This window comes from Cavia porcellus, unplaced genomic scaffold, assembly GCF_034190915.1.
Source record: "Cavia porcellus strain 051 isolate PalLab524CR breed Dunkin Hartley unplaced genomic scaffold, mCavPor4.1 scaffold_6, whole genome shotgun sequence".
Lineage (NCBI taxonomy): Eukaryota > Metazoa > Chordata > Mammalia > Rodentia > Caviidae > Cavia > Cavia porcellus.
In genome coordinates this window covers 41,494,153-41,564,179 of record NW_026947489.1, presented here as the reverse complement: position 1 = coordinate 41,564,179, position 70,027 = coordinate 41,494,153, and the positions used below count along the sequence as shown (strand labels likewise).

Genomic DNA, 70,027 nt, shown 5'->3' with positions numbered 1-70,027 from the left:
AATTGAAACTAGTTTTTCTGGTTAACTTTGATTTTCATTTACTTTCGCCTTCTTTCTTTCTCACCTATCTTTTCCAGTTTCCCAAAGCTTGGGTGATCTTCTTTGTCCTTCATCCTCGCTTCTAATTTGTTTCCCTGTTCCCCCTTTGTGCCTCTTAAGTTCACCCACACATGCCTACGCGGCATGTGCAAGGTCATGAGTTGGATCCTCGGTGCCAAAAAAAGTCACACACACACACAGTAAAACTACTCTACTAAGGAGAATTTCACTGCAGACAAGTTCACGGCTTGTGTGGGATTTTGTTATATACCTATAAACCTTACCACTACGGTTAATGATACCAACATACTAGTTACCACAGTTTGTCAGTTTCCAGGCTGTGTTTTATACTAATTGTACTACTTTACCAGCATGTCATACCTGTTTTAATCAACTGTTCTTCCTTATATGACAATACAGGATTATCTGGATTCATAAATCATGACCGCAGTCCAGCAACCCAATAGCAAACTCATTAAAAGACAAATTAACGAAACCACACCTTTCACAATAGATTCAGAAAAAAATGAAATACTTAGGAACCAACCTAACAAAGGAAGTAAAAGACCTTTACATTGAAAATTGTAGTACTCTGAAAAAAGAGATCAACGAAGATATCGGAAAATGGAAAGCCATCCCTTGTTCTTGTATAAAAGAGCTAATAGAGTGAAAATACCCATATTTCTTAAATTGCTATACAGATTTAATGCGATCCCAATCAAAATGCCAACAGTACACCACACAGTATTACAGAAAACAATCCTAAAATTCATTTGGAACCAGAAGAGACCTAGAATAGCAAAAGCAATCCTGCACAACAAAGGCAAAGTAGGGGTATCACAATCTCTGACTTGAAATTGTGCTACAAAGCTACCATGATGAAAACAGCATGGTACTGGCAAAAAAAGCCAGATGCAAGGCTCAGTGTAACAGATTACAAGATACATAAACAATTCCAAACACACTCAGTCACATTAGTTTTGACAAAAGGATCAAACACCTTCACTGGAAGAAAGATAGCCTCTTTGAAAAATGGTGCAGGGGCTGGGGATTTAGCTCAGCAGCATAAGCGCCTGCCTTGCAAGCAGGCAGTTGTGAGTTCGATCCCTGGTACCGATAAAAAGGAAAAAGACCAAAAAAAAAAAAGAAAAAGAAAAATGGTGCATATGACCACAAATAGGCCCATGTTTCTAACCATTCACTGAACTAAAATCAAAATGGATCAAAGACTTAAACAGTAAAACAGAAACACTAAATCTAGTAGAATATAAAATAGGTAGAACTCTTGCAAATATAGGTGTAGGCCGGGATTTAGCTCAGTGGCGCAAAAGCCTGCCTGATCATGGGTTCAATCCCTAGTACAAAAAAAGAAAGAAAATATAGGTGTAGTCAAAGAGTATGTACAAAACCCCAGTCACACAGGAATGATGCAAACAATCAGTGAATGGAATCTCATCTTATTAAATAGTTTTGCACAGCAAAAGAAACCATCAACAAAATGAAGTGACAGCCCACAGAGTGAGAAAAACTTTTTGCCATCTATTCCTCAGACAAAGGGCTAACATGTAGAATATATAAAGAACTCAAACACATCAGATTCTTCCCCAAATTTAAAGACCCAATCCAAAATTGTGTATCTAAAATGAGCAGACACTTCTCGAAGAAGTACAAATGGTAAATAAATATAGGGAAAAATGTTCAACATCACTGATAATTCAAGAAATGCAAATTAAAACAACACTGAAATTTCATCTCCCTCCAGAAAGAATGGCTATCATGAGAAAATCAACCAATAACAAGTGCTGGAGGACCCGTGGCGGGAAAGGAACCTTTCACTGTTGGTGGGAGTGTAGACTAGTGCAACCTCTGTGAAAATCAGTGTGAAGAGTCTTCAAAAATTATAACTATAGGTTGCGTTTGACACAGATATTCCCCTTCTTGGCAACTTCCCAAAAGAATTAAAAGCATCATACCACAGCAATATATGTACATCCATGTTTATAGTAGCACAATCTTAGTAACTAAATCTTGACTGTCACAAAAGCCCATCAATTGATGAATGAATAAAGATGTGGTGTGTTAATACAATGGAGTATTCTGCTATCAAGGAGGATAAACTTGAGACGTGTATAGGTAAACAGCTGCACCTGAGGTCATGCTCTTAAGTGGAATAAATCTTTAAATATCACAATTGTTTCTCTGGTCTGAGAAACTCAAAGTTTAAAGAGGGAGCAAAATGTAGAGTGGATATTTGGAAGTAGAAAGAACAGGTTCACGTGAGAAAGGGAACAAGGGAGGAGAAAAGAAGGATAGGAGAAGAAAAGTGGAGAATAGAAGGAAAATGGGAACAAAGCTTTTGTAAATAAGGGGGGAAGAGGAGTTGAAGGGAGCTGAGGGGAGTGGAAAAAAAAGAATCAAGATACATTATGTATAGGTGCACTTGCCTATGATAAATGTGATCACAATTTACCAATCAAATTAACAATGAAAAAATCCCAAGAGAGATGGCTGTGAGGAGTGGGGTACAGCTCTGACTGGTGTTCAGGCAGTTGTTGAGGCCCCATGGCCAGGTATGGGTCCCACACAAAAACACCTTTCTCTAGGCAGCAGGACCTCAACAAAAAGCTTATGTAGACTTACAGAGGAACATCATAGGTGGGATCCAGGGGCATTATTAGTGATGAGAGGTCATGAGCTTGAGGAACACACAAAAGTCGCCCCACCTGAGGGAGACAGCTTTTGAATATTCACTCTCATTCACAAGAACAACTCCAGAATGCTGGTCAGAATATCCCTGTGACTCCATCTGTCCACACTTCCTCCCTCAGCAGAGCCAGAGAACACACCATGAGGGGAACAGAGGGCTGAAGGGACAGAGCAGGAGCAGGTAAGAAGTTGCTCATGCCCTCTCCCACTGCAGGGCAGATCGCGGGTGGGGCAGAAGAGGGGCTTCCCTGAAGGGGAGAGTGAACCTCGGACTTCAGACCAGGCTTTTCACTACCTGAAAATTAAGTTCTCAGGGTAACTATGAAGGTAACAGGGTCTAACAAGATTTCATCCAGGACAAAGAAGAACGGCGGGAACAAGGGTATATCAAATAATATTTGGAGAAAACAGTTTTGTTTGCATTTTGCTCCATTCAATCCAGTGCTTTCTGTAAACTGGTTATAACTGGTAGGCATCTGCTGTATGCCAGGCAGAGAGCTGGGCCTGGGGAACACAGTATGCAAGGTCCTCAGCAGGGCAGCACAGACTGCGTTCCTGAGATGTGGCTTGCTTGGTGCCAGTAATGTCAGAGTCCTATTTGTGGCCCTCATCTCAAACACTCCACCTCTTGGCCTCAAAGCTGAGCTCATCTTCCAAGATGTGTATAAGAGTCCTACAGAGAAACCTTTTCCACAGGTGCCCTTACCCAGTCCTTCACAACCCTTCACAAGGTAGAAGTGTGCTCATCCACTCCGCAAAGACTGGTGAGTCCCTACTATGTGGCAGCTCTGTGCTAAACATGGGTGAGACGACACAGGCCCAAGATAACAGTCTGGTTATCAGGAGTGTGTGCAGAAAAAGAAGAAATGGAGAGACACATGTGTGAACCAACTGTTACCTAGAGTCTGATAAAGACTCAGAGGAGCGTCTTAGGTACAGTGGGGAAGAAGGCCAGCTAGCACTTACCTGTGCCTAGGACCTGAGATGTTAATAAAGAAGGTGACGTGGGAGCTGAATAGAGCACAGAAAGTGTCCTCAGACAGGAGGAAATACAGGAAGAAATCACTTGCAAGGGCAAGAGCCGGGGAAGGTGAGACCAGGGTAAGAGTCTGTCGCTTGGCAACACCCCTCATTTCTGCCAGCAGAGGGAGCTCTTAGTCAACTTGCTAGGGAGAAAGGATGGCTTGATTCCAAGAGCTAATCCATGCTTTATTTTGAGTTTGGTGTTGTGGTCAGTTTCTTCTAAGCATCTGTTAGCAAAGGCAACTCACAATAAGTTCTTTCTACATACACCAGACCCCATGTAAACACCATCAACATCCTCTTTGCAAACTATTAACACTACCTTTATTTTACAAAGGTATATTTTGGCTTTTTCCAGTTTAATCTTTCAAAAGATTCCACTGAGGCTATGGTGACTCTACCTTAGCCATCAGGCCACCTTGATAGCCATCAGATAACACCTTGACCCTACGTCTTGCCACAAACTCAAGCCTCTCTACAGGGAACTGGAACAAAGGTTCCTTTTGTCTCCAAGAATGTCCTTGCTCAGGGCAAGAAGCAGAAACGTGCTGCAGAAGATGAAACAGAGGAAGAAGCACAAGTGAAATTCTGGAGAACCTTAGATACAAACCTAAAATTAAGACTTGTTCTGTAATTGTTATAGGAAGACGATAAAAGATTTTAAGCTGTGGAACCCACTTAGTTTGCCAAAAAGACCAATGTAACGGCAACGTAGAAGACAAACCAGGGCTGAGAAGTCTAACTGAATGGTTTCCTTACGGGTGGGGCTGTGCGTTACTAGGGCTAGGTGACTTGACCCTGTAGAGGAGCAGAGGGATCTGGTTATGTTCCAGTCAGCTGTTGTCCAGTCATCTGGACACAAGGTTCTTCCAAGCGGCCTGACAATTCCACCACTTACCTCCTCCCAGACCTCTCCTACTGGCAGGACCAGAGTGAGCGGAGCTAGGATGGCAGACAGAGGGAGCTGAAGGACCAGGGAACAACAGGTCCAGGCTGCTAAACTCTTCCTGTCAAGCAGAACAGGAAAATGCCCATTGTCCAGGACCTGACCCAGCCTGACCCTACGGGCTCAGTCAGTCACAGCCCCGCCCTCGGACCTCAGATGAGAAGACTAAGAAGAAAAGGAGTGTTTTCACTCCCAGATTTGGAGCAGGAGACCAAGGAGTCACTCTCTCTCTCTCTCTCTTTCTATCTCTCGCTCTCTATCTATCTTGTTTTTCACTTACCAAACTTTGTGAGTTCCTATTCAAGGTTTGAACAGTAGATTCCACCACCTTATCTCCTCCCAGGCCTCTCCTACTGGCAGGACCAGAGTGGAGCTAGGATGTTCCTAAACAAACCGGAAGTTCCAGGCTGCAAACAGCACCTGTCAAATCATAACATGCCTGTCCTCAGCACAAGCCACAGAACTGGCTGATCTGGCAGTAATTAATACTCTTGAGAATAATTAGCAAGAGAAAAGCTGTATTTATCAATATATTTTCCACAAGCAATCTGTATCTAAGAGAAGGAGACCCAGAAACTTTCTAAGGGTCCAGAAGGAAACTTACAACATTAGAGAGCACTGAAGGTCAGCTGAAAGGAACTGTGTTCTCATTAAAATGGTAATGAGCATTTATAGGAAGACTTGATAAGAAAAAAGAATGCTTGCCTTTTCGTGAGGAGGGATGCAGTAACAGACATTTGTAACCATTACCGGGTGCAGTTACTCCAGCAAAGATGCTGGCACCTCTCACCTGAGAGATTAAGAGTTGGTCCAAAAGCCTCCTTCTTTGGCTGGACATATGAATTTTTTATCATTTATTTAATGGTGCCTTCTTTCTAATTTTTTTCAAAAAATGTTAAGCACCTACTTCCAAATTTTAATATAAATTCTAAGAACTTTTACATAAAATTCAAGGTCCTGCCTTGTATTTTAATGTGTAAAATACCCAAATAAAGATACTCCCACGTAACAACTGCTAAGAACAAACTCTTCCAGGCTTAGCTGGCTTTTCTGTTGCTACAAATTTAAGCTGTAGTTAGGGTACAGCTTCTATAGAGGAGGATAAAGGTAGTGGAGGCCAGGAAAAGAGGGAGGAAATGATGGGGAGTCAGAAGTGGGAGGACAGCAGGGCTGGACAAGGTGCCAGGGAGCCCCCGTGAGTGTCCAGGAGGTGCTGGACAGTGGGGTGGGAGAAAGAGGCAGCGGACAGGCCAGGGCGGGCCCCCAAGAGGTGTGGTGTAGCTTGAGCCTTCAAGGGTGAAGCCATCCCTTTCCAGTCTTCACACATGAGTACCCAAGCGACCAGCTGGTCTCTGTCCAAGTTTCCGTGTGAGTGTGGACTGTCCCGTGTGGCCAGTGAATCCCTAGTCAGTGGTAGGCATCACCCGAACACAGAAGACCAGAGAAGAGTGTCCCATAGCACCCTGCAACAGCTGGACAGCCAAAGGGCACCCTGGCCTCCTAGTGGGGTAAAAAGAGACTCTCTATGCTGCTCAGATGAGTACACTGGCATACGTAAGAGCAGTAGGTTATGGGCTACTGGGTCAAACGAGAAAAGTAGAATGGGCACTCGCGGCACTGGAGAAGCCAGAGGTGCAAATAACATGAAAACCCAATTTGACAGCACTGTTAGTGTGGCCAGGACATTTAAAAAAGTTAGGCACAGGTCCTAGATGACTAACCTAAATAAACTAAAGCTCAGGGCTTAAGTGAGTGGACCACAAAAGGCCAAAACAATTAATTTAAATTAACTGATTATTGCAACCTAACACAAAAGTCAGAGAACAGGTTTCTAAACACACTAAAAGGAGTCTTGGAGAGATGAAATACGGACAAGACAGTCTGCTTTCTCCCGTCAAAGGCCTAGCAGCAACTAGTAACATCCCTGCAAGCTGTCATGTTCACCTGTACCAAAAACTATATAAAAGTCCCTGGACTTAAACTTCTACGATTTTTCATCTTTCAAAAAAGCCCCTTTCCAAGAGCAGGAGATGGAGGGGCTTCTCTTTATATAATTCCTAGTATATACTCAGTCATTGCCCACTGTGTGCCATTCTGTGGCTTTCTATCTCAATGTGTGACCGTGGAGGTGCAGAGGACGAAGATTAGCTGGAGACAAGATTTTAGTTCAGTCGCTGAGGACTCAGGGGGGTAGCTTCCAGGGCATACAGAGCTTCTGGGAAACAGCAATCAACTGAGCCGTCTGGGTTTATTTATTTGTAATTCAAGGACAGGAGAAAAAAGAGGTAGAAAAAAAGCACTGTTGCAACCCATTGTACAGGAGTTTTTGTCAGAGTCACAACGGGATGGTTTGTTATGTGACACATGCTGACCTAGTTTGGGAAATCTTACAGGCAGAGGCGACACAACGGCCAAGAAAACGCCTCTGACAGTAACTTGCTCTTCATTCTGGTGACTTTCCTGCACACTTGCTGTGAACTCTAACCGTGCATCCCAAGGCATGGGAACTGTGACCCTCAAGATCCCTTCCTTAGTTCACTTAGGTTCTGTCACTCCTTTGGCCAGTGTCTCCCCACACGTTTCCATCTTTGGTGTCCCAAAACAAGGACCTAGCGTGTCAGGGAGCTGGTTATATTAGGATATCAGAACTTTAGAGTTTTTGTGTTACTGTTTCAAATCTGTAATGGTGTCTTTGCAAAATTCCTGAGAAATGTATCACCCCTTGCCCTTATCCCTGAGGAAAACCAGGCCTGACTGAGCCCACAGTGGGAGAGGCTGCTGCCAGGCCCTCAGGCCCTCACCTAAGGAGCACTTATCTCCCTAAGCCTTCCTCCAAAGTTACCCACACAGCCCTTCCCTCCCGACAACTGTCTCTTCCTCCAGATGCCAAGAAGTACAAGGTTTCCAGAAGGACCAGAAGCTCCCCAGAAGCAACCCATCCTCTGTGGCTGGACGAGCAGAAAGTTCTGGGTCCAGAACTGGGTCCAGTAGCGGGCTCCTCCTTCCACTGTGCTTGTCCTCTGCCAGCTTGACCTTTTGTGTTCTTGTTTTTTACCTCAAAATAATCACCACACTTGGTAACAAACCAGATTCTCCCCATCCATGGGCCAGGTAGTAACTTCTTTTAACCCCTTCTACCTTGGGTTCTTGTGACTACTGCCAGCTGCAGGTATTGTTATCTGTTACTCCATCTATCAACTGTGTGCTGACAACTATGTGATGGACACTTAGTTTAAGAAAAAAAAAATCAGGTTGGATCTTATGACGAAAACAACTTTTCTCTGTCCCTGTCAATCACTTTTCACACTCAAACTGCTACATCTGTCCCAGGCCCACTCTTGGTGACTTCAGCCTTTTCCAAGTCAGAGCCCCTGGTGGGTCCTCTGTGGGCCACCAGCATAGGATTTGCTCCCCACAGAGACACGGTGACTCCTTGTTGTCCAGCTGCCCACACCCTTGAACTCTGAGGGACCTATTAACGAAAGCTAATCTCTGTTCTTTCAACTCTTAATACTACCTAATCAGAACTTATGGTGTTAATTATTATTTGCTTTGTACTATGTTAACAATTAGAACTTATTGTTTACTGTAGTTCTTATCATTTACTGTAGCTGAGCATTTAAATGTATGATTTCCTTTCATTGTCCAACAGGAAGGGATTTTTATCTCCATCTACAGATGACAAAACCGAGGCTCAGAGAGGCTTACACAGCTTGCTCACGGCCACGCCTGCAGCAACAGCACAGAATCGGAACAGGATACAGTCTGGTTCCCAAGTGTGGCCCTGACGCTGTGCTTCACTGTACCCCTACGTTCAAGCCTCCACGTCACCGCTGCCATGTATCTGCATGCCTGCCACCCGCTCCGTGCAGACCGAACTCTCAGTGTCGTCAATAGCTTCCTGGCATGTGCTCTGCGCCATCCAGGCTTCCCCCAGCACCGACGTCCTTAAAGTCCAGGTATCATCAAGGCCCTGGCATGCTCAAATCCCTCTATGTACCCCATGGCTTAGAATGGGGATTTCAAACACCGTTTTCTTCCTCCTTGAAATAAAGCCTTATGAGGACACCAGATGTATAAAGAATCTTAGACTCTGCCTCGAATTGGGTGAGCAGCAAGGAGACCCTCATCTAAAGCAACTACCCCATGATGGCAAAGTTCCTGAGCCTCCTCCAAGGAGCACTCAGTGTTCTTGCAGTTCGAAATTCCTGGTCCCATGGCTGGTCCGAACTGTTCATATAATGCTGCCTGCAGCTCTCAGGGATGCCAGAGAGCCTCTTCTCACTTGCTACTAATGGAAAGTGTGACTGTTGCCACTGTCCGGGAAAGAGTATAGCAGTAGCTATTTGAATTAAATATACATACTCCCCATACCCAGCAGTTTCACTCCTGGGAATCTGTACCAGAGAAAATAAAAGCATCAAACCCTTAAGGATATGTATCCAAAGATGTTTATTCTGCCAAATTATTATTGCTTGCAATGGAAAGAGTTGGATCAGAAAGGTACTTCTTTAGGGAACTGGAAATGGTCAGGTGAATTGTGGGACTTCCATGTCTTGTGGAATATATAGTTATTTTAAAAGGAGAATTTAGATCTGTCTCTTACCAACTGATCTGTAATTTGTTTGTTTCTTGTTGCACCCTGGAGATTGAACCCAGAGTACTATGGACTATGTCTTCATTTTGGAGAGGGAGACAAGGTCTCACTAAGTCACTGAGGTGCTCAGGCTGTGCTCAGACTTACAGGCCTCCTACTTCAGCCTCCCAGAGTGCGGAGATTACAGAAGTGCCCCGTCGAACTCAGCCATGATAAAGAAAAAATCTATAGCAGCATGATTTCCAGTAGCAATAAGAAGCAAAAAGTAGTTTTATTGTGAGAAACAAATATATACACATAAACAAGCATTTAAAGCTGGGCCTGGTTGGCACATGCCTGTAATCACAGCAGTCAGGGTGGATGAAGCAGGAGGACCATGAGATCAAGCTCAGCCTAGGCAACTTAGCAATTTAGCAATTTAGCAGGATCCTGTCTCAAAATTAAAAAAAAAATTGAAGGCTGGTTGTAGCTTGGTATAAAGGATTCAATCCCTAGTACCACAGAAACAAAGAAAGAGAAAGAAAAAAAGAAAGAAGAGAGATCTTTTGAAAGCAGAAGCAAGACAGAAGTAGCCACTATCACTCCCATTTATCTTACCAGTGCATAAGGTAGGAAAAATGAATAAAAAGCATACAGAGATTAAAAAGGGGAATGCAAACTATATTTGTAGATTGATATAATAAGCTCTGAAGAAAACCCAAGAAAAGTTATTAGGCAAAATAGCAAGATTTCTGGGCATAGAATCAATATAAAAGTTAAGTTACCAAAAAGGCGGGAATCCCGTTGTCATTAGGCTGGGTCTGAGTTTCTCAAACTTAACTCACCTTGCTGTAACAGGCTCACTGACTCTGTCACAGAAAACAGAATTTTCAGGGCATGAGATGGGAGTAAAGTTTATTAGATAGCGCTAGAAATTATAGGTTGGATTCAAGAGAGGAGTGTGGGCTCTCAGAGAAATGAGGCCCATTACAGCTTGCAAGTAGGTATGTTTATATTTTCTTGAGGAGGTGAAAACTGGAGATAAAAATGCCCACCCACCTCCTCATCCCACTCTATCTCCCTCAAAAGGATACCAGCCCATTCACAGGCATGGGTGGTTGTTTTGGGTTTTTGTTGTTGTTGTTGTTTTGTTTTGTTTTTTGTCTTGTTTTGTTTTGATAGGTGATTTCAACACTCTCTGGATTCACTCAACCTGTTGTTTACCTTCTTAACGGAGCCAGTGTAGGCCCTCTAGTGCTGGATACAGTGAGCAAGAGGTGTAAATCTAGCCAAGGAACGCAGCCTTCTTACAGGGTACAATTTTTAGTTCTAATTTGCTTGGCTCCTTTCTACCTACCCTTTATGGCTTCTGTCCTACCTCATCTCTATTCCTGCCCCCCTCCTAGACTTTGATCCCTTATTCTTAAGAGAGTGCAGCAGGCCCAGTGGTCCATCTTCGTGTAATTGCTTCAGATTGTAAAAGGATGCAGTTGATCCTGCCTAGCCAAGGACAGAAAGCCTCATCCTGACTAATCCAAAGGAGACATAAGAATATAAGGTTTTGCTGTTTACAAAACCATCATTATTTGATAGTCTGGAAAAAAAAGGCGGGGCATATGAGACATTAGCCCACAACAACAGATCATGCAACATAAAGGAATTTCAGTGCACAGTATCATAGCCAAAGAAATGAGAACATTTTTCCACCAGGTTGTTCCAGAAAACCAGGACACTAGCCAGGCATCAATGCTTATTACAGGAGAATCGACATTGTATCAATATGTGAGCACAGATCTTGTAATGCAGAAGATACATTTGGGGAGTTGTCAGGAATTTGCACAACATTCTCCTTTGATAATGACACAGGTTTTTTCTTGCACTGCTGTTAGAATAGCAAAGGCCATTTAGGTTTTTTCCCCTGTTCTTTTTTTCAAATCTATTTTATTCATAGATAAAAAAGAAAGAAACAAAACGAAAAACTACAACAAAATTTTAAAGTACGTCAATCAGGGGATAACAATGGTACATACATTGCACATTGTCATCCCACATCATCCACCCAGAGCACAAGACATCTGCATTCCATTGTCTAAACAATACCAGCACAAATCTTTCTCTTCAGTGAACTCTGAGAAATCAGTACTATAACTATCTTAACTATGTACATATATACATGTTTTTTCTTTCAGCTTGTTACACTAATGAAATGATACAATGTTTATACATGTGTGTCTTATTTATTTCACTAATAAGTATGTTCTCAAGGTACACCCATTTACCTACAAGTGTTCAGTTTATCATACTTTATGACTGAGTAGTACTCCATTGTATAAAAATACCACATCTTCTTTATCTATTCTTTAGTCGATGGGTATTTATGTTATAATAGCCAAGATCTGGCTATTATAAACTGTGCTGCTATAAACATGGGTGCACATATATCACTGTGGTATGATATTTTTAAGTCTTTTGAGAAGATAACCCAGAGTGGGAATAGCTGAGTCCAATGAGACTTCTAGTCCTAGTTTTTTTGAAGAATCTCCACACTGATTTCCACAGTGGTTATCACCAGATACATTCCCACTAACAGTAGAGAAGGGTTTCTTTTTCCCCACAGCCCCTCCAGAATTTGTAATTGATTGATTTTTTTTTTAATTTTTTTTGAGACAAGGTCTTTCTATGCAGTTCAGGATGGCCTTGAGCTCACTTTGTAGCCCAGGCTGGTCTCGAACTTGCAACGAACCTCCCACCTGATTTCTTGATATTAGCCATTCTCTCTGGGGTGAGGTGGAATCTCAGAGTTGTTTTAATTTTATGTCTCTTGAATGACCAGTGATGTTGAACATTTTTTCACATATTTATTTGCTGTTTGTACTTCTTCATCTAAGAAGTGTGTATTCATCTCAGGGGCCCATTTCTGAGTTGGATCTTTAAATCTGGGAGGATGATTTTTTTTTTTTTTTTAGTTCTTTATATGCTCTCGATAGTAATCCTTTGAGAAGCAGCTGGAAAACATTTTCTCCCACGTTGTGGGTTGTCTCTTCACTTTGTTATGGTTTCTCTTGCCATGCAAAAGGTTTTCAGTAGGGTGAGATCCCATTTATTGATTCATCATGATGGCTCCTGTGCAATCTGGGTTTTGTTCATAAAGTCTTTGGCTGCACCAATGTCTTCAAGAGTTTGACCTATTCTGTCTTCCAGTAGGTTTAATATTTCTGTTTTAATATTAAGATCTTTGATCCATTCTGATTTTAGCTTAGTACATAGTGAAAGATATGGGTCCAGTTTTAATCTTTGACCTGTGTAGAGCTAGTTTATCCATTTATTAAAGAGACTGTCTTTTTCATTTTTATCATTACCAGGGATCGAACTCACGACTGCCTGCTTGCAAGGCAGGTGCTTATGCCGCTGAGCTAAATCCCCAGCCCCTAAAGAGACTGTCTTTGTGCCAGTGAGTATGTTTGGCACCTTTGTCAAAGATAAGATGGCTTAATGTGTCTGAAGTTGTTTCTGTATAATCTGCTCCACTGATCTTTGGGTCTGTTTTTTGCCAGTACCATGCTGTTTTTATCACAGTAGCTTTATAGTATAATTTCAAGTCAGGGATTGTGATGCCCCCTGTCTTGTCTTTGTTGCCCAGGATTGCCTTTGCTGTTCTGTCTCTCTTGGTTCCAGATGAATTTTAGCATTGTTTTCTCTAATTCTGTGAGATATGCTTTTGGAATTTTGATTGGGATTGCACTGAATCTGTATAACAGTTTTGGAAGTGTGGCCACTGGTACTTCCCAAGAGCACGAATATCTCTCCATTTTCTAATATCCTCTTCACTCTCCTTTTTCAGAGTCCTGTAGTTTTCAATGTAGAGGTCTTTTATATCCTTCATGAGATTGATTCCTAAATATTTCATTTTCAGGGATGTTACTGTAAAAGATATTTTTTCACTGATTTCTCTCTCAGTGAGAGATTCTGGTGGAGCAGAGTGAGCCAGAAGTATTTGGGCCACTGTACAAGACAGAATGAGAGAAGGACACATCCTCAAAGTGAAAAAAGTCTAAAAATGAGGGTTTTCTGCCAAGTTGCTGCCGTTGTGACAAAAGTATAAATAAAAGATCAGCTTTTTGGTTTTTATAGCCTTCTTGAAACCAAGAGCACCAAGATTATGAACCAGGCACCCTAGAGGTATATTTTTGGGAGACAGGTAATAGTCCCCAAGACTGAATTAGTGAGCTGAGAGAGCAACTTTGCCTCTGGACATGAGAACTTAAGCTCCCCCTCCAAGGAATGTGAAAGCTGTTCTGGATTACACTTATCAAAAGAACTCATCACTTGTTTTGAAAGTGTGATGGGGAAGGTCTCAACACCCATTCTCATTGGCAGTCAAGGCGGGTCCCAGAGAACAAGAGGGTAACAGTCTTGCCTCAGGCTGTCCTGCCCAAGGAATGTGAAAACTGCTATCTCTGATCATGGATGGCAGCAGATAGGTTTTCTGATGCAAGACTGCCAATTTTTAAGGCTGAAAACAGCTTTGCCTTAGCAATGCAAGGAATGTGGAAGCTGTTATCCACTGAGGAAAGGAAACAGAAAACCTCACATGGCAGTTCTCCTGTGATGCGTGAGGAGGGTCAGTGTCATGGTTTATGTCGGTGGTCCCCAGGCCTCATTGTGCATTTGTGATTGGTTCATTGTCTAGCGCTTGGACTGGGGGTGTGAGTGCTACACTGGCCTAGGGGTGGAGCCAGGGTGTAAGGTAATGGCAGGAAGAAGGTGTGTCTCCTCCTTGTTTCCTCCTTGCTGTTTGTAGCCACTATGAACTGTGGCCCAGTCACGCCACTCTGCCTTGGAACCAACTGAGTGTGGACTGAAACCTCCAAAAACTGTAAGAAAAAAATCTTTCCTTTCCCAACTCTGGGCTTCAGGTATTTTGTCTCAGCAATGAGTAAAAAGTAACTAAGACAGTCAGTGTTGCATGCAGGTTAGCAGTGGCAAGTAAGTAGGCCCCAGGGGAAGGAAAGGTGGTTCGTAGGCAGGGGAGCTCAAACTGGGAGTGACTCCCAGGAACCAATGCACTCTACCAATCCGAGTCGCAAGGCACCAAAATGTTAGCATTTTCTGGTGCAATAGAGAAGCGAAAAGTACAAAAAAAGAAAAGAACAGGTTAGGATGTGGAAAGGAGCACACAACCCATGGCAATTGGGCTATCTCTTTTGACTGGATGGGAGGGGAGGTATGGCCCCTGATCAGAAGTGGCCTGTGGAGTAGACATTGATGATGTGTGAGGAACTGATTGGAATGTTCTTTGCATGCAAAGAGGAAAGGGAATAGAAATTAGGGCTGAAGAAGGAGGAAGTGATGAGTGTTCCCACTTAGGCCTTCCGCCATATTAGACCACCGCCATTATTGTACAGTAATTTATACTAGGGCAAGAACCTTTCGTCAACTTCTAGGATTCTCTCTGGATTCACTAGTAGACACCTGTGCAGGCAGAGTCCTGAATGATGCCACTGTATCCCAGCAAGCCAGCCATTGCCTTATGAGAGAGTAGTAGATAACCTTAGCAGGCCTGCCCTGAGACCGGACTCACTGGGCTCACTGCAGTCCAAGCAATTTCCACAGGTCTACAGCCAGCTAGGAGCCGCAGGAGGAAGCCGGCAGAAGTTCTGGGTTTCATACTTATCCAGCCCAGCTCCAAAATGGCTCCCAACTAATCATTCTTTTCTATGGGAGAGCCAAGTCTTCTGCACACACCGCCAGCCAGTGCAGTCCTCCACGTCAGCCATTCCCCTCCACTGCCCCATCTCTTTGCAGAGCCCTCTGGGATCACCAGCTGACATTGTCACCGTGACCGACTGTGTGTCCTCAGGTCCCAACAGCCCCTCTCAAGCAGTTAGTCTGGCTCCTGGCAAAGGCACCACCAACTATCACCTTCTTCTTCATTGAAGTTTTTCTTTTTACTCTTTCTGTGGGTTTTACTCCCTCTGTGGGCTTCAACTCACACTTCAGATTCCTCCTGGGTCCAGGGGGCCACTTCTTTCCTTCTGTCTTCCTCACTGTGCTATATTCCAGTGTCTGGACAGTCAGAGAGGCTGTTTTATCTGCTGCTTACTGCTCCACGATCTTCCCAGAAGTTCAGGCCATTTGGTTTTACAGGGGTTTTTCCATCATTTTTGCATCCTATTTTAGTAATGAAATACACTTGGCAGTGTCATTTAGAGCTCTTTGTGTATAGCTAATAAGAGATTTGATGTGCCCCCATTATATCCTCAGGTCCTATTTGTGGAATAAAGGTAGAGGCCAAATGACTATACCAGTGAAAAACTGACCTGGTCCATTGATGTCGCAAAACTGGGAGGTTGGATGAAAGATCTATGGTTTTAACCAGCACCCTAATGTACACATTTCTGTCTGCCTTGGAGGCAACCAAGGCCATAGGTTTGTGCCACAGAGCCACTGGGCACTGTTTGGTACTAGTCATCTTAATTCAGCCCTTGCTTTCCAGTTAGTAGTAAACAAGTCAGTGTCCCTTAATGCAGTAGTGTGATTAGAGCTCTGTATAGGAATCTGTCCCACATTTCCAGAGCACTGCTCCTTTTATCACAAGTATGGGCCGGTTTTTGTTCCCATCAAAGGGGAGTTAATTGGCAGATTTGCCCCATTGAACGTGTAAGATATGTGTATCGCAGGCCTAAAAATATGTATCTGGGAATCAGTGATTTTCTTTCATCATGGCAGTTTTAGGGGTCTGGGATAGAGCAGGATCTCATTTTTCCATATTCCAGTATTAATTGTGACTAGAGAAAAATTCTTTCCATTGTCCCTTTAATGAAGTCTTATTTATTGGCCGATAAATATTAGACCTAGTAGCAAGCTGTAAAATTATCTCTGCCCTTTGTATCTGTTCTATAAAACTTTAAAGTTTTATCTAATCATCTCCCTGTAGAGAAGATGTCTACATCTACCAAGGTAGCCCAGATGCATTAGTAGCGGGCAATTGTCCACAAACCTAGCATGCATCTTTGTTAATATTTTTGGCATATCGCTGACCCCAGTCAAGGAAAACATCAGCTCCAGCTTTGGAGAACTGTATAAAGGTTAAGAGAAAAATGAATTGTCTGACTTTGATGTTAGCAGATGCAGTACAGTTGTGAGAGGATATATTTAAGCAAAATAAATTTATTTAACTTGTCTTGAATCATGTTTCTTATTTTTCTTAAATAGTAACTGTAAGTTCTCCAAAGACTCAAAGGAGTATCAGGCACAAGTCTCTGTCTCCTTGACTTTTAAATCCTGTAAAAGCTAAAAAGGAGTGGGTTTAATTCTTGATAAGTGAATCCTTGCAGCTTGATAGTTTGGTAAGGGTCTCTCCATTTAGGAAGGAGCTGATCTAAAGATTACTCCTTTCTCCAAACCTTAAATAGCACATAATCACCAGCTTGAATTTTAGGAATATGAATTGCAGAATCTGGTGTTAGAAGGACTTTATTGCCATATTCTAATAAAGCCTTCTCTACTTGACCCAGATTGATGATGTATTTAATCATTTCCCATGTTTTAGGGCCACTGACTAGATATGAATTAGAAATGGTCTCTGAGAGAGCATTTCAGAAGGCTTTAGTTGGAGAGAAACTGTAGCAGCAATTCTAATCCTCAGTAAAGCAATAGATAGTAGTTTTATACAACGTTCTGAGGCTTCTTGGCATTATTTTGCCAAAGTGGTTTTAATATATGATTTCATCCTTTCAACCTTTCCAATGCCTGAGAATGTCAAGAGTCTGAAAATAAGTTACTCCCAAAGCTTGTGAGCATCCTGTGCCACTCTACAAATAAAAGAAGGTCCATCATCACTCTGAAATGACTTAAGAAGTCCAAATCTAGGAAAAACGTCTTTAAGCAAAACTTTGGGCTGGGGATTTAGCTCAGCGGCATAAGCGCCTGCCTTGTAAGCAGGCAGTCATGAGTTCGATCCCTGGTACCGATAAAAAGGAAAAAGACAAAAAAAAAAAAAAAAAAAAAAGCAAAACTTTAGTGACTTCTTGGACCTTTTCAGTCTGGTTGAGATATACTTTCATCCACCCAGAGAAGGTGTCAGCAAAGCCTAGGAGACATCTGTGAGCCCGGCATGGGGGCTCCTGGATGAAACCTAGTTGCCAATCTCTCTAGGGAAGGTATCTTGCCTTTGAACTGGATTAAGCAAAGTTGGAGGCTTAACTATTTCTCCTAGGTTGCTGAAGAGGCAAAGAAGACAAGACCACGTGAATTCTCAAATAATGGATTGGAGACTTTTCTCCCCAAAATCATAATTGACCAAAGTGGTCAGCACTTTCCTCCATAAGTGTCCTGAATATAGATTACTTTAATAATTTCCCAATTGATCAGCCTGAGATCAGCCTCTGTGATCTCTCTCTCTTTAATCTACCAGCCATCCTTTTCTGGTGTATATCCTCACTGCCTTGCCCATTACTTTTCAGTCTCTGAATAGGAGGTGCTTGTACTTAGGCTTGCAATCAGAGGTATTAAAGTCATCTTTGAGGCCTCTTTTAGTGCTGCCTGTTTGAAACTGCAATCTGAAAAGGCATCTCCCTGGCGTACAGGAGGGTGCTCTTCTGATGTCCTTGGCAGTGTGTGACTCGTACTTAGGATGGTAGCCACGTTGCTTCTAGCAGTCAAAGAATCTCAGGCCCGTGTTTAATTAGAGAATTTTTTTCTCTTAAGAGTCCTCTTTCACTCCACATAGCTGCATAGGCGTGAAGGACCAAGAAAGCATATCTGGAATCACTATGTGTAGATGCTGACTCACTTGTTTTCTAATTACAAGACTTGGATAACGGCAACAATTTCAACTTGTTGTACTAAGGTGTTAGAAGGAAATGACTTTGTCTCCCTCACCTCTCGGGGACTAAGGACTATGCGGTCATACCTCTAAGTCCCATTATTTACTGTCATTGGTCCCACCAGTGAATTAATGTGCATTGAGGTTACCTAAGAGATGATATTTAAGATCAGGCCTGCAGGAGTAAACATGGTCTATAGTTTCCACACAGGAGTGCAGCAGGTTTTCTCCTTCTGGAGTAAGAAGCAAGATGCTGGATTTAAAACTTGGCACATTTTGAGAGTAATTGCTGGAGATTCTAACAGATGAGCTTAATATTTAGGTAGCCATGCTCCAGTTAGCCATGGGTGTCCTTTAACTTTAAGAAAACTTTGAACCTGAGAAGAGGTTTGGACCCCCAGTGGGTGCCCTAGAGTTATTTTAGTGGTTTCATCAACTAGGAATGTTGTGGTAGATACAGCCTGTAGGCATTCAGGCCATGCACATTATACAGAGTCTAACTGTCTGGAAAGTAAGCCAGGTGTGATGTGCATATCTGTGACCCCTCCAGTGGGGGCTGAGGCAGGAGGATCACTGAGTTCAAGGTCAACCAGGGCTATAGAGTGAGTTCAAACCCATCCCAAACTATAAAGTGAGACCCTGTTTCAAAAAGCAAAACAAAACAAAAATATAAGTCACAGGCCAAGAAATGTCCTCCAGTCTTTAATTAAGGATCCCCAGTTCTATGCCCTGGGATCTGAGGAGTTATTTTGTTTCATTTGTTTTTGCTTTTCTATATGTAGAGTAAATGGCTTATCTAAATCAGAAATTCCCAAACCTGGAGCATACAGAAACAGGTCCTTGAGTTTTTGAAAAGCCTCTTGCTATCTTCCAGTCCATTCAAGAGGCTTGTGTTCAGGGCCTTATGTGACCTCCTAGAAAGGCTTAGCTATGAGTTCAAAACTGGGAATCCAAATTTTGCAAAATCCAGCCATCCCTGGGAAGGCCTTGAGTTGGCTTCCAGTTTGAGGTTTTAAAAAAGCCTTCTTTCTTTCACTGGTAAGAGTTCATTTCCCAGGATTAAAATATGTCCTAAATACTTTTTGCTGAAATATCTGAGCCCTTTGTGAGTATCCTGCAGCCCTAAAAATTTTAAAACTCTAACAATATTTTCATCACAGTCCATCTTTGTGGAGCTACAGATAAAAAGATCATCTACATACTAGAATGGTGTCCTATTTTTTTTAAGTTAAAGACTTGGTTCTTTTGCCATAGCATTTCCAAATAAGTGGGGGCTGTTTCTGAACCCTTGTGGCAATACTGTGCAAGTATATAGGGCAGTTTCCTTAATATCAGGATAAACCTACCCAACTGCAAATGGATATTGTGAATCAGAATGCATTCAGATGCAGAGGGTATCCCTAAGATCTAACACAGTAAAGTATGTGTTTCCACCTGGTCTTTAGGTTAAGATAGTGTACAATTTAGAAACTATAGAAAGGAGTAGAATTATAGCTCCATTAATAACCCACAGATCTTGGACTAACTGGTATTTCCTACTTGGCTTTAGTATTGGAAGAACAAGGATATTGTATGGGGCCTGGAAAGGGACTAAACAACTAAACAATTTGGGGAATTTAGAAAATAAAGGCCACAACCCCCAGCAAGACTCCAGCTTAACAGGTTATGGTGATTGATGGTGATAACTGTTTGGGTTTTTTAAGGAAATAACAGCAGGCTGGGCATGAACTGCCTTTCTCGAGGTTTTAGTATCCCAGAACTTCAGATCTACACCTCATAAAACTTCTATAGGTGTGTCTCTAAATATATTTTCTAGTGGGCTTGATGTTAATGGTCTCAGAAAAAGAGATGAATTTTTTGATGCCAGATAAAAATTTGCCCCTAAAGAGGCACAATATATCTTCCTAATAACAGAGTAAGACATTATTCTCAGAAAACTAGGAATTCTTGAGAGAAAATTAGTTCCCCAAATCTTCAGGTTAAAAGTATCCTGAAGCATTTGGCCTTAGAGATGCCATCAACACTATTCACAACTCAGGAGTTACTAGAAAGGTCCAGAGAATTAAAGCAAGGCCCTAGTATTCAGCAAAAAAATTAAAATTTTTATCTGCTATGGATAGCTTTAAAAGCTATCCAAGGGTCCTGCAGGGTGATGTCCACTTTGTTGAGAGGGACTTTCAGAGGCCTCAGGCACCTATAGTCATCCAGGGCACCAAAAATGGGAGTAGGTGGCTTCTCCTCTCCCCAGAGGAGAAGGCAGTGTCACCTCCAGTGTTTCCTCCTTTACGGAGGAGGCACTTCCCAGGTGAAGAAGGGCCTTGCCTCCTGCAGTCTTTCTGCGAGTGCCTGGGCTCTCCATAGCAGTAGCAGCCATCTGACATCATATTTTCCCTTTTTGTAAATAGAGTCTTTGGGTCATTCTGAGGAGGCAGGGTTTTGTTTTTTAATGCAAAAGAAATAAATTGGCCCTGTTCCTATGCCTGTTGTCATCTCCCCTGGGCCTTGGCATTTACTACCACTTTGTCTCGGTGGTTTAAAACCTCAAAGGCCAATTTTAAAAGCTCATTAATAGGCTTTTAAGGACCTATAGTCTGTTTCTGAAATTTTTTACAAATATTTAGGGTAAACTGGATAATAAATATATTCCTGATAAAACATGTCCTGTGCATGAGTTGAAGTCAATATTATTTTATCTATGGAGAGTCTCAGTTAAGCACTTCAGAAATAAATCAGGCTTTTCTTCCTTGTCTTGGGTGATTTCTCTAATCTTTTCATAAACAACTGGTTTAATCAAGCATTTTTATCATTCCATCAAGCAAATGAGTAATCATTTCATCATGTTTCCTTGGGACCTTATTTTCAATCTGGTATTTCCAATCAGGATCCCCTGTGGTTACTACAACCGTACCCACATTTTTGCTACTATTCTGGGCCTGAACTTTGTTGGCCTTATCCTGTGCTGCTGCCAATATATGGGCTTTTGTTCAAAGGTGCAACAAGTAGAAAACAGTGCATAAAAACCTGTCCTTGGGGGGCTGGGGATTTAGCTCAGCGGCATAAGCGCCTTCCTTGCAAGTGTGTGGTCATGAGTTCGATCCCCAGTACCTTTTTAAAAAAAAAGAAAAAGACAAAAAAAAAGCTGTGCATGTCAAATCATAAGTTATATAAGTTATAGTCAAACTCTGAAATATATTTATGACTCTATTGGGTCCTCTGAGAACTGTCTGAATATTTCTTTAATCTATGACAGATCACTCATGGAGAAGGGTACATGCACTTATGACACCTTCTTTTCTCAGCCTCACCCCAGGACTTCTTGAAGTGGATAATTACTAGCTTTTGAGTCAGTGGGCTGATAAGAAGTCCCACTGCTTGTCACATCAACAGCTCTGGATTCTGTTGGTAGTAGGGTAGACCAGTTGATAAGGAGTGGAAAGAGCACAGTGGCCCTGGGAGAAGGTGGGATAAAGGAAGTAGCTGGGGTGGGGTTCTATTATGCCTAGCCCAATAGAGAACCTCTCAACAAACATGCTGCACTCGACAAAAAAACAGAAAAGCACTAAAGGTCCATGCCCTCAGCAAACAGAACAGATGATCAAAAGAAAATTTAAGAAGGGATGTACAATCTCCCAGATACCAGAAAGTCCAGTATTATCTGCACAATTGCACTGACCATCCTGGGAAAGTCAACTCCAATAATTCCACCCAGATTCCTTAGAATTATAACCCCATTCCCTAATCTTATATAAACTTAACTTCCCCTCTGGCCAACTGCTGAAATCATACATGATATCAGCCTGTCTGCACTCAGATAAAATAAATCCAGCCATTCACTTACATACAGCCTGTGTGTCCTTATGGTTTCTCTTGTACCACTGATAATAGTTCTGAGCTCTCCCCTCAGGGGACTCAAGAGTTCAACTTTCACAGAATTTAGTTGCATTTTAACAGGTCCTAACAGCACGTGTGCATTGAAGATTGTACAAGACCCAACTAACTTTGGGTCTTGATATAGGGCCATAAAAATACATATGGGATTTCTGTCCATTTTCCCTCCTAAAGAATAAATCAAGCTGGAATACGGCATTATAATTTAGGATCCCATTCAGAGGCCATGCCTTCCCACTCTAATTTGTATTGAGCCCATACTGAGTTGCAAAGGAAACTCATCCATTTCTTTTTTAAATCTTCTGTTTTAAAGTGGTCCTAATTTTGCACAATGCAATCTAAAGGAGACCTTTCAGCAGTAGATGCTGAGTTGCCCATTCTCCAGCAAGCCACACTGCCTGCCTTTCAACAAATCCCTTAAGTACTTCTAGAAAGAGATAAAGAAAAGAAAAAGATGGGAGTCTATTTAGGTCCCCAGGATGAGACCTAAATAAGGTCAGGTTATATGTGCAACCTGTCAGAACCAGATCATGCTGCATGTACAGCCTGATTGTTTTCCAGAGTCAGAGTAGCCTTCTGTTACTGAGTAGACCGGGTGTCCCTGCTAGTCATACAGAAAACTGTAGCTCAGGTCCAGAACAAATGCCCTCGTTCCTGATACACAGGTATGCCAACCTTTAGTAACTGATCAAGAAAGTGGAAAAAAGAATTGTGCACAAGATCTGGGTTTTACTCAAAAATCTACCCCTAAGATCTCTACCAAAGATACATATATAGATAGTTAGCTAGATGATAGATAGATAGATAGATAGATAGATAGATAAATAGTGTATGTGTGTATGTGTGTGTGTACCACACATATAGAACTCACAGATTTTTCAAAGTCCAGAAATGTTACTCATAACTATAGATCACATATTAGGGAAAACAGAGGCCATATACACACGTATACACACACACACTCTCTCACACTCACATGAGTTTTCTGGCAGATGAAATCCAGAGTGAGACAGAAGGGACAAGGAGTAGATGGGGGCATTCTTAGGAGAGAGAAGAGAAAAAAAGTAAACTGGGCTCTTTCTCACTTCAACCCCATAGACTTTACCAGGTTCCCATGATTAATGTCAGTTATCACACCTAAATGGCCATTTGAATCTACATAGCTTAGAATATATTCCTACCTACCCAAAAAGGGGAGATGTGGTATCAGGCAGACTGAGCTTATGCCCTGCAGCCAAAAAAAAAGCAGATCAAAAGAGCAATTTGGAGGCTCTCCCTCAACTAAAATGTTTAGAACCTATAGTGTGCATGTTTTTGGACTTAGTTTTCTCCAGTGTGACCCAGAGACCAGTTCTCTCCACTATGTCTCAGGATTGGGGCTCCCATGACAGTTGCATGAGAAACTTTGCTGAAGGCAGTGGATCCTTATTTTGTGTCTTCCCAGACAGGAAAGATTTTTTCCAAGTGCATTCTAACCCAGGGACAGGTGCTAATTTAAAGGAACTTCTAGTGAAGCCACTACATGTCCTGGAGAGTCCCTCTTGACATCTCATCCCATTTTGGATTCTAGAGAACGGGTGCCTCTTGTCCCTGGTACTTTTATGTAAAGCACTCTTTTTCTAAGAGTTTAGGAGTCTCTAACTGCTGTGCCTTTAAAGGGCATATTAGGACCCCAGCCTCTTCCTCTTCTCTTTCCCAATTTGCCCACAAGGTGACTGGTTTCACTGCACACTCTGCCTTGCCACAGGGTCAACCACCAGGAACAGAAACCTCAAAAACTGTGAACCAAAGTAAACTTTTCCTCTTTTAAATATTATCTCTGTTGTGTTGTCGTTGTTATTGTTGGCTTGTTTGTTTGTTTTTGTTTTCATAGCACTGAGGATTAAACTCAGGGCTTTCTTTTTTTTTTTTTTTTCCAAGCTGCATGAAATCCGAAAACTCAGGGCTTTCAAACTGAGCTATATCCCACCGCTTTTTTAGTTTATAGTTTGAGACAGTCTCACTAATTTACTAAATTGCCCAAAGTAGGCACAAACTCTTCCTGCCTCACTTACCAGAGTATTACACACCACCATGCCCAGATGGAATTTTGCTATAGTAACAGGAAGTAGACTGACACTGTGAAACATAACAAAAATGATTATCATTATGGTTTGGGTCTAGAGGTACACACACACACACACAAACACACACACACATGCACACGCACACGCCTCATGCAATTTTAGATGGGCCTTTTCTATCTGTGTGTGATTGACTGGCAGTGCAATGCTGATATTAAGGGTACTGGGATTAAGGGTAGATGATTTCCAGATCAGTCCACTGATTGGACTGGCACTACCCACCTTAATCCCATCAGCCCGCATAGAGTACAAAAGGGACAGAAAGATGCTGCTCAAATTTGGTTGTTGATTTTGCCGTCTTCCACCACCATGAACCGTTGCCCCTCTGCCGTGTGTCACCCTGCCTTGGAGTCAGCCAATTATGGACAGAAACCTCTACAAAGTGTGAGTTAAATAAACCTTTCCCTTTTTAACTTTGGGTGTTAGTATTTTGTCTCACCAATGAGAAAAGTAACTAAAACAGTAACTTACTCAAAGACATTGAAGAAGGCCTTAATGAATAGAGTCATAAGCCATGTTCATAGATTGGGAGATTCAAAATTCTGTACAAGCTGCTCTCCAGTATAAATGCAACGCCACCAAAATTATAAAAAAGTTGTCTACGGAATTGAAAAGCTCATTCTGAAGTGTATATTTTAAAGTGAAAGACCAGTGATATTCAAAATATCTCTGGACAAGAAAATCAGTGAGAGATTTGTCTTACCAGGTACCAAAGATTTTTATGAAAATATAACAATTAAGACACAGAAATAAATGCAAGCAAATCTGGCACATATGTCCTAGTGGTTCAGACCAACACAGAAAGGCTTATAGAAGCACTGTTTGAAATGAGAAAAAGTGAAAACAACTCAAAATTAAAATCAGCAATAGGGCCACCATCAAAAGGCTTGCCTCCTGCAGGCAGCCATCATGAGCAGGGAGAACAAACCAGACCAGCCCCTGCACGCTTGCTGCTCTCCAGATGCTTGCTTTCCTTAGGTAACCAGCATGGACAAGGAGAAACAGCCAGATATACCCTGTGCACCTGCAGACCATGGGAGGCATTTGCTTCCCATAGGCAGCCAGCACAGGCCTGGAGAACCACAGACACTCCTCTGCACCTGCCACGATGGTAGGGGTGTCCCCATGTACGCATGCAGGCTGAGAGAAGCAGCCCTGCCACCACATACCTATTGCCATCAGGAAAGCCTCAGTATAGCCACACAGGTCCCACACCGCTCTGCCTCCCTAGGTGACTGCGTTCAGAGAAACCCTGGTACCTGGCCCATTCTGCTACACTGCAGAGGGGCAGCCAACCTGGGAAGAGCCTGGGAACCAGCTTGTTAGGAGGAACTAAGGAAAAGTGTAAAGACAAAGATGCAAAAGGCAATCTCAGATCTCCAGCCCACACAGAACAAGTCTGGGAGATACAGTCATGGAATAAAATGAAAGTCACACACCTGAAATCTCTGAAAGGATAACAACTGAAGTAAAAAAAAAAAAAAAAACCAACGTAATGAAACTGTAAAGTTAATCAAATCAAGGGCTAGCAGTTTAGCTCAGTGGCCTAAGTGCCTGCCTGGCAAGTGGAAGGTGGTAAGTTTGATCCCCGGTACCAAAAAAAATTTAATCAAATCAGAAATAATATCTCAGATAAAAGAAGAAATAACAACATAATAAAAGAATTGTTGAGCATATCTAAAGAAAACATAGATTTAAAAACAAGAGCATAGGAAAATAATGGAAACCTTGAATGAACAATATAGGAAGGAATTACAATGCATGAAACAGATTCAAGAGATATCCAGGAAATTAAAAATTCCATCAAAAGCTGTCAAAACCACTTGAAAGAGACTAAACATAAACTTTCAGACCTTGAAGACAATCAAACCTTCAATCCTTGAAGACAGGATTCCAGCTAGTGATCATGAAAGAAAAGATCACTTAAAAGTAACAAGGAACCAGGAAATAATTCCACAGCTACAAGATGATGCAAAGGAAAATAATTTAAGAATGAAAGGTGTCAGTGAAAAAGCAAGAGTCAACGCACATGACCTAAAGAGTCTATTTACAAGAGAAATAGCAGAGAACTTCCCAAACATGGGAAAAGGAAATGACATACAGATAAGTGAGGCATATAGAACTACAGCTAAGCGGGGGCTGGAGGTTTAGCTCAGCGGCATAAGCACCTGCCTTGGAAGCAGGCAGTCGTGAGTTCGATCCCCGGTACCGATAAAAACGAAAAAGCCAAAAAAAAAAAAAAAAAAAAAAAAGAACTACAGCTAACCATAACCAAAATAAATCTACACCCAGACATATAATAATATCCTAGAAATTCAGCACAAGAACAGAATATTAAAAGCTGTGAGAGAAAAGAAACAGATCATCTATAAATTAAAAACAATCAGAATCATGACAGACTTTTCAACACAAACCGTCAGGTCAAGAAGAGCTTGGAGTGAAGTGTTTCAAATTCTGAAAGAAAACAACTTCCAATCTAGATTGATGTAGTCTGAAAAACTATCTTGCAAAATTGATGGAAAAATAAGATACTTCCATGATAAAGAATGACTGAAGGAATTCATGACCACCAAATCAACCCTACAAAGAGTGTTGAAAGATGTTCTAGAGAGACAAAGATGACCACAGTTCCAGGAATAGTAGCAGAGCAATATTACCAAACAGGGCAGGCAATTGAACAAAAGAAAAAAGTGAGGAGTCAACCGCAGGAGGATATCATGACAGAGATGAACCAGTGCATGCCAGTTATAACCATTAATGTAGATGGCCTCAATTCATCAATAAAAAGAAATACAGGGAGAGTGGATCAAGAAACAAGAATGGATAGATATGATGTATAAAAATATAAATATAAAATTAAAATATAAAAGAAACATATTTAACTCAAAAGAAAATTCATAGACCAAAAGTCAAAGGAGAGAAAACAATGTTCCAAGGGACAGGAAGCCAGAAAAAACCAGGGGTAGCTTGCCCATCAACTGCAGAAAGGATATGAAAGATATGGTATTTTCATACAATGGAAAGCTACTCAGCTATAAAAAAGGATAATCTCAAGGCTCTTGTATGTAAATGGATGCAACTGGAGATTATGCTCATGGGTGAAATGGTTCAGATTCATATGGGTGAACACCAGGATATCTCCTAGTGCAAAAAACGAAAGGAATCCAAAATGTACAATAGATATTGTGAAAGTAAAAGAGGAGGAAACATCTAAAAAGGGAAGGTGGTAACTATTTTTAATTTCTTACTATCTTGTTTTGAATTCTTGTATTGTTTTCATAGTTTTATTAGGTTTGGTTTTATTCTGTCTTGTTATGTTTGATATTACTGTGACTGATGGCATGGGCAGCCATTTTGAAGATAATGGAAAGAATTATGATAGCTATTGTTGATCTCCTATTATCTTGTTTTGAAATCCTATAATGCTAACTATTTTGAAGACAATAAGACACATTATGGTACCCATTGTTGATTTCCTATTTTGTTTTGAAGTTTTGTATCACTTTCATTATTCTGTTCTGATTAGCTTTATTGTGTTTTGTTTGGTTTGATTTTATTCTCTTTAAAATAAAAAAAAATCAGCAATAGGTAAAATAAGTTATTTTATAATCATAAGATGAACTGTTATATAAGAAACTTAAATTACAGCTACATTCAATAATTAGGGTGAATCTCAAAAATTATAATGATGCAAATCCACATTTATTTATTTATTTACATTTGTAAAAATTATTAGGGAAACAAAGTAAATGATAAACAATGACCAAATAGTGATTCATCGCAAGGGAAGGAAATAAGATGAGAAAGACAAGTCAGGGGTTTAAAAAAGTTTTAAAAAGCAATGGTAATATTCATTTTTTAAACCGGGTTAAACTGAGTGCTTTTATGTTATTAATATGTCTTACAAAGACAGAGAATAAGACTATAGATTATCAAATTCCACAGACATATTCTCCTAAACCATAAAATATCGTGCCTTATTTCCTTGAGCACCTGCAATCTGCCCTGGAGTGTGTCCTATATCTTTGGCTAATAAATATTTCTTATGCCTTTATATGGCCTCTTATGCCATAATATGTCTTAGATGTAATCTATAAATTGCTTGAATATCTTCCAATATTTAATTAAAGCATTGAGGAAATGAGAAAGAAGAAATGACCAGAGTAAATCATAAAGCTAGCAGTACAGGCTGAGATAAGCACCTAGAAGCTGGCCTGGGATCACAAGCCCTGGAGTCCCTTCTTACCTGGGAGTTCTATCTGGATAGTGGGACCAGCTTCTGTAACTACTCAGTCTTTTCACTTGTTACATAGTGTTAATGCTATCCAGTACACATAGGCCTTCTGAAGATGAGCAGACGGTGAATACAACAGCATAGCACCTTGCTCTACTCTTTGGTGTAAGATGGTGGAGTTATTCTGAACAATTTCAGGTAAGCTTGATGGAGAACAAGCAACCCAATACCTGTCTCAACACTAAAGCCCCTCCTTATCTGGGGCCTAGCCTAGCTTCTAGAAACAGACCATGGTGCTGCTGTTTCTGCTTCCCAGGTATAGGGCTGACTACATGATAGCACTGATGTCAGCTATGCAAGGGAACAGGGGCGCACTCAACCAAAGAAAGAGGAATGTGGGCACCCTGGGTCATTGCCAGCAATGGAATCCAGTGTGAAGGTGCCAGCTCCATCTGAACATCTCCGTCTCCTGTGAGCCTGGACCATGCTCACCAGCAAGTTCAAAGGGTTCAATTCTGACTTTAAATCTTTTGGAGCAAATAAAAATAACCAGTCTGTGCTACTGACCACACCTCATGCTGCTACTGGATTCGGTGAACACTGCTTCCTTCCCTTTCTCCACACAAAAGAAAACCCTTTTAAAAATTATATCCCTGTGCAAACCAAAGGCTTCTTATTTGTTAGGGATTTTGTTTTATTTCTTAATTCTGCATTTTTGTTCACCCTTCACCTGTACCCATGAAGAAACAGAAGCTAAGCACAGGCATGTTCACTCAGCTGGTAACTATGCATTTATCTTCCTCTCCCCATCCCTCCAACCCGCCTTACTATTTTTCTTTCTTTCTTTTTTTTTTTTTTTTTTTTGTATCAGGGATTGAACTCAGGACCTCACACTTGCCAGGCAAGCACTTGTGCCACTGAGCTATATCCTCAGCTCGACCTACCTTAGAAGTGCAGGGCTGATGGCCTGGCCGGGGCAACCCTGCAGCCTCTGCCCACTGAAACAATCCACCTTCCTTGGTCAGTAGTGGCTTATGTGAAGGTCTTCTAGTCCCCAGAGGGGACTCAGATTCTATTTGTCTTTGCACACTATCTTCCCTTCTTGACTTGCCTATAGTGCATGTGTCCAAAATGAAGCTGAGTTGCTTTAATTTGGGGTTGAATCCTCAAAGCCAAAAGATCCCCCTTTTCCTAACATTTGAATCCTGAGCATTTGGCCTGGCCAAGGACCAACATTATTCACCTTTTGTGGACCCCTCATGATGTGCTCCTCATACCACCACCCCAATATGAAGCTCACCATCTTTGAATGTAGGGACTGTCTCCTATAGTGTGCCTACCTCCTCTGAAACGAGGACATGAGTAACCACTGTAAACTCCATCAGCCCATGTCCTCAGTGATCTCAGAAAAATTCCTGGGGCCAAGCCCTGGACGTCTCATACATGCCCACTCTATCCCACCCCACCATGGTGAAAAAGTAGACTGGCCCCACCCTAGGGATGGCCCAAAGTATCCCTTCTCACCACACCCAGAGCCCAAGGTGTCTTCAGGAGCCTGCCAGGACTGTCTGCCAAATTCCTAGGAACCCCACACTCCATAACAATGCAGCCCAGGCACCATTCCTTCTCCAGGCTCAGCCTACATCCTCTCTACTCAAAAACACTTAAGATGGTTTTGCCGAGAGGGACATCTTTTCTGATGCAAGTAATGGCTCCCTGCAATATTAATAGTGGGTCCCCAGGCCTTGAGAGTCAATGACTGACTCCTAGAGATCAACTGTGAAGCAGTCTTTCTGGTGGCTGGTACAACACCAGGCCAAAAAGAAATCACTGAGAAGTTAGGACACAAGAGATCTGATCCAAAGAAATTTATTGTGTAATTACTTACAGCTGGATTTAACTCAGGACACCCCGCCCCAGATGGCATCTTCCAATTTATTTGGGCTTCCTGAAAGTGTCATAGGAGATCACAGCCAAGACCTCCAGGAAAGTTCACCCTTTTGTTACTGCCCAGGCTAGCGAACAATTGTTCGATCTCCACCTCATGCAGATTCTAGCGTTAGAATGAGAGGTGCAGGCTCAGTGTTAGCAAACATCCTAGGTTCTCTTCTTCCTCCTTCCTAGGTAGCCTCTTTCTCTCATGCAAACCACTCTAACTGTCACCAAGGATGGTAATCTCTCTTGGCTTCCGATTGGCTTTACTTCTCCCCCACCCCTGCCTCTTGCTCAGATGGAGTGAACACCTGGTGAGAGCACCTGCCCCCCCTCTAAGCAATAGATGGGTTAGGCAGTGAGTGAACAAGTGGAGGCAATCGAGGTTGGAGCAAACTACTCACAAGGACCCCAGGGAACCCCTTCTCCGTCAGCTTCCTGAGCTCCCCCTTTGTAAGGGTGTTCTTGTCACCATCCCTGCCAGCATACATGTGAAAGAGGGACACAAGGTGACCAATGATCTCATCCAGACAGGGTGCCATGGCTGCCAGCTGGTCTAGGAGCTGGTGGCATAGGGGTTGTCCCAGTCGAGAGGACTTCTTGTTCACCACACACCCCAGGAGCTCTGTTCTCGCCACCTGCAACTCCCTTTGCTAGAGAGTAGGGCCCAGGGGACCAGAGCTGAGGAGGAGAAGTGGGTCAAAAGGCTCCAAGGGCTTGGGCTGGGGATTTAGCTCAGCAGCATAAGCACCCACCTTGTAAGTACACAGTCCTGAGTTTGATCCCCGTACAAAAAAAAAAGGCCCCAAGGAGCCATTAGACAGCTTTGGGCAGGTTGAGAGCTGGCTCCCCAGGAAAAGTTGGAGAATATGAGAAAGTTGGAGAATATGATTGGGCAGAGACCATCCTGGGCCATATAACGATAGAGGCACACCCAGGCCACACCCTCCAGCATCCCAAAGAGCCCCATGAGAGCCACCCCACGGAGATACCCTAGTCAGAGAGCTGCCCGGGGTGGCCTCTGCCCAAGCTTTTCCCTCCTCAGTGCGGATCCAAAGCCCGCCGCAGAAGCCCCCACACCGGCCAGGACAGGGTGTCTGAAACCCAGCCAGCGAGTGCAGGCTGAGCTGCGCCACTCGATTGCCCCACCAGAACTCACTGCACTGGTCAGCGGCCAGCAGAGCGCTAGGCGGTGGTCGAGGGGTGGAGTGCCCCGCCTGGCTGCCCTTATATGGGCCGATCCGGAAGGCAGGCATTGGCAGAGTCCCCAATGCCACCTCCCGGGCCCCACCCCGTGCACACTAGCCCTACTCTCCACTCCTCCCGTCCTGGCTGCTCCGGGTCTGGAGCAGAGATCTGTCAGGCAGGACGAGGTGACCTGGTGGACGCCACTGCAAAAGGACGGCTGGCGGCTGGTGTGAAGTCCTAATTCCCATAATTAAGTTTGCACCTCCTGGCAGGCACAGGGCACCGGGAAGTAGGTGTAGTCACCCGCTTCTTCCCCAGCTACCTACCTGCCACTGCTTACTTAGCGCAGGAGCAACGTCAAGAAGGTGTGGGGATGCCCCACCCCAAGGTGGTGAGGAGCAATTCCAGGAAAGGGTCTCGAGAGCCGAGGCTACAAGGATGTGTGTAAGGGATCTGAACGTCGGTCCCCACAAGCTATGGGTTCCACTCATCCCTCACCCTACTGCCTGAATTCCACTCAGAGAGCACTCTGCAAGCACTGTTAGTCATTCATCCTTTAGTGAAAAGTTTTTCGGCCCAGGTCTCCTGAGACGGAGAGGGAAAGAAAAAAAGCAGTGATGGCCAGAGACTCTCGGGGCTGGGTGCTGGGTGCTGGGGGCTGCTAAAGTGTAATGGAGGAGAGGTGTAGGGAGCTGTGTGCATGCCAGGGTCCCCTGGTACCAGTCACCTCCTGCATGCTGGCCCCAGGTCAGACCTGTGCCCACTGCTGCCCTGGGAGCCACACCCCAATCATCCCATGTTTGCTCTGTCAAACCACTTCCCCACTCCACTTTGTGTGCCTCCTTGCAACAACTAAGAAGCATTTGAAAGCCTGGGCAGCTTCCTCATTGTTCAGAAGAGCAAAGGATAGCATTGGGTGGGAGTCTGTTACACTGGAGCAGGGAAAACCTCTACTTGGATGCCCCACCAGTGCCAAGGTGAAGAAGACACTGTCAGGACCAGGCAGCTGCCCAGTGCTTGGAATGGAAACTCTTTATTTCCTCTCATGGAAGGATCCATCAAAGAGGAGGGGATGGGGTCAAAGAGGGTCTGTGAGAGGAGCTATAGCAGTCAGGGGCAAGGGGGTGACAGGGACGACAAAGGGCAGTCCAGGTCATTTGTTGTCCTCCAGGAAAAAGTCATTGTAGGCCATGCACAGCGTGGTTAGGAACACCGAGTACTCTTTGAAGTCAATCTCCAGATCACAGTTCTTATCCAGGCTCTTCATCAGGTCATCAATGCTGCTCTCCTTCATCTTCTGGGAAGACCCAGGATGAGAGTCAGCTCAGGAGCCCCTCCAGCCCTGCTCCACCACCCACTGCTAGGCAGGCTGAGGGTGTCCCCACTGTGAGCAGCTCCACCCCAGAGTCTGGACTCAGCCCATACCCGGCACAGAATGACCATGGGGGCGGGGCAGCCTAACCTCCCTTCCCTACACCTTCCCCCAGCAAAAGGAATAATAATCTAGGGCTGCTTGTAAGGGGGCCCAGACAATAGATCTTTCCCTGAGACAGTACACTGCAATGAGCAAATCTAGTGCTCAACTGTACTCTGTCTGGTGCCCTATCCTATTACCCTGGCTCTACCAGAATGGAGACAGCCATCATCAGGAGAAAGGTCCTATTCACTGTCCTCAGCTCTAGGACTTCCTAGGTTCCAGGATATGGAAGAGATGGAAATTGTCTGCATCAAGATCCTAGTCCCCAGCTGGGCCCCTGTTTTGCCCAGGCTGTCCCTTGTGCTCCTGTCCCCCAGTAATTAGCCCCCAGGGACTAGTGGCCCCTCCTTCTGCCCTCATTAACTCCAGGAGCCTGGCAGAAAGTCCAGAGATCATTGTTCACCCCTGGCTTAATCCCTTGCCCAGGAAAACACTCTGGGACCTTCTGTCTGAGGGCCCACCAGGGTTCAGGATGCTCTGGAAAAGTCTGCCCCTAGGCTGAACAGTAAAGGAAAAAAAGAAGAAACACAGGCCAGGAACTTGTCCACCTCAGCCATTCACTGGACAAGTTCTGTAATATATCTGAGCCTCAGCTTTTTTTAACTGTAAAAATAATGTCATGTTTACCACATGGGCCTTCCCTCCATCTCTGTCTCCTGTGAATCTGTTCTGTTTCCTTCCTATCCTCTGTCCACAAATTAATCTTTTAGTTCACATGTCAACACAATCCGAGGGCAGAGGCCTAGCACACAAAGGAAAATTAGGCCGTGTCCCTCTCCTTGAGTTGTGCACAACCTGACCTGGACACCCCAGAACTCTTTACTTTCCCTAGCACAGGTTCTGCTACACTATGACACCTGGCCTGGCCATCAAAGCCTGCTTCCTCTGGTTCTGTAGCTTCACGCAGGTTGTAGTGCATGACTCAGCCCTGCTCCTTCTCAGTGAGACCCCAACTCATTCTCAGAACAGAGGTCTTGAGCTATGTTGACTTGAGATGTCCAGCCTCTTCCTTCTGTCTCTGGACATACCCTTCTGCCAACCTGCCCCTAGGTTAGAGAACCCGAGGATAGGTGTGTGTCCCCCAAAGGGACCACTCAGACTTGGTGATAGAGATGAGGGAATGGTTACCTACCTCCCCAAGATTCAGTTCCTTCTTTATCAGCTCCTTCAGTTCCTTCCTGCTCAGGGTCAGCTTGCTACCCTCTCTTCCTGAATATTTGTGAAAAGTGGTGACCATCGTGGTCAAAGCCTTCTCAAGAGGAGTCTCCATCACAGTGTTCAGCTCTGGAGTGGGTAAAGGGAAGCATCACAGTCCTCAGGAAGCCAGGCCTTCTGCTCCCAGTCACAACTATTCTACCCCTACACCCCTCTTTCCAAGGCCTGGGGATTTGAACCCACAGTGAGGCCAAAATCCACCAAGAATGTTCACCCAGGTCTGGACAGGTTCTGTGAGACCAAGGAAAATGCTGAACAACTGGAACAGTGAGATGCACATCCCCTAAGGAAGAGTCCTCTGCTCAGAAGGTGTTGACAAAGGGGCCTGGGAATTGACAGGATGATTCCCCAAAAGAACTGGTGGCAGATAGGGGAGAAGATATAGGATCAGAATGTTCTCTCTGCCCCCATCCAGATGGACACTGGTTTTCCAGTGGCAGTTTCCACATTAGTCATCCACTTTTCCAGTACCCTCAGCAGCTGATATCAAGGAATGCCTTGCTATAAAAGTAGGGGATACTGCAGAGAGTCCAGGGATAAAAGTGGGGTTTGGGGAGGCGGGAGATAAGGTCTCAGCAACAAGCAAGACTTGCCGCTGACCTTAAGTCACAATCCCCAGAGCTGCTCAAGACCTGCATCCACAGACTGGCTGGGAGGCAACAATCTCTGAGACCTGGATCCAGAGCTTGTATTTGAGTGAAGGCCTCACTTCTGTCAACAGAGCCACCCACATAGAGAAGAGGCAGCTGGAGCTTCTGACTCAGACCTAAAAACCACATCCCTTTAGGGAGGAAGGAGGCAACACCCACAGAATTTAAGTGCTATAGGTAGATCCTGTGGGGAGTCTGGAGCCAGGAGGAAGGAGGTGCTGGCTCCCATTTCCAACCCAAAACCCACTCCGCAGTTCTTCAACTGGGGCATCATTCATCTCCCACCACCCAAAGACCTCAGCTTCTCCCACCTTGAAAAGACTCAGCCAGGACCACAGGCCAAAACAAGGGCCTCTGGACATCTGCGAGAGCATTCTGGCCAGTTCTGGTTCCCATCTCCATCTAGAGCTACTTAGCAAGAAATTCTTATAGTCACATTCCCAAACTCTGCTCCTTCTTCCCTGAGCACAAACCCATTTGCAGAGCAGGGCCTTCTTTGTGGAAGTGGCTGTTATTTGTCACCCTCTGGCTTCCTCACCCTGTGCGGCCCAGCACAGATGAGCAGGGACATCAGAAGGAAGGACTCACCAAGAGGGAGCAAACCCAAAGAAGCCAAGCAGCAGCAACAGCCTCCCACCCACCCACTGCTCTCTGACTTTATTCCCTTGCTCTGAGTGCCCAGGAGATCAGATAGAGATGCAGCCAATGAGAAGGGGTGAATGCACCCTGTAGAGTATGCTCTTGTGAGTACCTCCTGCTACTTTTACCATCCTTGTTTACAAACATGGGCAAGGAGCACCCTGAGTTCACCATGGTGCACATGTCTTCAACTCCAGAAACTTTGCTTTTTCAGTCAAAGCTCAGAACTCACCACATGACGGAGCAATAGGCAGAAGAGGAGAGGTACAGGTTGGTCAAACATAGGGCCCTCCTCACATCCGAGGCCACTCTGCACAGAGACCCTCCCACCCACCACAACAAATCTCCATCAGTCAGTGTGGGAGAATATTTCCTCCACACACAGTCAATGTCATCAGCTTCTATGAAGCAAAGAGTTTTTAAAGAATGGGATTTGTTTTGTTTTGTTTTGTTTTTTGAGATAGGATCCCTCTATGTCATTTAGGCTGCCTTGGACTATGAAGCCTTGCACTCACAGTGAACTTCCTGCCTCAGCCTCCTGAGTGCTGGAATTACAGGCATACATGTGCACCACTATTCTTCTAAACCTTCACAGAAAGAATTGTCTGAGACTGCTGACACAGAGAACTGAGAATCAGCAACTGGAGAAGATTCAGGGGAAAGCCTGGGGATGGGGTAGAGGTTGGATGGGTGAGGGTAGGTTTAGTGTGTGCACAATGAGACACAGAAGTATCGGGGAGAGTTCCCTGTGTCCCAGACATTGCTCCACCACTAAGAAAACCAAGCATGAGGACAGAAGTGGACTAGGGACTTAGTAACCATCCCTGCTGCAGTCCCACCCGAGCCTGCCTGAATCCTCCTTAGTTCCCCCTATGCCTTCCCTACCCCCAGCTGCAATGTTAGGAACTGGTTGCTAAGTAACAGGAGTTTCCAGTAGGCGAGATGCAGGCTGAGCCTCAGGGGAGGGCACTCCCGTGGAAATGGGCAGACTGACTGGGAGTAAGAAGGGGAAACAGCAAATTTTTCCTGCACCAAGGTCTCTAGAGTTCAATTCCAGGGGAACATCTGAGTCATCTACCCTACTCTTCTGAAGCTGCAGGGGAAAAAAGCTCTGGGGAGGAAAAGAGAAGCCTGGAAGGTTAAAGAAACCAAGCCCTCCAGCTCCTAGCTGAGTATCTGTGCACCCTTTACTTAAGTCTCCATGTCTCCCAGGCATGGCCTTGAGCTCTGGAGCTACAGCCTTTAACTTGTTCTAAGTGAAAGGAGCATCATGCTTCATGTTTTTGGGTGGGAGAGTTTCTATATCACTTCACAGATCGTGTGTCTAGAATTTTGTCTCTAAATCTATTGTCATCATCTTCCTTATCACCCCCAGCCATTGCCCCTAGCTCATCCCTTCTGACACTCTTGTCCTCCTCTGAAAGAGCACAATTCCTCATAACAAATCTCATCCCAGGAACTCACGAGCAGAGAGAAAATAACTACCTCATGCCGCTGGAAAAGATCCCCAACTACACTGCTTCCCCGACCCAGCCGTGGAAGGAAAGGATTACTCAGTTCCTGTGGAATGAAGCCAGTGAGCTGGAAGGGGTAGCAAGCAGGGCCTGGACTGTAAATGTCAGGACTGAGGGACAGCGTCCTCCCATCCCACTCTGGCCTCACAACTCCCTCCTCGTGACTTAGCCCTATTGTGTTTCCTCCAAATCCCAACCAAAAGCAGATGTGACCTTCAATTCCATTCCAGTCTCAGTTTGAGGTCCTGCCAGAAACAGAGCTGGAGAGAGGTGGGAGGGACAGCAGGCTAGCTAACATCCCCCAGCTGGGGCTTTCCAAGCTCCTGGTGGTCCCTTTTCCTTGTTTACATCCTATCAGAGTCCACTTTACCACACACACACACACACACACACACTCAACACCTCATATCCCTCTTAGTTTTCACTAGTTAACTATCCACAAAACTGCAACTCAACTCCTGGTGTTCCCCACTGTCACCCGATAACATATTCCTCAACCCCAACACACTCTGCCAAGCTCTGTTCCCAACAGTAGCTTCCAAAATTCTTTATTGAATTTGCTCAGCATCATATACACATCTGAAAAAACCAGAGTGAGGCGCTATGCTCACTGCCACATGGGAGGGCCCCAGCTACAGACCCCACTCCCACTCCATTGCATGTGAGGAGCCATCACTTCTTCCGGGGCTGCTTATCTGGGCAGCCTTCGAAGAACTCATTGCACATCATAGCAATGCAGGACAGGAAGACACAGTACTCCTGGAAGTCCACCTCGTTGTCCCGGTTGCAGTCCAGGTTGCTCATCAGCTTCTGAAAAGCAGCTTCATCCGTCCTTTTCTGAAAGCAGAAGAAGCTACAGGTTAAACACAGAAGCCAAGAAGGGGTGGAGAACCGGGGCTAAGACTACACTGGGTTTCTGCCTCTAGACTGGAGCTCAGGAAGGCTAATGGCTTTGGAGTTTCAGGACTAAGCCACGGTGGAGAAAATTGTTCCCTGGATGAAGAATTCTCAATATCTTGAGGCATTGGGAAGTGGTGGAACTACATCTTCACTCACATTTGTTTTAATTATCCAATTAAGCAAAGTCATGAAAGCAATGTGTTAACACCTGTAAGATGTTATTGTTGGGGCAGGGGGAGTCTGTAGGTGTGCATATGTCTTCATAATTGTGTCTTCACACAGAGAAGAAACCCAAAGACTGGCCACTGTAGGGCTGATGGTGAAAGTCAAACAGTCCTGATCTGGATCACAGTTTTGTTTTGTGGTGTGGAGAATGAACCATAGTGTCATGCATGTTAGGCAATCACTGTACTCTACCACTGGGCTACACCAGTTTTGTACGCTGACCACATCAGAAGCTACTTAGCTCTCTGAGCTTTACAGTTCTCTTCAATTAATTAGTACAAAGCACCTAGAAGAGCACCTGACAAGTGAGCATTCATTCTTGGTCCTTTGTTGGGGACCATGAGTAGTACTGTGTTTTTCCACACCAAGCAACCAGATCTCACTCTCTAATCCTGTCTCCTGACAGCGATACCTCCAACTGCATTTTGCTCTGCATAAAAGCTAAAGCCTCCTAGGCCCCACCCTCTTTTGGGGGCAGACTGCACAGAGAGAACCACTCCAAGGCAGAAGCCACTCACCCCCAAGAAGCTGGACAGCTCACGGGTCAGCAGCTCCTTCAGCTCTGATTTGTTGAGCTTGAACTTGTCACCTTCTTTACCCGAGTACTTGTGGAAGGTGGACACCATCACATCCAAGGCATTCTCCAGAGGAAGAGCCATGGCAGCCTCTGACCTGGGGACAGCAGGCAGTGAAGCACCCTTATCCCCCATCCCCAAAGATGAGCTTAGAGTGACTCACTCCATCCCCATCCTTGAGGTGCCACCCCTGGGGAGCCCAGAAAAGTGGGTCCATCTTCTAGTAGGAGGGGTGCACAGCAGGGTGAAGATGGCAAACATTTTCAGGGACCTCTGCACAGGCCCTGGAGATCCAGGCAGCCAGCAAGCCAGTTCCTGGGCCTCCCTCAGGCCCTCGCCTCAACAACATTTTTCCACCCTAGCTAAATCCAAACCACTCCCACAGCTCAGCCACAAGCTCCCCGCCCTGCCCTCGCCCATTCTTCTCTCCTCCAGTGCTGGGCGCGGTTGCTGGAAGCCTGCCCAGAGACCTTCAGGGGAAAAAAACAGCCACCAAATGGTGAAAGAAAGGTGGGGAAGCCAGGCTCTCTTGGGTTAGGCACTGAGTAGCGGGCCAAGGCTCATAGGGCTCTACCAGTCAAAAACCCACAGGTGCCTTCACCATGCTTCCCATACCCACATATGCACACATGAGCTTGTGCAGCCAGCAGTCACAAGCCAGTGTGCCAACCACAGGTCACACATACCACGCACACTATAATAGTGTAAATCTAGCATCTTGGAAGTTCTCGTAGAGCTCAAATCCAGCCACCTACACACTTTTCTGTTTTTCATTTTTTGATACACACACATACACTCCCCAGAGCCTGCACACCAGCCTCATGTCTGGATCTTCTTAGCATATCTGGTCCCCACAGCCTCCCATTCTGCTGTGCCAATTCAGGCTCTAACCACCCCTGCACAACTTACCAGACCAAGAGAGGAAGTGCTGAGCAGAGAGGTTTGGGGAGAGCCCAGCAGTCTGACCTATTTATACCCAGCAAGGCCCTGCCCATGAGGGGATGGGGAAGAACGGATACTGCCCTCCTGCTGTAGGCTGATGTTATAAGTGCCACAGCCCAAAACCACCCTCCACCAACCAGCCCAGCCTGGGAACCAAGCCTCCCATCCCTAAGCAGACCCAGACAGGCAGTGAACCCTGTGGACATCATCAGGGACCTTAATGGGGTGGGCACCACTCAGATTCCACAAATCAGCCAAGTTTAGGGAGCTAGAGGACAGGGCAGTGTGAAAAGGGGGTGTGGGGACCAGGGAGGGAATCACTGCACCAGGCAGAAAGCAAAGAAGTTGCAGGGCAGTGGATACTGCACCAGAAATGCAGCTGCCCAAGAGCTGGAGAGGAGAGCCCAGGCGTGTGCTATGCACAGCTCAGCCAGCCCTTCTTCCCTCCTCAGAGGGGTCACTCCCATGCCAGGCAAGGCCTGGGGTGGAGACTTGGGCACCAGGAGGGGCTCTGGGACTCTCCCCAGGAATGTCAGGGAGAAAAGTCTTGGAGAGCTAATAATGTGGTGGAGAAGGGGACAAAGTGGGGGCTCCGGGATGGGTGAATGTGTAAGAGAGGCTGTCAGGAGGGTGTTAGGGTCCAGGTGAGTGTCAGGAATGAAGAACCCAGATTAGGGTGGAGAATTAGAGGTGAAATGGCACAAAGCTGGGGAGTCAGGCTCAGGGTCAAGCCCTCAGGATAAGGCCTGAACTCAGAGATGAATGAGGGTCAGAAATGGGGTTTAAAACCCTCAGAAGGTGGCTGGGACCAGCTGCTTCAGGGGTAGGGTCTGTCTCAAGGTACTCTAACCCCCTCCAATACAAAGCACCCCTCCGTGGCTTTCAGCAAATACCCTAATCCTATTAGTGCAGCTCTCTGGGCTCCCCCACCCATGCCCTGCCACACCCACAATCCACCCCTGTCCCTGAATATCTGGTCATGAGAACTGAGTTCCGTACCCAGAGACCTCTTCCTCCATTCTTTTTTGCTTTGTAGTCTGGATTTTTTATTTTTGGTTTTAGGTTTTGGGTTTTGGTTGTTGTTTTGGTTTGGTTTGGTTTGGTTTGGTTTTTTCCGTAGTACTAGAAATTGAACACAGGGTCTCAAGCACGCAAGGCAAGTATGCTGCCACTGAGATAAGTCTGCAGGCTCCTCCAGCCATTCCTGACAGACCAAAGTGGGGTTTCTGCCTCTAAGACACAGATAAAGACAGAAGAGGCAGGTCTTCCAGCCTCCCCAGACTCTTATGTCAATCCACCCCTCCCACATGAACATTGAGACAAGTGCTTCACAAGGCCTGAAACTGCCCTCAGGGCCCATGGGGAGCTCTGGTTCCTCTCGACCTCCTTCCTCCTGTAGAAAAGGCCAGAAAGGAGGACTCCATTCTGAGATCCAGCGTATCCACTTGAAAGAACCACATCAAGCCACCTTGCTGCCATGTCTTTATTAGTTACACTTCCACCATGGTCTCATTTACACATATACACCTGCTGGACCTCCTGGGCATTCACAGCAGAACCCGACCTCCTCTCACCCCCACCCCAGAAAGGAAGTGGAGTCAGGAGCTGCTCTGCCCCTCACCAGCTGGGCAACTAGATCTCATGGGTAAAATGAGTTGGCACAAGAGGGGCCAACTCAGAGGGTTCCATATTGAAAGAGATGCAGGAGAGAAGGTAGCTGAGGCCAGGATCCCCTCAGGACCAGACATGGAGCAGCCTGCAGCAGGCCAGCACCCTTCTGGGGCAAAGACTACTGAGGGCAGGGAGGGTCTGGAGCACAGTCCTTGAAGTAGTCATGGCAGAAGAGACAGATGCGGGCCAATGAGTGCACGTACTCCTCAAAGTCCACCTCACAGTCCTTGTTGCTGTCCAGAGCACTCATGAGTTTCTCGTAGTCACACTCTCGAAATTCTGTCTGTGAAAGGGAGGGTTGAAGCGGGAGGGGAGGCAGGTTGAGGAGGGTAGAACAAATTTCCACAGCAATTCCCCTCTGGGAGGACCAGTCCGTCCCACCTCACACTCTCCTGGGGGTCAACCTCAGCTGACAATGTGATTTCAATCCAATTTCCAAATCCCCCTTCTCAGGGCACTGACTGAGCACCTGCTCTTTGCTACTGAATCCTGTATTCTTCACAGGGCTTCCCATAACCTTCCCAATCTCTGCAACGCCAAGGAACAAGATTGACATCCCACTTCACAGATAGGAAACTGAAAGCCAGGCATGGTGACACACACACCTTTAATCCCAGCACTAGGGAGGCTGAGGCAGGAGGATCATGAGTTCTAGCTTACCCTGGATTACATAAGGAGAGCCTGTCTCAAAAAACAAAAAAAAATAGGAAGCTGACGTTCATTCAGCCCCTTCTTAGCATCCCCCCACCACAGTGCTGTCTCTGCCCTTTGCTACCCTCTGCTTATGCTGTCCCCAGGTCACTCTGCAGAGTCCAGATGATACCATCCCACTAGGCAGCCAGGTTGCTCACCGGGGTCCATGTGGGCAGCTCCTTCTGCAGCAACTCCTTGAGCTCTGCCTGACAGAGCTTGTGCTTGTCTCCACTGTGTGAGCTATATTTCTGGAAGACGACCAAAACTGTCGACAATGCCTGCTCCAGGTTCGCAGCCATCCTCACTGTCACAGAATAAGTCCTTGACTTTCAGTAGAAACAAGCCAGCCCCTCCCCGCCGCTCATCGCTGTCCAGTGTTTCCCAGGGGCAGTTCCCAGACCCATTTTGTCTCCCCCAAGGACCCCTTCTCTGAGCAACCTTTCCCAACACCAGTCCTCCAGACTCATCTCCCACAGTCATCATTGTAATTTTCCTGGACAAGGTCTCATAGCTCCAACACCTGTACAAACTCCTCAGAGACAGAATATCCTGCCCTGTCACCCTCACTCCCATAGTGGAGCTCCCTGAGGACTCCAACTCTCTCCCACCTTTCCTCATCCCTGTAACTCCCAGGAATGGCCTAGTGGCCCACACCGCCTTGAGATACAGCCTCTGTTCCTAAAAGTTCCTTCTCCTTTAGGATCCCAGAGCTCCTTCCAGTGGGAACATGCAGAAGGTCCTTGCCAGAGCAGGGTCTTAGCAGGGTGAGTCAGTCCTGAGAGGAAACCCCCACCACCTCACCTACTCCCCTGCACCAAACTCAAGGATGCTGCAGCCATAGTAAAAGTTGGGGTCCTCTGCCCCTTTGCACCCCTGAGTGAGCCATTTCCATCCCTGGGTCTCAGGTGTCTTCTCTGAAAGAAGGGCAAATCCCCCTCACAGACTGTGTCAGGAGCATGAGCCAGAGGCCTCTGAAGAGGCAGCCAAGCTCAGAGATTTACCAGACTATCACCTGCCTCCCATTGAGGCCACCCTGTTAGCCCCTGGGGTTCTTGAGATAGGGGGCTCCATGCAGAATTCCCAGTTCTGATGGAGGAGACCCTTTCCTGGAATTGCTCACTTCCTTAATTCCACTAGTCCCATCCATACTCTGATGACTCCACCCTGGGGAAATCCTGGGTGGCCAGGAAGGCTAGAGCTACTTCCACATGAGCCCCGTGAGTCACTCCTGGTTCCCCCAGGGGATGGGAGTCCTGCCGAGTGGGCAGCCAGGGCCAAAACTCTCTCCCCAGCAATTCTTGCTCTGGCAGGGGGATGGCCAGTATGGTGTGGCTGGCAGGGAAGTAGGATGAGAGGAAATACGGGGGGACCAACCTCTGCTAGGGTCTAATGCTTTGTGTCAGCCCAGGGTTGGAACAAAAGGTCCGTACTCCCAGGAGAGGAAAGAGCCCTGTTCTTCAGAGTCAGGTGAGCATGCCCTGCCAGGCTCCCGCCAGCCATACTGGTGCCAGCTTTGTTGCTATATAGAAGCTCAGGGCCTACAAACAGGCAGGAACACTCTCTTCCCCATATCCCTGGCCTGTCCCAATCTGTCTCCTCTAGGGAAGCAAGGAGGAAAGGAGGAAGGCAGGGAGCCAACTAAAGACAACACCAGAACTTTCAGCCTATGGCCAACCCTATGGCCAAGCCCTGGCTCTGCACACTCCCAGTCCAAACTTCCCATCAGCCCTCATTACTGTATGGGGGATCCCTGCATCCACCATAGCTGATTCCCCTTACTCCATCACCTGCCATGGTCATTTCTCCACCCCCACGCTCAGACCCCAGTCAAGAGACCAACTGGACATCAGGAGTTCCCTGAGCAGCACTGACACTCAAACCAGGGCAGGACCCATGCAGCCAGCACTCACCACTGGTGTTGTCCTTGCAGCTGTGGGAGCTTACAGACTGGTGTCCCTATTTGTAGCCTTCCTAGGAATGAAAGGGGCAATTATGGGCATCCAAGTAGGTCAACACTGAGGCTGCCCCCAGGGGCTCCTCTGGATCTTTTCCTCACTAGCCCCTTTTACAGGTCCCCCGCCCACCTATCCATGCATACATCAAAGATCCAGGCTGAGCTTCACACACTAGTCATCGTTCCCCCTGTACTCTCACCCCAGGACTGGGAACTGTGGACAGCCTTCTGCCCCCACCCTTCCATCGTGGCTGGAGGAGACAGGCCTGGCTCATATCACAGCCCCTGCCACATTTCTTCTATCTGAAGAGGCACCCTCACTTAGATTGTAGCTCATGTGGGAGTGCCTTGGAGAGCACCTGGCTGAGACCCCCCCCCCATGAGAAGACTGAGGCTATCCTAGCTCTGCTACCAGCCACAGACTCCTAGACTACTTGAATTGGTTGCTTTTGGCTATGAACTACATCCCCAGATGAAATTACCACGTGTCTCCTAGGGGTGTTTCCAGCGGTTTGGCCTTGAGTTTTCTTGCCCCTCCACCCCAAGAGACATGAATGAACTTGGGCTACAGGCTCCAGATAGCGCTAGCTTGTGGCTAGAGTCCCCTAGGGGCTGTTTTCCTGCTCAGTTCAGCAACTCTAACTCTCCTTGAAGACCTGGAGAGATAGGGTAGAGTTCTCTCTGCCTTTCAGCTTAACATGTAGCCCTTTGGGGTCCCAGCATAATAAGGGGTGACTCCCACTTGTGTTCCCGCCTTGAGTGAGCCTGGTCTGCAGCTTTCCCAAATCACTGAAGCCAAAGCCCAAGTTTGGCTTGGTTTGGCCAACATCCTCAGGGCATGAGGGCCCTGGCGCCCTGCTTACTCCTGATTCTGTTTTCAGTTAGATTTTCACTGACTCATTCCTTCCTGCCTAACAAAGATCTTTGATGCTTTGAAAAAGATTATTTTGATTCTAGCCAACAGTTCCTGCTACAGTAGACAGGGTCCACCATATTACCAGAAATGTAAATCCCTTCACACTAGTTCACTAGCCTATGCTTAACCCTAAGACTTCCCAAGTCACCGAAGGAATTTAAGGGCAGGAGGAATCTGGGAAGGGAACAGGAGCTTGCCTTTGAGGCCTATGAAGAAGCTCCAATGCCTGTGGCAGCACCCAGAGATCCATAACTTCTCCCTGGGCCCAGCCCCCAGCCTTGCCTAAGCCATCATGGAGACCCTCGTCTCATAGCAAGAGGAGTGACCAATGGCGCAAAAGAAGGAAGAGCTATGATTAACCCTGCTGTAGAGGTCAGGAGTTATGCGCCCCATAACTCCTGACCTATAACAAGGGCATAGGACTCCCCATAACAAGGGCACAGCAGGCATCAGGACTGGAGTGGACCAACAATTAACTCTGTCCTAAGTCAATCAGTCAGGCCTTCATTTTCCTCATCTGTCAGTAATAGAAGCACTGCTGTGGGACTTAAATGAGTTAACATAATACAAATCTTGTGGAATAAATAGTTCCTAGCACATAATAAGAGCTTGATAAATGTTAAGCAGGAGGCAGTAATTTACCCAAGGTCATATAACTAGTGAGTGGCAGCATCAGGAGCCATTGGCCATCCGTGTAAATATTTAAAGGCATCTATGGTAGGCATTGAGGGTGTACCCGTGAACAGAACTCACACGGTGCCTGCTCTGGGGAGATGGCAATGCAGTAGAGGAAGCACACGATAACAAATGAGTGTTCCATAGATTCAAGATATAATCCTTATGAGGAAAAACAAACCAAAGGTAAGAGAAAAAAATTATTTTGGTAGGGCTGGTTGTATAGCCCAGTGGTAGAGCATTTGCTTAGCTTGTGTGAAGACCTGAGTGGAATCCCTAGCACTGCACAAAAGAAAGGGTGGAAGGCAATGAGAGAGGGATACAGGGATGCAGGGGGAAGGGAAGGGTGAGAGGGAGGAAGGAAGGAAAAGATGGTGTTGGTGAGGAGCAGTTTTATATGCATAGTCAGGGCACGCCCAACAGCTTGGCTTCAGAGTCCTTGCCCTTCCCCACCATCCTTTAATGATGCTGGGCATAGCCATGCCTTCCTGGGATGTAGCACTTCTGCCCACTGGAAGAGACCAGACCAAGACTGCAAAGGGACAGGAGCACACTCTGGGACACTAGAGTCAAAAGGTAGCTGGGACCCAGAGAGAGCTTAGTACAGGGTTGGAACATGATCATGCAAAGAAACTTTAACAGGGCCCTCACTGAAGCTCCACCATGCTTCCTCACCTGACCTTGGTCCATTATGCCATTTACCTTATTAGCACCTAATCCCCATGCCCCCAAATTGGATTTGGAAGATTCCTGTCCTAAGAATTCAGTTAGAGTGCTGCATCCCTGGATGTCCCTGTGGACAATGTTAGGACAGCAGTGTCTGAGTCCACCCGCAGACACGCACTGACTTGCCCAGGTGGAGGTTACCTTCTCCTCACCAGGTCATCTTGTTCAGGCTTCTGTCTCCATGCAGATGGAGGACAGAGCTGTAACTTCTCTTCCCTTGCTCCCCCAAACTCTCCTTAGAGTGACTGAAATCATCTTGTCCTCCTGGAAGTTCTCTAACTTCTCCCCTGAACCCCCTTTTTTGCAATAGCTCCAAGTGTATACCATATGAACTGCCCCCAAGACCCAGACAGACCTCCTCCCTTCGGATCCTCTAGCTGAGCTGAGCCCAGCACTGTTGACTTCTCACCTTCCGTCGCTCCCACCCCACAGATGTGGAGTTGACCGTGGAAGAATGCACCACATTTGGAGGTAGGACACTCTCTCCTTGAAGGAACAGCAGTGAGTGTACAAAAGGAGAGAGCAGATGCTATCCGATCTGGCAGGACTTCTTACAGCACTGACCTTCCCCCTCTCCTTCTTCCTCCCCTGTCTCTGCCTATCTCCACCATCAATGGCTGCCCGAAAAGGCCAATGTCTAGTCCCTCACCTCCAGGCAAAATAAGATGAAATGTCCTGTGCACCTGGACTTCCATATAGTTGTGCCAAAAGGGCCTGGGCCCCAGGGATAGGATAACCTGCTCCATCCCACAGACCCACGGAACCAACGCACTGACTGGCTTCCTTTCTCATCTTCTGAGCCAACTATAGGGAAAGCATGGGAAAGGGTTTTTTGGTTACTGCAGCTAGAGTGGAGCCAGGGAAGCCTTCGCTACAGAATTGGGGCAGGAGGTATGATGAGGATCTGAACTGAGGGCCAGAAGGGCATGCAGAACTCAGACCTACTACCTTTTTGACTGTAAAGTCAACAGCTGGTTGTGTCCATTGCACAGATGAGAACAATCACTCAGTGAAGAGATCCAATAGCCTACAAAAGGAAGCAAGGGGTCCCAGTTAAGTACTGCCTTGTCTTAGATCCTGTAACAGGGAAGGGTGGGGCAGCTGAATAATCCTCTAGCTTCACTTGATTTTACTTGACTTTAAAAATCACTAATTTTGGAGACTGTGTAGCTGTTCAATAGTCTCCCACTAGCTTATCCCTGACCTGTGAATTACGACAGCAGTTACCTACCTTACTTTTCAAGAACTTGAAGGCTGCTTTTGGTGAAAGTATGAGCTCTTCATTCAGACCTGAAAAGTGCCAATGGATGACTCCAGCAGGGTGAAGAAACTTGCCATCCCTGCCTCCATCTTGCGTCTGTGTCCTGTTCTACAGGTCAGATTTCTGCTCAACTCTGCATATAGATGCGTTAGTCACTTAAGAAGTATTTGTCCCACACTTTAGCACAGTATCTATTTGTCCTAAATTTATCCAGTCTCTCTCCTCCTTCTTTGTGGTCGAAAACATTCAGATAAGAGTAGTAAGATAAGTTCAGGATTTGCAGGAGCATCACAACCTTGTGATCATGTGCATACCATCCACCAGGTTTCCCAATGACTGGGCCTAGGCCACAGGAGAGGTATCCAAAGTGTCCTTTCATCAGTCCTTTTCTAATCTAAGTGCTGCTTTCTAAGAATAAAAAGGAGTTTGAAACCTAAACTGAGTTAAGATGAGGAGGTTTTTTTTTTTTTCAGAGTACTAGCCAGCCATTTCCTCTTTTATAGGCATCCACGTAAGTCTTTGTCCTTGCCCCATTAACTTGACCTCAACTCACCCTAAATCTTTTCAAGTGGTGTATAAATGGACTTGGGTTTAGTAACAAACCCATCTTTGCCTTTAGTTTCCCTTTTCTCAGAGGGTTAATGGACTTGGGTTAATGGGGTTGACCCAAAGGACCGAAGGTCAAAGTGACAGTAAGATCTAAGAGTGTTACAGACAGCTGAAAGAATGGTATCCAGTTAGAAAGGAATCAGGCCCAAGATGGAGTCAGAGCAAAGGTTAGGTAAGCCAGACCTATGGTCAGGGACTGAGTTGATAAAAACTAGATCCTAAGATGGAGACACTATGGCTAGGCCTGCATGTCTCCCCAGAGATAAATAACAGTCCAAAGCTACACTGTGACAAGCACCATCTAGTGTAGTGAGTCTAAGAAATATAACACATCGAAACAGTGCAACAAAGAGCTCAGTGACAGGACACTCTGACCCTCGCTTCTACCCCTTCCAGAAATACCTTTGCTCTTCTCCATCTCTGTATCCTTGCTATGTACCTTGTTTTCCTATTAAGTCAATATTAGCTAAGTGACTCTACTTGTAATCCTATAGGTTGGCTGCAGTTTGACCCAACATAGCCCATGATATGATTTTGCTGTATAACAACTCCCTAGACAAAGAGTTCAGTGGAGACCCACTTTCAGGACCCCTCTTGCCACCAGGAGGTGTCTCCTTTTTTTTTAATTTTAAAGAGAATGAATCCAAGCAGAATAAAGCCAATCAAAACAAACTAATGTAAGTGGCACAGAGCTTCAAAACAATACGAAATCAACTATGGTTACCATAATGCCTTTTGTTGTCTTCAAAATAGCTGCTAATATCTTCAGACATAGTAAAAATCAAACAAAACAGAACAGTATAGAACCAATAAAAACAAAACAATTACTGCAATAGAAGATTTCAGTAAACCCAATATGGCTACCATAATGTATCTTGTTATCTTTGAAATAGCTGCTCAGACCATGGGATATAATAAAATCAAATGAAACAAAAGAGAATAAAACCCAACCCAACAAAACAATGAAAATGCTACAGGACTGCTAAACAAAATGATAATTAACAATGGCTACTACCTTCAGAAAGATATCCCCCATAGATGCTACATTGCATATTGTTATCCTCTGAATAGATGATCAACTTTAGATCTGCAAAGTCAGTGAAACACTAAACACTACAAGCATTAAATTGTATTTTACCTCAATAATGGTGATAGCATCACAGCCTGTTTTTCTCCAGATCAGCTGGTCACTTGCAACAAGGGAAGGACTGGTTCTTCTTGTTTCCCAGCCTTTGCATTGGAAGGGGCTGGCATCTGGCACTCCCCTCAGTGGCCCATGCATGGCGTAGATTCTCAGGGGGGGCTTGCTTCTTGGTGACTTCTTGTTCTGTTCCCCCGAAGTCCATGAATGGCACTGACTCACAGGAAAAGGCTGACATCTGGTTCTCCCCCAGAGGCCCACACATGGTGCTGAATTGCGGGGGAGAGCGGGGGGGTGCTTCTTGGTGACATTTTGTTCTCTTCCCCTGCAGTCCACAAATGGCCAGGGTATGTTTCTTAAAGCTTTCCTACTCTTCACCTCCCTTGTCTTCAACTCCACTCCATTCTTTGGTGTCTTGAGACACAAACTCCACACATCTAACAGTTTGGGAGTTACTTCCCAATAACAACAGCAGATGAGATTCTTAAGACTCTGGTCCCAGCAGCAATTCCAGAAGGAATGGAAAAGAACCTACCAACAGATCCTGCACAGTATTACTTCCAGACCTTTCTCCCTGCCTTGCCATAAAATGGAGGAGGGATTGTTGAGACAGATCAGTAAGTCTGGTGTTTTCAAACACCTAGAAAGAAAGATTAGCCTCTTTTGGAACTCTCTAGTGGGTACAAGTACAGAGGCAGCCATCTGAGGCCAGGGTCCACCAGCCACAATAGTCCTAGAACCCAGAACTGAGAAGCTAGGACCCACTGTGAATCTCAGACCCCAAGGAAAGCCATCACCCTAATCCAACCACCAGTGAATAGACTGGATCTCCACTGACTTGAGGTGGGGAGACCAAGGGCGTCTGAATTCCATTCAGCCAGCTCCTCTGCACCTCACACAAGGCCCAATGCTCTGGAGATGACTATAAGAAGTGGAAGGAGACCCAGGTTGCCACCCAATGTCCCTAGAGGGTGAGGACTACATTTCTCACAATGTAGGCCAAGTCAGGACCTTACTTAATCTCTCTCAGGCTCTATTTCCTCATCTGTGACACACTGAGAGTAACACCCCTCATCCAGTACTGTGAGGATGAAACCAAACAGTGCTTGAGTGGGCCTCGTAGAGCGCTTGGCCAGAGGGGCTGCTCCACAAAGGGCCCTAATGAAGGTTCCTTCAGGTTAGCAGGAGGCTGAAATGACAGTGGGCATGAAAGGAGCTCTGAGAACTGCTGCAGGCATGTTAATCACCATCGTCACGGATGCCTGATCTGTATTTATTGGCTCCTTTCTGATGAGCTGCTAGGAAGGTGGGCTCCCCTCTCTTTGCTGGCATGAAAAGGGAGCAGCTGTTCTGGGGGCCTGCAATGAAAGGCAGACAGTGAGAGAACAGGCTGTTGTCACAGCACCGTCACACTCAGCTCCTTCCCCTCTCTGATGCTCCGTTAGTGGTTCCCAAGCACACAGGTTTCTAGGGAAGTAAGAAAAATGAAGAAACAATTCAGAAAAGTACTGTTCCTGCTTGCCCACTGTCCATCCCCTTTCTTTATTATTAAAACATTGTTTTCTTTCAAAGCGTCAATATGCCCAGTGAGAAGCATTCAGTTACAGCTATGAGTAGCCCTATTACCTACTTAAGGCCAGAAAGAAAATGGCCTGAGGAAGGTAATTAGCTATAAACATGACATTTCTTAAGGAAAAGAAAGAGCTCATTCTGAACAGGCAGCCAAAAGCTATGAAGATCCGTTTTTCTAGAGAACAGAACCAAGCCCAGATGGAGGACATGTGTCTGCCTCTGCTTCAGAACCGCAACAGCCCAGTAAGAACTTGTGTCTCCGATACCATCCACCACCACCACCACCACTGCTGCCCTTTCAAACAGGAGTTTACTGCAGGTGCCTACCTTTGTCTCAGTGAACGCTTTCCTCTGGGGGCTTTGGGTCATGAGGAATCACCACGAGGAGCAACACTGGATGGCTGCACTCAAGGAAGCTCATTTGTATCTGGACCTGGCTTACATAACCAGAGCTTTCACTTCAAGTCAGTGCTTTATTAAGACAAGGCTCTGTGGGTCTTGGGAAGGAGATGAGTGTCTTCTGAACATAGGAAAGATGTGAACTATTGCTAGGAAACAGATTGTAGAACCAGGCACAGTGGAACATAGCTGTAATCTCAGCACTTGGAGGCTGAGGCAAGAGGACTGCTGTGAATTGAGGCTCACCTTGGGCTACATAGAGAGACTTTGCCTCAAAAAAATAAAGTAGAGGGCCAGGGATTTAGCTCAGCGGCATAAGGGCCTGTCTTGCAAGCCCATGGTCATGAGTTCAATCCCCAGTACAAAAATAAATAAATAAAGTAGGAAAAAAAAGAAATAGATAATGGTACATACAGTATGACCAAAAATATATGATGAATGTTTAAATTTAAATGTAATTAAACATTTAATTTTAAATTTTAAATTACGATGGTTAAAGACAGTACCATTAATCCTCTCCAAAATTCTTTCTCTCACTACAAGCACACTTATCCTATCATTCCGGCCACTTTCAGAAGCAGTTTTGACAACCAGGCGTGATGGTGTATGCCTGTAATTCCAGCACTCAGGAGGCTGAGGCAGGAGGATCACTGCAAGTTCGAGACCACCTTGGGCTACAAAAGTGAGCTCAAGGCCAACTTGAACTGTATAGTGAGACTCTGTCTCAAAAAGATGCAGTTTTGGAAGTCCTCTTTCATGAGTGTCAGTCGCATTGTCATGGCTGTCTTTATGACAGCCTGAACTGATTCAAAATATTTACCTTTCATGGTCATTCTGAATTTAGGTAAGAGTTATAAGTCACACAGTGCCAGATCTGGTGAATAAGGTAAATGAGGTCATAATGTTTTTATGGACCTGCCTTTCCCTTGGATGGCACTGGGAAACAGCCTCACTGTATTTTTTAATCACACCTTGTAAAGACACTCAAGAAAGGGCTTCCAGAACTGTTGCAGAAAGTGACAAGAAAAGAGGGATAAGTGTGTTTGAAGGGGGGGTACTTTGAGGGGAATTTATGACATTTTTAAAATGTAAACATTCACCATATTTCCTATCACCCTTTGTATGGCCTCTAAGAATGGTCACCATCAAGGTCATACATGCTGCACCTTACATTAGAGGATGTCTAGTTCCCTTCCCATAGAATCTGAGCCATGAACTTGTCCATGAGTAATTTGCAGCAGAAAATATATCCTGGCATTTCTGAAACAAATCTTAAGATCTGCAGATTCCATGTAGGCCTCTTGAGAAAGGTCCTCTTGGAACCCAGCTGCCATGCTGTGAGAAGCCCAGACCACATAGAGAGGCCACACCCAAGCCATTCCAGTTGAGCTCCTGGCTAATAGCCAGTGACAGTTACAAGGCTTAATGAGTGAGCACCCCTGGGCTTTCATTTAACTTCCAAATGACTCCAGACTCAACTTGCATCTGCAATGCATGAGATACCTGGAGTGAGAGATCTCAACTGTATACCAACAAAACTAAGAGAGATAACAAATTTATGTTTTAAGCCGCCACTTCTGAGCCACTGGCCCACACCTGAACTGCTAACCCAGATTTCTCTGTTAACTGCAGAAATAACCCAGCGAAATTTCGATATATTTTCTTAACCCTTTGATGTCTGAGAATGTCGTCTAGTCAGCCCAGACTGATTGGGTCAGATATTTCAGTGCCACCATACTGTCACTGCTAGTCAGGGTGACCCATAACAGGTGCCTGAATACATTTCTAACTTACAGAGAATTTGGTAACAAGAAATGGGATGCATAAAGAGAAAGGTCCTAAAATGTGAACTTGGACAAAGGTAAGAAAGAAAAATATGAGGCTTTAGCCTTAGTAGGTCAGGAAGTTGGCGTCCTTTGTTATGAAACAACAAAGCCTCTGGTCAAGCTGTCTCCTGACATGCCTTAGGCTGCAAAATATAAGGAAATCTGGGATACAGCTTTAGGAAAGTGGCAGAAAGAACAATTTGGCATGAGCTGGCTTCTAGGAGCTTTTATCAGAAATGAACAGAGGAGGAATGAACTCAAAATAGAGCTAGCCAATCTGGAAGTAGATATAAAAATAAATACAGCTTTTTTAAAAACTAGCTCCCGGCCTACGGCCTATAATCTGACACAGAGTAGTTGAAACAAGGCTTTGGGGGGTGAGTTAGACTCATTTGTGTCTCTGGAGCAAATCTTAACACCACTTGTTGGTCACAGTATTGAATATTAAGGTTTTTCCATTCTGAGATTATACCCGTCCTTCCTTTTTGGAATTAAAATGCTCCCTTTTTTATGAGATAATAATGATGGTAGATGGTATTTGCCTTCTTTAGTATCTTTATTTGGCAAACATAGATGACGCAAACCTATTTTAATTCCCGACTTTTTATTTGTGTCTGGAATTTCAAAAACTGGGACCTGAGGCACAGCTCTGGCCTCAGGGATATTTCAAGAAAAAGAGTTCGGGTGCAGAACAGGGTGGGGTCCAGGAGGTACTCATTCTCCAGCCCTTGAACCGACCCAACTGGATTATAAGGATCAATGAGCCATAACTGCCATGTTCTGCACAGCTCTCAAAGTTAGGGAGTGCCAGGACAGCAAGAGGACACAGAAATGAGAGAGCTGAGGTCAGGCGGAGCCTTCTCTTGTGTGATGGGAGGAAAAGACCTGCTCAACCGATGCGGGGCGTTTATTCATGCCTTTGGCACGTCGATGTCACATGACACTCCCTTTGCGAGCAACCCATTGTTCGAATTGTCAGGGAGCTTAGTGTTCTCAGACTGAAAGCAGCTTGTTCGCTTGGCTTGCCTGGGACACTGTTCTCCCACGGGATTGCCTCGCACCCGCACATGTGATCAATTACCAGCTTCAGCCTCTCCCTATTCATTACTCTATGATCAAGAATGAAAAAAAGTTTATTGAGTATAAAATTAAAAGGGATACAGAGTCTTCTTAGGCCCAAGAGACCCACAGCAGGAAGTGAAGAACTCCCCTTCAGGACTGGCATGGGTAACCCTGGAAGAAGTCTTTGGACATAATAGTGACTAAAGCCAGAAAGATCGCGAACTCCTTAAAGTCCACCTGCTTGTCACTGTTCTCGTGGAGTTCACCCATCAGCTTCTTCAGCCCCTCCTCCTCTACAGGCCCTGAAAACGAGGGGAATGGACTCATCTCCACCCCCAAACCCCACACATAAGTCAGTGCCCAGTCATCCTGGCTCCACAGCAAAATCAGTGCAAGAAGCATCCTGGGCGCTGATTGGTGGGAGTCACCAGCTGCCCTGTTAGGGGCGGGGCTCAGCTCCAGCCCAGCATGGCATCATGGACCTGTTCTGCCGATGAGGAAACTGAGGCTTGCTTCTCCCCATCAGCAGCGAGATGGATTCAGAAAAGGCAGGCTTTTTTTTTTAAGTTTTATTGAAAAGCACCTATACTTCCACTGCATGGTAACACACGAAAACAAAAAACACTGGTTACAAGAGTATTAAAATATAAAAGTATTGATAAATTTCACCCCAAAGTTTACAAGACCTAAATATAGAAAACTAGAAAATACTACAGAGAAATTAAAATTTTCAAGAAACACTTTAAGGGGAAACACTCGAAGATAACAATTTTCCATGAAAATCCAAAAGACTTGAAATCATTAAAACAATTTTGAAAAAGAAGAAAAAACTTTGAAAGGCTAACATGACATTATTTCCAGAATTAATACACATTTATAATATCTTATTTACTTTTTCAACTTCTCACAATTTTTTAATACCAACCAAATGATTAGGGAAAAAAAAAACTTTTTTTGGTTTTTTTAAGACCGGTCTCACTATGTAGTTCAGGCAGGCCTTCAACTCACTACACAGTTCAGGCTGTTCTCAACTTTGCAGCAATCCTCCTGCCTCAGCCTCTTTGTTGCTGGGGTTACAGGTGTGCACCACCGATGATTAGAAAAATTTTAAACAAACAAACAAAAGAGAAAACAAGAGCAAGGCATGGCGATACATGCCTATAATCCCAGCATTCAAGAGGTTGAGGCAGGAAAATGGACCGTAAGTTCAAGGCCAGCCAGGGCTATACAGTGAGTTCAAGACTGGTCTGGACTACTTAGCAAAACCCTGTATCAAAAAAAAGGCGGGGGGGGGGGGGGACAAAAAGAAGGAAAGAAGGATCTGCCTCCCATGTACTGGCAAGGAGCCAAGTGAGAGCTGACGGCATTTCTTGGCAGAGTGTTCCAGGGTGCATGTCTTAGCTGGGCTTAATTCTCCCTATATAGCTTCTTAGTCTGGCATATAAATATGAAAAGTAAGAGTTGTAGGGAGTGCGTGGTGAGCTGTATGATCTTGGGCCAGTAGCTTCCCCTTTCTGGGCTTTGAGTTGTTCAGTTCTCCAATGAGAGTACTAAACAGATGGAGTCTGGGAGTCCTGACAGGACGAGGTCCTCAGGAATTCATAACACACTCACGGGAGGGCCTCACTGCCACTCCAGTGGGGCTGGGAAGCAAATCTATTAGGTAAGAACCTCAGCCCACCCCATGTCTGCATCAGCAGGTACCCAGAAGTGGAAGAGAGAAGACATGCTGGCCCCACGCTTTCCTCAGGACTCTGCCCCCGCCCAGGCTGTCCCACTCACCACCACTAGGCTAGGCAGCTCCTTCTGCATAAGTTCCTCCATGTCCCCTTTGTTCAGCCTAAACTTGTCTTCATCTTACCAGCATATTTGCAGAGGGTAGAGACAACCATCTGCAGTGCCTGCTCTGGGGCCATACTGGATATGGGGCTGAAAGACACCAGCAAGGTGTGCATTCCAGGATGCAGCGGCCAACCCTGCCTTGTGCCCCCTCCCAGCCCTCTCAGAATGGGAAAGCAGGGACAGTGGCTCCCCAGGGGCAGGCCCTGGCTGCTGTCTTACACCACAGGCAGACACTAACCCCTTCCTGCATCTGGGACTGACAGAGGGTAGGGCCTTCTGTCTCCCTTGACCAGGTTAGGGACACCTCCAAGGGCAGGACTCCCTGTTTTTGTGCCTTTGGGAAGGGAAATGACAGGGTAACCTGAGTCCAAACTTGGCTCCTGGCTGCAGCAAGCAGTGGGGTGCATAGGCACATGACATGCTGGCTCATAGGGTAACTTACGCTGTCTGGCGGTAGCCAGGCTGAGGGCTAGCAGTCCAGGGCTCCCTGAAAGAGTCATTCCCGCCTCAGGCCAGGAGCCTCTGGAGCCAGGGCCTCTGCCATCTAACTGGAAGCTCCCTCTTGGGCAGGGATTCTGGGGAAAGGTGCTTTCCCCTCATCCCAGAGGCCCTGTGTCATGGGATACTGTCTCTATGCAGATAGGGATGGGGTTGGGGGCTGAGCTTCATATTAAGGAAGTTAGCCAGGCAATGATGGTACATGCCTATAATCCCCGCATTTGGGAGGCCAAGGCAGAAGGATCACAAGTCTGAGACCAGTTGGGGATACATAGTAAGACCCTGTCTCAAAAACACCACATTAAAGAAGCTAAACATGGGGCTGGGGATTTAGCTCAGCAGCATAAGCGCCTGCCTTGCAAGCAGGCAGTCGTGAGTTTGATCCCTGGTACTGATAAAAAAGACAAAAAAAAAAAAAAAAGAAGCTAAACATTCAGAGACTTGGGATGGGGGTGGAATCTGGCTACACAAGAACAACTTCAGAGGTCATTTTCTCCATGGCCCTGTCTCTGAGAATGCCAGGATCAGCCTGGAAAGGTTGGGCAGGCCCCAGCTTGATGCCAGAGGCAGGGAAAATCATAGACCGGCCCACCAGCCACACCCTGCCAGCTGCGCCCTGCCAGCTGTGCTCTTGTCCAGGCAGGAAAGCGTGGAGAGCAGCCCTGGGAAAAGCTATGCTGCTACTCAGGGCCGGACCCAGGTGGGACCAGGCTCTTGAAAGCCATTGCTTCTTAATCCTGCTAGAGTCCAGGGCTTTGTACAAAGCAAAAGCAAAGAGCAAACAAACTCAGGAGTGTTGTTAAAGCAGCCCTTTCATATCCATCACCTACTAAGATACAGGTCTAGATTCCCAAAGAGAACCCCTCACTGAGACACCCAAGTAACCCACAGAGAGACATGCCCCAAAGTGACCCAAGAGACAGCCTCAGAGTAACACCAAATGAGATCTCACAGAGCAACCTGGAGAAACACTACTCAATGTGACACATCACAGAGGTTTCCCCTGTGGAAGAGACCCAGAGAGGCTGGAGGCTAATCCAGCCAAGGACAACAGAGAGAAAAGTATAGAGACTGGGTCAAGACAGAGGGACAAAAATGAGTCCAGATCCTCAAACAGACAGAGACACTCACCAAACCAGGTGGCAAAAAGAACCAGGAGGGGAGCCTAGTGTCTAGAATTCTAGGGTAGGGATTTATAAACCAAACCCACCAGCTGCCAAATCTATAACTCCACCAACCAAACCTGCCCCCTAACCTGACCTTGCCACCGCCTGCATCCTGCCATCCACCCACTCTCTCTCAGCTTCGCAGCTCAGCCACCAGTTGGAGGAGAGCTCTGGGCCCAGAACGGGGTGTTCCCTGAAGCACCCAGACCTAAGCATCCACAGAGAGGGGACCTGGGGAAGGGGCAGTCCTGGCCAGGAGAAGGGGATGCAGCCCTGTTGTGGGGCCTGGAGACCTGTGCCACGCCTCAGTCTTAAGACACACTTGTGAGTTAACAGCTCACACCTGTGTCTGTAGGGACACAGCAGGGGGAAATGCACACTCTTACATGTGTGTGTATGAGGGCAGCAATCTGAAGCCATCTTTAGAAAGCTAGAGACCAGAAAAGGGAGCTGAGGCATCGTGGGAGGCATCAGGAGGAGGACAGCTAATGTCAGAAGATGGGGAACATAAAGTCACCTTTAGTGGGCTGAAAATAAACATATGGACACCTCTCAAGTGAAGAGGCCAAGCTCGAGGCAGGGGCACCAGCTGGTTCACTGCCTCTCCAGCCCCAGCATCCAATAGCTCCCACCCACACCAGAGGAGGACAAGCTGTTTTCAGGGAAAAAGCTTCGTCTCCCCGCTCCCAGGCCCCCTTCTCCTGCTCATTGCCTGAACCAACCACAGCTGGGCCCCACCCTTCCTGTAGACCAGCTCCCCTCCCCCTCCACATGCCCAGCAGCTCTCCCCCCATATCATAGGTGACTCACCCGTGGTTGCAGGCCCAGATGCCCAGGCAGTGACTCAGCGGCACGCCCTGCTCCCCAGGGCCAGGGCAGCAGCAGCCAGATACCCAAATCTGAGAGCACTGGCCTGGAGACCCTTGCTCGGCAGACACAAGAAAGGGGAAAGTGACACCCACAAGATCAGACCGTGAACCAGGCTGAGTGGCATATGTAAAGTGGACCTTGGGGCCCCAGTGTCTTTTTCTATATCTTTGCAAGGGCACACTGGGTCCCCTTCTCTCTGCAAGTCCCTTAATCTCCTCATGCTATTGCTCTTCCATTAAAACCTTCTTCACGGAGAATTCGGTAAAATCCCTTCTCACTGTGGGTGAGGATCATGGCAGTACAATGTACTGCTGCTCTCAGTAATGGCCCCTCTTAACTGCAGAGTGACCCCAGACTCTGGTTCCCACCTACTTTCCAACCTTCCCACACCTTCCCTGTAACTGGTCACTCTGCTCAGAATGTGACCACGCACCACATCTCATGCTGAGCTCCCACCTTGTTGGGTGAGTATGGTGGCTCATGCCTGTAATCCTAGCACTCTTGGAAACTGAGCCAGGAAAATCACAAGTTTGAGCCCAGCCTGGGTAATTTAGCAAGCACCTGTCTCACAGCCAGGCATAGTGCACACCTGGAATCCCAGCACTTGGGAGGCTGAGGCAGGAGGACTGCTGCGAGTTCAAGGCCAGCCTGAACTATATAGTGAGTTCAAGGCCAATCCAAACTATATATCGAGACCTTGTCTTAAAAAACAAACAAACCCAAAAAAGTCTGCGGATATAGCTCAGTGCAAAAGCCCCAAATTTAATCCCCAATACCAGAGAGAGAAAGGGAGAGGGAGGGAACAATCCCACCAACCCTTCAAAGGCCAGTTAAATGCCAGCCACTTCATAGAACCTGCCCATGCCCCAACCAGATTCAGTTTCTACTTGATCGGTCCCACACAAAGCACCTTTGTGTCCCTCTGTCCTCAAGGCAATCCCCTTTAGACTGAGTCACTTGTGCACCCCTAATGGTGAGCTCACCAGCCAGGCACTGGTCTTTATTCATTCTATATGAGCAAAGGGTCTCACCCACACCAGATGCCAACAGTGTTTATGGCTGCTGAATGGCAGCAGGGGTCACTAGGGGACTAGTTAAGAGCCAGCAGGCCAGGGAGACCCCTCGATGCCTGAAATCACATCACTGATTACACCAGCAAAGAATAGCTTCTCAGTTCCCAGGAGTGGAAAATAGAGCTATCAGTCTCTGCAGAGAGAGCACAGGAAGCGACCCACCCCTGGAGACCCAGTGAAGGGGCTGAGCAAATTTCCCAGCAGGCTGGGTCAGAAACAGGAGGCTGACAAAGAAGAACAAAGAGGCAGTCATGGCAAAACCAGAGGAAGAGCAGCCAAGGAACTATGAAAGGGAAGTGGGGAGAGACATTAAAGAGAAGCACACAGAGGGACCAGGGCAAAAGAAATAAGGTGAGAGGGCTATGCAAAGTCCGCAGCATCTGGGAACCTATCCACAACCAGGTGTCCCATCTTAGGGACCAAGGCCAGGACTGTGCCTATCTAGTGGCCATGGCTCTGAGACTGATTTGCTGTGCAGCCTGGAACTACTGCATCCTCAAGAGAGGACAGGCCAATTGTCCCTTTCTGTTCTGGTTCTTCAACTCTCCACAAGGCAGAGAAGCCAGGACATGGTGCGTGGCAGGAACATCGAAGGCAAGGACTATGTCCACGCCCAGCCTGGGAAGCTGGGTCCTCACATTCTGTCCATCCCTTCACTCAGCTACTGTATACCTGCCAGGAGTTTTGCCTGCCTAGCTTCTGCCCTCTGGTGGTTGGTACATGCTGTATCCCCCTCTCTCCCGCTCCCTCTCTCTGTCTCAGGCCAGCTTCTGACTAAAGGCAGTGCTGATTCATCTCCAGGGAGGTTTCCCACCCACACCTGCCTCATGTACAAAGAGTTTCCTAGACAACCTTGCTGAGAAGCCTAGGTCGTCTGAACTAGGAGCCGGACACCAGAAAGCTGTTTAAAAATCCCAGGGACCCCAGGCAGGAGGAAAGCAGGTGTCAGATGTGAGGCACTGGACACTTCCAAGGTCAGCCCACCTACTCTGTCCCTGGGTAGGGTTGCAGGGGGGTGCACAGTGGAGTGGGTGCCAGGTGCAAGCAACATGTGGTATAAATTATGGAACTGCTGACTCAGCCTCTGGCCTTGGAGGAACTGTACCACAGCTCCAAGCTCAGACGTTTTCACCACAAAGATCATCCCCATGCCACAAAATAAGATTTGAAATATTTTGTTACAAACATCCAGACTCCTCTCCACCCCTCCCTTGGCACCCACTGAAACCCATTTTCAGCTCTGCCACCAGGGTATGCTGCCTGGCATTCACAACAGTGCATGTCACTGCCCGGCTAGATGCCTTCAGGAGGCAGCCTTGAGCAGCGCATGCCATACCAGGCACACCCACTCTGCCAAGGTATGCACCAGCCCAGCCGTGGCCCCAACCTGCTGAGGCCATGCCCTCTCTTGAAAATTCTGCCAGTCTCCTGATCATACTTGTAGGTCAGTTCAAGATCATCTGAATCCACTTCCCAGCCTCTCCACATCCTAAAGCATGGGAATGTGCACCCACACACAGGCATGCACACACACACAGCGTAGATGAACACATGTACCTGTGTTCATACTCACAGATAGGCACTCCTCCGTGTAAACTGTGCAGCCTCTTTAGCCCATGGCCTTAGAAGATCATTTCTTAGGTTTCATCGTGACTGCTCACACAACTGGACTCCAAATTCTGTGAATTCCCCACAACCAGGGCAGGTATTTGTGACCAGCTGGTGGAACAACAGAGCAGTCCCTGATAGCCACCATCTTCTCCCTCTCCTTCTGTACTGCAGACACCCACTCTCAATCCCCTACTTCGCCCTGAACTTTCTGGAAACTGACCTCCTACTTACCTACCTCTTATTGTAAGGAAGCGGCTCTCTAGATGTCACAGAAACCTCCCTCTTTCAATGGCCATGCTTTGAGGAGAGGGGGGAGCAGCCCCTCCTCCTCCATCACTCCCAGAAGCTGAATGGTATAAAGGCAGCTCCCTCAGCTCCTCCTAGCAGCCTGAGCCTGTTCCTCGAACTCCTCCTTCCCCAGAGGCTTATTGCTGGTGTGCCGCCTTCTGTGAAGTGAGGGAAGGCCCTTAGGCCAAGTAGCAAGAGAGGAATATGGAGATTTATTGACCTTAGCTCAGTCACATCCACAGATCACAGCTATGTTTTGGAGCCTGACTTGCACTCTTCTTTTCAGAGCTCAAGAGAAAACTGCAAGAGAAAATTAGCACCTTCAGAGCCACCAAACTCAGCCCTCTGCCTTCTCAATCCCTTCACTATTTACCACTCACACCATTAACCAAAATTTTCCTCAGAGGAATTTGATCCGAACAAGTTCCCATGTTCCCAACTTCTAACCACTCAAACAACCATTTGTGTCCTGGTGAAAGCAGGTTACAAAAGGCCAAGTGCTGGGCTCAGATAGAGGGACACATAGCAGCCCCTGGAAGGAGGCCACAGAAGCCCCAGATCCTTCTCTCACACCTCACTCTAGGTAGCTCTTCATCTGTAGTCAATGTAGTACACTTTACAATAAACCAATAAACTAAGGCAGAGGAGAATTTAAAGCTCAGTGAAAGTGCACACCTGTAACCCCAGCATATTCAGGAAGATCACAGCAAGTTCAAGGCCAGCCTGGCCTACATAGTGAGACTGTGTCTCAAAAAAGTCTTGGATTTAATTCCTAGAACAGCAATCAGTCAATCAATTGATCAATCAATGGCTGTTTTGTGAGACAGGATCTCACAATGAACTTCTGAGTGATAATCAACAAACGAATTGTGAATATTTCATGGACAGCCTTTTTGAGGAAGCTCAGAAGATTGGTGCCAAATGCTTGTGCTCTCTGAACAGAAAACTCTGCCAAGTAAGAAACAATGGAAATGGATTCACAGTCAAAGGTTGTCTTACTTAGTTTTCTCATTGCTGAGATAAAATATCCAACACCCAAAGTAAAGGAAAAGTTTATTTGGCTCACAGTCCATAGAGGTTCAGACCTTAGTCAGCTGACTCCAAGGCAGGGTGGCATGGCAGAGGGCATCACAAAGGAGAAACAGTCTACGGTAAAGGAGGGCAGGTAAAAGGCAACAAGTGACCAGCAGTGACCCTTTTTCTGCCCCTTATATCCTTCCAGCTTCCAGTTTACCCACCCTTAGGGTGGCTAACACTTACACCCAGGGTGGGGCACCCACAATCCTGGCATTGCACCATGAATCAATCCCAGCATCACATCCTTGATCCCAGCTGCACACACCCTAGATCTTGCCACCTCTGAAAAACCCCACCTATGACTTTGAGAGGACATCTAGACACAAGCCATAACAATGGTGATTTCGGAAGATATTCCACCAATGCACATCCACTGACTATGTATGGTACAGAGCCGGTGTTTAAGTTCCTAAACCATGTGCTTTGTTAAATCCACTATGACCTCCATCAAAAAATAAAGATTGTTCCTGGGGTGGTGATATATACCTATAATCTCAGCACTTTGGGGGCCAAGACAGGAGAATCACAAACTTGAGCCCAGTTTGATCAATTTAGTGACTTTGTCTCAAAATTTAAAAATTAGGGGGCTGGGGATTTAGCTCAGTGGCATAATCACCTGCCTTGCAAGCAGGCAGTCGTGAGTTTGTTCCCTGGTACCCATAAAAACGAAAAAGACCAAAAAAAAAATTTTTAAATTGGACATTTAACAATTTAGTAAGATATTGTTTCAAAATTAAAAAAAATTAAAAGGACAGGGAATGTAGCTCAGTAAAAGGCCTTGGGCTCAATCCAGAGAGAGAAAGAGAGAGAGGATTACTTTCACAATCAAAGAATTTTGATAAACAGAAAATGGATGTTGAAAATAAAAACAGAAAGCCAGGAGTGGTGGTGCATGCCTGTAATCCCATCACTCAGGAGGCTGAGGCAGGAGGATAGCAATGAGTTTGAGAGCAGTCTGTGCTACACAGTGAGTCTAAGGTCAGCCTGAACCACACAGTGAGACCCTGTCTCAAAAAAACAAAAGTGCAGCAAGTATATCTACAAAATCTGTGTCCCACTTCTTCCCAGAACACTCACAAAGCAGGAAGTACCACTCCAAAAACTGCTTTTAAAACAAAGAGATTTGAAATTGAAGGTAAAATTAGGCTGGCTGCTGTCCCACCGAACAAAGTGGATCCTTTCACACATACGTTGGGGAAAAAGCTATCCAGAAATTTAACATTTCTCAGAAGGTAAACACTTTTCAGACTTAATCCTAAAATTACTGAGGAACTCAAAATAAAAATCTTGTTTTCCCTGTCAACAGCTCTTCCTGACCTTAAACAGTTAGATGAAGCACCAGGCCTGGGAAAAAAACAGATGTACGGAACGCTACAATCATTCAGACACCAAAGTATAGGGGAACCTTTCAGAGAACTTCCATGACACTGATCTTGGAAAGATTAAGTGGAAATTTTGCAGGAAAACAGCAGTTATGATGTCAACATGAAAATCAAGATGGTCAGGTGCTGTGGAACACATCAGAAATACCAGTACCTGGGAGGCTGAGGCAGAAGGATCTTGAATTTAAGTCCAATCTGGGGTGGACTACAAAGTGAGCCTCTATCAAAAAAGAAAACAAGAGAAAGAAAGAAAGAAAGAAAGAGAAAGGAATGACAGAAGGAAGAAAGGAAGGAAAGAAGGAAGAGGATCTGTCTCAAAAACAAATAAATAGATATATAAATAAATAAATGAGCAAACAAGCAAACAAGGATGGGGAAGAAGTCAGATTTGCTGGATTTTTGGTTCAAATACTAACTAACTTTCTCCTGACTAGAAAATTTTTAATTTTTTGTATTTTATATTAAAGAGAATAAAACAGATTCAAACCAATCAAAACAAACCAGTGTAAGAGATATAGGACTTCAAAACGTTACAAAATCAACAGTAGTTACCACAATGCCTTTTGATGTCTTCAAAATAGCTGCATATAACTTCAGACATAGTAAAAATCAAACAGAACAGAACAAAATAGAAACAAGAAAAACATGGGGCTGGGGATTTAGCTCAGCAGTACAAGCGTCTGCTTGGCGACCATGAGATCCTGAGTTCCATACCCAGTACCAAAAAGTAAGAAAGAAATCATAAAAACAAAACAATGAATGCAATAAAGGATTTCAAAACAAGCCAATAGTAAGTCCAAAATTGTTACCATAATGTATCTTGCTATCTTAGAAATAGCTGCTCATGCCATTGGATTTAACAAATCAAACAAAATAAAAGAGCATAAAACCCAACCCAGCAAAACAATGGAAACAACAAAACAAGACCATAGGGAATCAATAATGGCTGCAACCCTCAGAAAGATCCCTCCTAGATGCCACACTGCATACCACTATCCTCTGAATCCATGATCAGACCACTGAGCCTAAGCTACAATGTTAGTGAACCCGCAAAGCACCACAGGCATCCAATTGCATTTCACCTTGATAGTTATCATCACAGCCTGTGTTTCTCCACATAAGCTGGTTGTATAAGGTGGTAGGGGGAAATTGGTACTACTTGTTTGCCAGCCCGGGCACCAGAAGGGGATGGGGTATGGCTTTCCCTGGTCTGGCAGCTGCCCACACAGGGAGCTGGTTCCCAGACTGGGCTTGCTTGCTGGTGTGGCCTTGTTCTGTCTCTCCCTAGTCAATGAATGGCACTGATTCATTACTAGAACATTTTAAAATAGTATTTCTAAGACAAATTAAGAAAGTACCTTATGACTAAAAATGACATTCAATGCACTTTTTCCAAAGGACTACATAGAAAGAAAATTATACTTATTCCAAATACCAATTAATGAATATAAGTGTTGAACCTAGCTAAGGCGCCACTATCCTGCTATGTAAAGCGTGGTTACTCTGACCTTTATTCCAATTTCTGTTTCCTGTGAATTACCTGTTTGCTGATCACTGATTGTAAAACACATGGCTCCTAACGGCTGACCCTTGGTTGTAAAACAATTCACAATAATTAACTGTCTGTTTGCATAAGCTCCCTTCCTCTTCTTTGCGGTTTTTCTCTTTATAAGCCTCTCTGTAGCCTGACCTGGCACAGCTCTGCAAATTCCAACATGGGCGTGTCGCTGGGTACCAGCTTAAATAAAGCACATCTTTTCCTTTTTAAAGATGTTTCGCTCCGTTTTTAAAGTAAAATATATTGGGATATAACAATAAGATATATTAAATAACTGATATTTAGAATCTTAAAATGCCACAAATTTGTAAATATGTTTACACCATCAGTCATTAAACATCATTCTCAAGCATTATTCCAAATTCTTGTAGAAATATATTTAAATGTTAGCTGTTTTAGGATTTCAAAATGGTAACACATAGCCAGGCACATGCCTGTAATCCCAACTACTTGGAAGGCTGAGGCAGGAGAATCATGAGTCTGAGGCCAGTCTGAACAAATCCCCTATCTCATGAAAAAGAACACTCCAAAACAAGATGCTTCTTAGCATACAATGATCTCTGTCATTTTGAGACATCCCAGGATTATCCACTGCCTGTCAAGTTATCAACCTGAATCTTCTATTAGCTCCTCCTATCATTGTGTTCACCCATTTGCATTGTACACACCCAATAAATAGTGGCTGGTTTGGAGTATCTGGGTCTTTGCCCATCCTGAGGCATTAACCTCCCAGCCCCGCCCCCATCAGGCACAAAAACCTACCTCAAGACATAGAAGGGAAAAAAGAGGGGTGGAGGGAGAGAGAAGCAAACTTTTTAAAAATGGAAACACATGAGTTGGAGCACAGCTTGGGCATTTAGCAATTTAGTAAGACCCTGTCTCAAATTTTTTAAAAAAATTAAATGGACTGGGAATGTAACTCAGTGTAAAGCCCTTGGGTTCATTCCCCAGTACTGTAGATGATAGACAGATAGAGAGATAGAGAGATAGATAGATAGATAGATAGATAGATAGATAGATAGATAGATAGGCAGATAGATAAAAATGAAATACATTAAAAACTACATATGATTAGAAGCATCAATATATTTATTTTATAACCAAACAACAATTGGCATGAAAGGGCCTGTTTTCTCCAAGCTACATCAAGTAGCCTCAAAGCATTCTGACATTTTTTTCCTTAATGACAAAGTATTTTCAACTGTTAATTTGGCTACATATTTAAGTTTTTGTTTTGGTTTGGTTTGTTAGTTTGATTTTGGTGGTGCTGAGGAGCCACCCAGAGCCTGGCACATGCTAGGAAAGCACTCTACCACTGAGCCACACACTTCTGCCTATATTTGCATTTAAGAATGAAATTTATGCATTAATATAATGTCAATATCTATCTGCCGCCTCACATTCCTATACTTCTAAAAATATAAGATTTTTCTTTTAATTTACTCTCCAGGGACCCCAATTTGTCTCCTTATTTTCTTTAAAATTATAGATTTGTAGCCAGACATGGTAGCACACACCTATAGTCTTAGCACTCTAGAGAACTGAGGCATGACGATCACAAATTTGACCCAAACTTCATGACTTAGTGACAGCCTGCCTCAAAAAAATAAAACAAATAAATAGTTAAACTTAAGGACTTGTTCTTAGCTAACCTTTGGGATTTGCCATTCATCTGCCACCACTCACTTAGAATCTAATATCCATGTTGCCATATAACTAATGAATATTTCTACTGGGCATGGTGATGAACCCCTATAAGCCCAGCATTTGGGAGGCTGAGCCAAGAGGATTATCACAAACTCAAAGCCAGCATAGGCAACATAGTGACTTCAAGGCCAGCCTGAATTACAAAGACACTGTCTCAAAAAGAAAGATAGAAAGAAAGAAAGAAAGAAAGAAAGAAAGAAAAAAAGAAAGAATATTTGTAAAACTGTACCATAAAATATAGTTTTCTAATGTTATACATCAAAGTCAACCTGTGTATGCTTCAAAGGATTATTTATTACATTTTGATGTCATTGTGAAAAGCACACCTTTTAGCTTAGACTAAAACGAGGTAGACTTTAATATTTCAGTGTCAGATTAAATCTGCATGGTAGGGAGGTAGGCAGGAGAGGAAAGTAAGGAGTAAAAGGGGCACAACCACTTTGGGCACTGCTAGATATCAGGGTTAACCTCTGTACACAAAGTCAGCGCACAGAGAGCTGCATTTTCTGAGCTCTACACCTGACTCAAAAGCCCAGGAAGCTTCTACCCTGGCTGCCAACTCCTCGTCACCTCCCACAGCCAGAGACTGGCTGCCATCCCAGCAAGTACAAGGGCCTGGTGTCAGGCTTGAGTCAGAAGCCAGGCTACTTCGTGTGCAGAACAGAGGGCCAAGAATGGACAATGTCACTTGTGAAACTGGTACTAACAGGAATCTGCAGAATCAGAGTGATAAATAACCTTCCCAGCAACACCCAATTTGACAGCTGCGTTTTTGTACGTCCTGATAAATCAGGGAGCTGCCTCACTCTCACAAAGGGACTGAGGGCAGCTTCAGAAAAAGAAAATGACTCATGAGAATAAGCAGTGATTTAAAAAAATTATAGAGCATTGCTCACAAGGAAGTGGTTTAAAGAGACAGCTTTTAAGAGATCAAAACATAATACTAGGACAGTTACTGCAGAGGAGTTAAGACTGTGGATTCTGATTTTAGATCTTGACTCCACCATATTCTAATTATATTAATCAAGATCTTTCAACTATAAAAGACAGAAATTCTATTCAAACTCACTGAAGCAAAAAGGGTGTTGTATTATACACAGCATATGGTTTTGGGATAATTCAATTAACAACAGCCACTAGGGCCAGAACAGAAAAGCCAACACCATTCATTCATCTACCCACCCATTCACCCCCCATCCTTCTGTCATGTTGGTTCTGTCTTTCCATGTTGGCTTTTGTCTAACTATAGCACAGCAGAGCCTCTCCATATAATGTACTACATGGTATGATCAAAAACCAAAAACCACAAGGTGTGATCAAAAGCTATGGGGAATGCTTATATTTTTAAAAATTGAAAATCAAATTGAGTGTTTCTGGGAAGGTTGTTTATCACTCTGATTTCTGTAGATTCCTGTCAGTACCAGTAAAAGACATTGCTGTTGGGCTGGGGATTTAGCTCAGCGGCATAAGCGCCTGCCTTGCAAACAAGCAGTTGTGAGTTTGATCCCTGATACCGATAAAAAAGAAAAAGACAAAAAAAAAAAAAAAAAAAGACATTGCTGTTAATCCCTTTAAGGTACTCTCCATTGCTTCAAACACCAAACACACTATCACTTTTTTTTGAGATAGTGTATTGTTACATAATTCAATCAAACCTTGAACTCATTATGTAGCCCAAACTAACCTCAATCTCAAGGCAACCCTCCTGCTTCAGCCTCCTGAGTGTTAGCATTATAGGCATGCACCACTATGCCTAGTTCTGTCCCATTCTTGTCAGTTTCAGAAGTAGTTCTGGAGGTTCTCTTTCGTGTACATCTTTAGTTACACAGTTGTGACTGAGCCAACCTCCTGAATCAATTCAAAGCAATGGGTTTCATGGTCATTTTAACTTTGAAGATGAGTCAGAATTTGCGTGGTACCAGATCCGGTGACTAAGGTAGATGAGAAAACATCATGTTTTTATGAGCCTGCCTCTCTATTGGATGACACTCAGCAGCAGCAGTCACCATGTTTTTTATCACATCTCATAAGGCGCTCATGAAAGGTGACTTCCAGAACTGCTTGAGAAAGTAGTAAGAATTATTAGATGCATGTGTTTGAAGCAAGGTGGAGTATTCTAAGAGATTGATGACAATGTGCATTTTATGCAATAAATGTTTATTTAAACCTTCACCATGTACTTTGACCTCATATCAATCCAGGGAAGATACCTGATTGGTTCTGCTTGGTTCTTGTACTCTGCCAGGGGACAATCTCTGTCGTGTAATGACAGGATGTAATGACTGGCCATCATGCATGAGATCCTCAATCCTATTGTCGAGGTCTCTGCCTAAAGGGAGGACGTGAGTGCCTGAGTCCAGACACTGTACGACCTTACAAGCGCTAACCCCCTCCAAGCTTCGCTTTCCTCTTTATAGTACCAAGTTGCTACTGCCTGCCTCACAGGATGAATAAGACAATGCACAGAAAGTACATAGTGAGCAATCAGTGTAATTAGATGTAGAACAGAAGAAGAAACTATGACATATTGTCAGAACCAACATCATGGCCAAGATGAGACCATTTTATATGTCAGCAAAACAAACAAAACCATGATCAAACCCAACACGTTCACTAAAACACACACAAAGAAAATCTATTCCTGGTATCCCTATCAATGTTAATTTATCTTTTTAGACTTCCTTTTATCATCTGTTCGTATGAAATGCTAACAGTTTAAGAGAAAATAGAGCCGAGCATAAGCTGAGGCAGGAGGATCACTGCAAGTTCAAAGCCGATGTGGGCTACATAGTGAGTTTAAGCCCAACCTGAACTGCATAGTGAGACCCTGT

At 45.2% G+C, this 70,027-nt stretch overlaps 4 protein-coding genes across 9 annotated transcripts; all 4 read right to left on the bottom strand.

Annotated features, from left to right (window-relative positions):
* Window positions 1-32,496: 32,496 nt before the first annotated feature.
* On the bottom strand, window positions 32,497-37,364 carry S100a5 (S100 calcium binding protein A5). 4 transcript variants are annotated; one of them, XM_013158578.3, is made up of 3 exons: window positions 36,949-37,364; window positions 34,092-34,243; window positions 32,497-32,779 (listed from the first exon to the last, which is right to left on the bottom strand). In XM_013158578.3, exons 2-3 carry the CDS (start codon window positions 34,227-34,229, stop codon window positions 32,636-32,638), a joined length of 282 nt encoding a protein of 93 aa, XP_013014032.1. In that variant the 5' UTR covers window positions 34,230-34,243; window positions 36,949-37,364; the 3' UTR covers window positions 32,497-32,635. The 4 variants fall into 4 exon arrangements, with proteins under 4 accessions (XP_013014032.1, XP_063106582.1, XP_063106583.1 ...); XM_063250512.1 differs by lacking the exon at window positions 36,949-37,364 and adding an exon at window positions 34,775-34,920; XM_063250513.1 differs by lacking the exon at window positions 36,949-37,364 and having other exon boundaries at window positions 32,497-32,776; window positions 34,092-34,722.
* A 145-nt stretch (window positions 37,365-37,509) lies between these two features.
* Window positions 37,510-39,732, bottom strand: S100a4 (S100 calcium binding protein A4). The gene is made up of 3 exons (XM_003475548.5): window positions 39,587-39,732; window positions 38,621-38,774; window positions 37,510-37,814 (listed from the first exon to the last, which is right to left on the bottom strand). Exons 1-3 carry the CDS (start codon window positions 39,670-39,672, stop codon window positions 37,650-37,652), a joined length of 405 nt encoding a protein of 134 aa, XP_003475596.2. The 5' UTR covers window positions 39,673-39,732; the 3' UTR covers window positions 37,510-37,649.
* Window positions 39,733-41,088: 1,356 nt separating this feature from the next.
* S100a3 (S100 calcium binding protein A3) lies at window positions 41,089-47,280 on the bottom strand. Of its 3 annotated transcripts, none has more exons than XM_063250507.1 (4): window positions 47,203-47,280; window positions 43,894-43,954; window positions 42,142-42,287; window positions 41,089-41,573 (listed from the first exon to the last, which is right to left on the bottom strand). In XM_063250507.1, exons 3-4 carry the CDS (start codon window positions 42,280-42,282, stop codon window positions 41,409-41,411), a joined length of 306 nt encoding a protein of 101 aa, XP_063106577.1. In that variant the 5' UTR covers window positions 42,283-42,287; window positions 43,894-43,954; window positions 47,203-47,280; the 3' UTR covers window positions 41,089-41,408. The 3 variants fall into 3 exon arrangements, with proteins under 3 accessions (XP_063106577.1, XP_063106578.1, XP_063106579.1); XM_063250508.1 differs by lacking the exon at window positions 47,203-47,280 and adding an exon at window positions 45,607-45,625; XM_063250509.1 differs by lacking the exon at window positions 47,203-47,280 and having other exon boundaries at window positions 43,894-44,899.
* Window positions 47,281-47,512: 232 nt separating this feature from the next.
* Window positions 47,513-58,335, bottom strand: LOC106028838 (protein S100-A2-like). The gene is made up of 2 exons (XM_063250510.1): window positions 49,263-58,335; window positions 47,513-47,648 (listed from the first exon to the last, which is right to left on the bottom strand). The coding sequence occupies exon 1, from the start codon at window positions 54,524-54,526 to the stop codon at window positions 54,275-54,277; it is 252 nt and encodes an 83-aa protein (XP_063106580.1). The 5' UTR covers window positions 54,527-58,335; the 3' UTR covers window positions 47,513-47,648; window positions 49,263-54,274.
* Between the last annotated feature and the right edge of the window lie 11,692 nt (window positions 58,336-70,027).

What these genes read in the sequence shown, in the direction of transcription:
- LOC106028838 (XM_063250510.1), bottom strand. Translation starts at nt 54,526, where the DNA reads ATGCTTCTTGCACTGATTTTGCTGTGGAGCCAGGATGACTGGGCACTG.
- S100a4 (XM_003475548.5), bottom strand. Translation starts at nt 39,672, where the DNA reads ATGGGCAGGGCCTTGCTGGGTATAAATAGGTCAGACTGCTGGGCTCTC. An exon ending in GCACTTCCTCTCTTGGTCTG is followed by an intron (nt 38,775 to 39,586) that starts GTAAGTTGTGCA and finishes TGCTGTCCCCAG; the next exon opens with GTCAGAGGCTGCCATGGCTC. An exon ending in AGCTGTCCAGCTTCTTGGGG is followed by an intron (nt 37,815 to 38,620) that starts GTGAGTGGCTTC and finishes TTCTGCTTTCAG; the next exon opens with AAAAGGACGGATGAAGCTGC.
- S100a5 (XM_013158578.3), bottom strand. Translation starts at nt 34,229, where the DNA reads ATGGAGACTCCTCTTGAGAAGGCTTTGACCACGATGGTCACCACTTTT. An exon ending in AGGAACTGAATCTTGGGGAG is followed by an intron (nt 32,780 to 34,091) that starts GTAGGTAACCAT and finishes GGGTCTTCCCAG; the next exon opens with AAGATGAAGGAGAGCAGCAT.
- S100a3 (XM_063250507.1), bottom strand. Translation starts at nt 42,282, where the DNA reads ATGGCTGCGAACCTGGAGCAGGCATTGTCGACAGTTTTGGTCGTCTTC. An exon ending in AGCTGCCCACATGGACCCCG is followed by an intron (nt 41,574 to 42,141) that starts GTGAGCAACCTG and finishes TCCCTTTCACAG; the next exon opens with ACAGAATTTCGAGAGTGTGA.